This window comes from Equus asinus, chromosome X (genome assembly GCF_041296235.1).
Source record: "Equus asinus isolate D_3611 breed Donkey chromosome X, EquAss-T2T_v2, whole genome shotgun sequence".
In the NCBI taxonomy this organism is placed as follows: Eukaryota; Metazoa; Chordata; class Mammalia; order Perissodactyla; family Equidae; genus Equus; species Equus asinus.
In genome coordinates, this window is record NC_091820.1 from 58,789,479 (window position 1) to 58,861,567 (window position 72,089).

The following is a 72,089-nucleotide window of genomic DNA, read 5'->3' on the forward strand; positions in this document are numbered from 1 at the left end:
ATGGCCAACAAGCACATGAAAAGATGTTCAACATCATTAGCCATTAGGGAAATGCAAAGTAAAACTACAATGTGATAGCACTTCATACTCACAAGAATAGGTATAAACAAAAAGATAGACGACAAATGTTGGAGAGGAAGTGGGGAAAATGGAACCCTCATACGTTGCTGGTGGGAATGTAAACTGATTCAGCCACTTTGGAAAACAGTTTGGTAATTTTCTTAAATTCAACATAGTCTTACCATATGACCCAGCAATTCCACTCATAGGTATATACCCTAGAGTAATTAAAACACATGTTCACACAGGACGTGTAGGTGAACTTTCACAGCAGCATTTTCATAATATCCAAAAGGTAGAAGCAACACAAATGTCATCAATTGGTGAGTGGATTAAAAAAAATGCGGTGTATCATTACAATGGCATACTATTCATCAATTAAAAGTAATGAAGTACTTATGCAAGACACAACATGGATGAACCTCAAAAACATTATGCTAAGCCAAAGAAGCTAGACACAAAAGACCACATATTGTGTGATACAATTTATTTGAAATATCCAGAAAAGAAATCTATGGAAACAAAAAGTAGATTAATTATTGCCTGGGGCTAGGGGTGAGAATGGGGAATGACTGAAAATGGGGCAGTGATTGCTTTGAGTGTGGCAGAAATGTTCTAAAATTAGTTTGTGTTGCTATTTGTACAAGTTCGTAAATGTACTAAAATACTGAATCATATGCTTAAATAAATAAGTTGTTAAAGAAAGAAATCTGTCTTTTAAAAGTTACACTTCTTTTCTGCTGTTTTAAGGTTGAAAACCCCTCAGATGGTTAGACTTGTGATCTCTCGCCCCAGGTCCCTATCCATCAGACAGGAGAATTACCCCCATGCCCTGCTTAGCACATCAGACAGAAAGTTACATGGCCTGCTTTCTTCTCCATCTACTCCTAGCTTTACTATTCTTGATGGTTGCTAAAGTAACATTTAAAAATCATGTTGTTTCATAGCCAAGACATGGAAGCAACCCAAGTGCCCATCAACAGATGACTGGATAAAGAAGATGTGGTATATATATACAATGGAATACTACTCAGCTGTAAAACAGAACAAAATCGTCCCATTTGCAACAACATGGATGGACCTTGAGGGAATCATGTTAAGTGAAATAAGCTAGATAGAGAAGGACAATCTCTGTATGACTCCACTCATATGAGGAATTTAAAAATGTAGACAAAGAGAACAGATTAGTGGCTACCAGGGGAAAGGTGGGGTGGGGGTTGGGCACAAAGGGTGAAGGGGTGCACCTACAACACGACTGACAGACAATACTGTACAACTGAAATTTCACACGATTGTAACCTATCATTAACTCAATAAAAATTTTTTTTAAAACTCATGTTGTTTCTTGTGTTTACTGACAAAATGTGTTTTTCTCAGCTTGCCCAATTTCAAATTCTCCTGTAGTTCAGCAAAACAAATTCTTTGGAATCATATATGCCTTTTCAGCACCCTGTATGTGCAGAAAAACAGATGAACAGATTTTACTATACTTGTGAGTTTCTCCAAGCACAGCACGTCCCTGAACTGCTCTGTCCTTTTGACATCTAACTAAATGTCAGGGGCCTCTTTCCATTTTGACAGTGGAATTCCCCCCCCCCTCACTTTCCCTCTCATCTCCCATAGCCATTATTTCTTCACTTGTACCATAGTTCCAGTACCTCATTTACACTTAATCACAAAGTCCACCCCTGTACTCCTTTCCCTTTCTGTCCTTCAAATATCCCTTCCTAGCCTAATCCGGAGTGGTAGAAAGGAGAAGCTACCATTTAAGCAGTAGGCAGCAAAATACTTCCCTCCTAGACATTGACTTAGTGGACCTTTATGGATAACATATTTGGAAATTTTTTAGTATCGCCTATGGCTTTTTTGTTTTTTGAAAGAGAAGAACTGGTGCAGAATACTAATTTTAAGTCTAAGGTATATCACCCCCATAAATGACAGATGACACATTATTTATTAATACCCAAGAAAAGCAAATATATCATATATGTCTTGCCAGAAGGCTATCATAAAGTATTTTAAGTTCCATATTTAATTATAATTCCTGCCTAATAGATAAGTTGTCTATACTGTAAAAGACTAGATTTTGTTGTTTATTGACAGTGTTACAACTTATTTTTAAAGTTCCTAAATAATCAAGCTTTTGAGTACAACAAAATTTTTTTTCTTTTAATAACACACTCCTTGATAATGATGATGGTTTGATCAGTGCCTCTTATAGAACTAATTTCTTCCTCCCTCAAACATCCTAAATGTTTTGTTTATACTATTATACTGCTAACGTAATGCTCATCCTAAATTAAAGTGTGGCTATGTCTGTTTCTCCAGTCTCAGTATCTAATTGGGATGCAGCTATAGTGCAGCAGAAGGGACAATGAAGCTGATATTAGAATACCTGGATTACAGTATTTGTTTTATTGTTTAGCAGCTGTGTGACTTTACTGTCTTAATGATCCCTGAATTATGACACGGATTTTTGTGCTGCTGCCAAGTATGAAATAGTTTGAGATATGGATTGGACACTCAAAATATGTGATCTCTATAACATTTTGGTGGGCGTGGAGAAGATAAAATATTTGAAATGAAAAATTCTGGACAAAAAGTCACCATAGACCTTAATATATCACTTAAATTTCCTGCGACTCAGTTTTGCTATCTATAAAATAGATATGATGATGCTTACCTCACAGATTGTTTAAGGGTTAACTGAGAGACGTATTGTACATGAGTCAGTCTAGCTCAGTGTCTGGAAAATGGACGTTAATGTTTCCTTAGGTTGGAATGCTTCCTCCACTCCTTCCACCCCCCACAAAAAAAAAAAAACTCCAAATTCAAACAACTTTTAAGAAACAGTCCTAAAGACACTACTCTACAAAGCCTTTCCAAAGAACTTCAGGCAGTATCGCCCTTTGGTTAGGAGTATTGAGCTTTGGGAACCAGAAAAGACCCCCAAATTTAAAACTGGGTCTGCCATTCAGTAACTCCATGACCTTGGGCAAGTTTATCCTCTCTGCATCTAGGTCTTCCATCTGTAAAATCAGATCATCATGGGACATATCTCAGAGTTGTGAAGCATTAAATGAGATATGCACACAGGGCACACAGCACAGTCCCTGACACTTAGTAAGTCCTCTATAAGTATTACATAGTAGGAGTACTAGAAGTAGTAAATAGAAAGCTTCCTCCTCAGTAAAATGTTAACAAAAATGCCTCCGAGGGTGTGGCAAAGTTGTGATGCAAAGGTCTTTTAAACTCTAATGCTGAACAAACACAAGGGATTGGTATATACCTTTAGATATTTGGGGCAAAGTTCTAACTTCACTTTTATAGAATATGTTTTCCCTGCACTTGGGGGAGGGGTAATAACATCCACTATGAATTTATAGGAAATAAAAACAGAAGATACGTCCCCCGCACACAAGCAGCAAAATGCCAAAGAGCAGTGCTAAGATCTGCAACCGCAGACCGGACCTCGACAATTCCCTGGAGTTCACCTCTAACGCCCCCCGTCTCTTAGAGCCGCGCAAGCGTACACTGATTTTGCTCTTCTCTCCCTCGTGCCCCCGCCTCCAGCCCCCCACCCCCACCCCCACCCACCCCCCCCCCCCGTTCTGTCTCAACACGCAGGCGCATCTCCTCAAATCCTGTCCCTACCCCGGTCCTCTTTCTCTTCATTTTGTTCCCCCTCCTCTCCCAGCACCTCAGCAGGTTCAAACTCTTCTCCGTGAGGGTGGAGGCGATCGAGAGGTCACGTGATGAGCATCCTGCTGCCCAACATGGCGGAGTTCGACACCATCTCGGAACTGGAGGAGGAGGAGGAAGAAGAAGCGGCAACGTCGTCGTCGTCGCCGTCGTCGTCTTCTGTATCGGGGCCCGACGATGACGAGGAAGATGAGGAGGAGGAGGAGGAAGAAGAGGAGGAGGAGGAAGAAGAAGAGGAGGAGGAGACGCCGCCCCCGCCTCGGGTAGTGAGCGAGGAGCATCTGCGGAGATATGCCCCCGACCCCGTATTGGTGCGGGGCGCCGGCCACATCACTGTGTAAGCGAGAGGGGGCTATGGGGTTTGAAAAGGCTGAGATTTGGCGACAGAGGAATGAGAAGATGATGGAGGGGCCTTTGCAGTGGGGGAGGGCTGACTGAGACATACAGTTAGGAAAGGACACCGGTCTGAATGGACGAGCCGAGGGAGATGGGTGTAAAGGAAGAGGAGAATGCAAATGTGATGCACCAACACCAGGTAAAGAATGAGTACAGGGCCGGGAAGTTAGGGGTTTGGGAGCCAGAAAGACTGGAATAGGGATGAATCTCCTTGCTTCTGTGTATGCTGGCAAGTGAATAGTCTTTAAACTGCATGATGTACCAGAGGATTCTTTGCTGCTACGATTGGTGTCTAGTGGAACAGGGTGACTGCTGTGACATGTGACAAGACCTAGGCTTGGAATTCTTCAAAACAGAAACATGATATATTTTGTAAATAATGTTATAGAATATCCACCCACACACATATTCCTCCATCCATTCTTCCTCTCTAATCCTTATATGAATGAACGCAGTAATCGTTTCCATGTGTTGATCACTCTTCACTCTAACATTCCTTAAATATCACACAATTAGAGATTCAGGAGGAGAGACAGCTATGAAAAATAGGAAGAGCAATGGATTGAGGGTGAGGGCTCTTGGATGTTAGTGCAAGTTTTGCTTCTTACTAGCCCTTTGACCTTGGTCAGGTTACTTCCCATTTCTGGGCCTTGATTTCTCCATCTGTAAAACGAGGGGTTTGAGGTAGATGGTTTCTAAAGCCTTTCAGCTCTGAGATAATTTAAGATACCTCCAGGAGATTTTGTATGCCCAATACTAAATATGCAAACATTAAATATATATATGGAAATTAGTCCCTCAGGAGCTGAGGATGATTTCTTGAAAACCTATGCAGAAGGACATTTTTAAAAATTGAAATCTTGGATCATATTTGAGAAAATAAAAGGAGGTGGACCTCACAGCATAGTAGTTGCAAAGCAAAAGAAAATTTTAATGATTCTCTGCGCTTTGAGGAGTGCTTTCTCATTTTTTATGTGCTTGGGCTGTAAGTGCTTGGAAGTTTGAGTATTGTGTCATGTTCATCCTCTTAACTATGCTATCTTTTACTGCATTTTCAAAATAGGGCTATTTTTTCCTATCAAATCATGCTGCCTCTAATTTTGATAATGGCTCACCTAGCCTCTTTGCCTTTCAATTGAGTTCATAGTATCTGAAATCATATAATATGCACCACCACCCCCCCCATGATGTTAGCTTTTAATTTTAACACGTTGACTATTTTTATTGTAGTATACTTTTGTGATCTTGGCATAAAATATATGAAGAAAGATTTTTAAATTGTGGAAGGGTTTGGGGAGATTGTTAGACCTGCTTTTTGGTTCAGCAATTTTAACACAATTTTTCTTGGGCCAAGAATTTTGCAGATAGTCTCCAATGTTCAGATGCCACTTACTGCACTGTTTTACTCCATTCATTTCATCGCTAGGGAGACACTTAATTACTCAAACTAATTATGATTCTGGCATCAAAGTTTGCTTTCATGCAGATTATTTCACATGACTGAACAGAAAAAGGGTTTTTATTCCAGTCCAGAACTTTATATTCCAACATGCCTCCCCCTCATTATTTTCTAAAATTCAGAAAACAGAGAAGGAGCAAGGAAACAGAAATTAAGTTCCCCCAAACTTATTTGTAGTTCCATTCTACTCTTTACACAATCGTGGTGAAGTACTTACTAACCTATTTTCAATTAAAAGCACAACACTGACACTTGCCATGCCCAGGGCCTTGTGATAGGTGTAATATTCCTTCCAGCTTAAAAATTCTGGAATTAGGAGTGTGAAGAAGTGGTGCTGGTAGTAATTGTTGGTATTAATTGAAGCCAAAACCTGAAAAGCAGCAAACCAGTACTTGAATCGCTAATTAACCTATATAGTTTGGAAAACTATTTAGTTCCGCTGCACACATTCTCTTACCTAGAAAACACATTTGATGTTAAATGTCTGAGATTTGGAAAAAAAATTACAGTTTAGGAGAAGGTTTTACTGGATCTGAGAAACTGGTCTTTCTGTGGTAGTAAGACCTTCCTTATATCCAGTAAAGTAAGATCCTTATGAAATAGTTAATCTAATTATGAGACATCTAAAATATCAGCTTCAGTTTAATTTTTTTTCTGGTATGGAAGTGTTAGAGTTGCCCTATCTGAATGAAATATTTCTTATTCTCTCCCACCCCTTATTTTTTCCTTTCTTTGTGCAGTCGTCTATTCTATAGAGGACTTCGTTTCTTTTCAAAGTTTAAAATTTGAGAACCATCATCTCAAACTCTCTATCTTAAACCCAACATTTTCTCTCCCCACGTTGGCTGTGCATTCCAGTTGCCCCATGTCTGACCCTGGTACCACCATTCTAATCTTCCAGGGTAATATTTCAAATCCTTGAGTCATTTTAACTCTTCCTTCTCCTCGAATTGTCCTATGCCAGCCTGTCCCAGGATTATGTGATCATACCTTTTGAAATACCTATTTGATTTTTCATTTTTTCCATTTCTCCTGGCACCACTCTAGTTTGTGTTGCCATCGTCTTCTGCTTGAATTGTTGCCACAGTCTGCCACCTCTCCCCTCTCCATTTTATCCAGCAAGCTTGTGCCAAACTAATTTTCTTAAAACACAGTTTAATCATGTCACTTTCCAGCTGAAAAACCTGCATTGGATCTTTTTTTTTAAAGATTTTATTTTTCCTTTTTCTCCCAAAGCCCCCCAGTAATTAGTTGTATATTTTTAGTTGTGGGTCCTTCTAGTTGTGGCATGTGGGACGCCGCCTCAGCATGGCTTGATGAGTGGTGCCATGTTGGCGCCCAGGATCCAAACTGGCAAAACCCTGGGCCGTCGAAGCAGAGCGCGCGAATTCAACCACTCGGCCACGGGGCCAGCCCCTGCACTGGATCTTAATTAGGTCTGAATTCCTGTGCTCTCTTCCTCCAACATCAGAGGTCAAGGAATCCCTCCTCTGGTCCAAAGCTCACCCCTCCACTTTTGCCTTCCATACCCTTCTCTTCCAGCCTCCTCCCAGGTCTGCTCCATCAGGCAAACCCTGTCTCTAATATTACCTCTCGCTACCTCTCTACTGGATCAGCCTGTAAACATATCCAGAGTCTCTCTTAATTGTTTAAAAGCAAAAGCCTTCCTAGACCTATGTTCCCCCTTAGCTACTGTCTAATCTCTCTCCCTTCCTTCTCCAAATTTTTTTAAAAGTAGCTGTATCCACCATATCTTTTTCCTCTTCACCCCTCTGTAATCTGGATTCTGCTACCATGACCACAGATAAACTGGCCTCATAAGATCAGTATGACCCACTTATTGCTAAATTAGTGGGCATCTTTCATTCTCTATCTTTCTGGTTCTCTCTGCTGCATATGATGCTTATAATGACTCTGTTCTTCTTGGAGGTTTCTACTCCACGGGTCACAAACACACAGGCGTTCAGAGGCAAAACAGGTCACAGAAAATGGTGCAGTCTGAGTAATGATGGAGACTTAGTTGAACTGGAAGGTATATGTTTTGTCTAGAGGTAAAATGTTTTTAAAGAACATTTTGCTGGCCCCACAAACCTAGGAATTTCTTGGTGACTTCACTCTCCTGGTCCTCCTTGTATTTTTCTGGCTGTTCCTTAACTGTCTCATTCTGGGCTTTTCTTCCTCTCTTGCCCCTTGAATAACAGTGATCTCCAGGGTTTTGTTCTCAGCCCACTGTTCTTCTCATTCCCTTCTCTCCCTGTGTGGACTCATCTTGACTCTCATGGTTTCAGTTATCTGATGTCTCACAAATATGTATCTCTGCGCCAGTCTCTGCTCAGACTCTTATCTGGGCTTCCTCACCTGATGGCCCACCACCATCTTAAATTCAATGTATTCAAAACAGAACTCATTCCCCGCTTACACAGACCCTCAAACTCCCATCCCAACCCCTCAAAAAAATCCCTCCTCTTTCTGGATTCTCCATCTTAGTTAAATGTATCTCCACCTATCCCGTTATTCATCCTTGGCCCCTGTTTCCCACTCACACCTCTCAAAGCTGAGTAATCAGCAAGTATTAACAACACGTGACCTAAAAATTTCTTATTTTCCTCTCTACCGCCACTTCCCTGTTTCAGGCCCTTTCACCACACTAACTACTTGTCTTGCCTTCATCCTTGTCACCTTCACATCCGTCCCCCAGCCTGCTGCTAGATTGAATTGCCACTTTTCTGCTTAAGACTATTCTATGGTTTTCCTTTCACCTGCAGGATAGAGTCTAAGCTCCTTAACATGGCGTATAGAACGGGACTCTGCCTATCTATCAGCCTAATCTCCTGACATTTACCCTTGCTGATTATATTTTCCTGTTCATAGCATGCTGCTTCTTATCTCTTTGCCTCTGCTCAAGCTGAATTCTCCATCTAGAATTCCAGAACCCAGCGCCCTCACCCCAGCTCTCCGTATATCACTACCTTCTGCAGGTCTTCTCTGTCCCCATGAACTTGTAAGCTGCAGTGGCAGGAACAATTTCTGGTTGTCTCTGAATCCTCAGTGTCTAACACAGTACCTGCCCTGAAGTAGACACTCAGTAAAAGTGAGTTGAATGAATATTGGTTCACTTTAGTAGCATTCAGTATGCCCATCATAATGCATGCTATATTATAGGCCCTCAACAAATACTGATTAGTTGAGTCACGCTGTGGAGTACTTATGTTTCTGAGCATGGATATATATGGATACAGTAATATCATCAGTCCCATTAATGGTGGGTATGGGATGGCCTTAACCTCTTAAAGCTTTGTTAAGCAAGCCCTTTGTGTCAGAATGCCCCTGGCTACTTGTATCATCTTAACATATTGGCTTTCTAGTTACTTTAACAAGGTATTAATCTTTTAAAATGCATTTAATTATAATTTCTTAAGAAGTGGAATGACCTAACCACGCTGATTGTAATTCCAATTCTGAGATGATGATCATAAATGGATATTTGGGGATCTTTTTCCAAATTTTAAAAAAATATGGCTAAATTAACTCCCACAGATTTGAGCTTATAGAAACAGAAATAATGAAATGTCTCCTGGAAGTATTAAGTGTTTCAGAAATACACTACATCTAAGTGATATAACTTAGTATCTATCACTTCTTGATATTTTTAGGATAAATATTTGAATCCCATGTATCAAAATACAAGGAAAATTACATCTCTTGAGATTTTCCTCTCACATTTATAAGCATTACCACACTCTTTATATTGCTTAAAATATATAGATATTTACCCTTAATAGAAGTTAGTGGAGATGATAGGTTACCAATTCTCAGGGATTTATAAAGTTAATCTTTAAGAGCTGAAGTTATTATATATAGAATTGGAGAAGAGGGTCACACTTGCCAAACAATTCCTTTCTGCAAAAACTAGAGAGCACCACAAATATTGATACTTCTCAAATCAATGAATGGAATGTCTTTTCTGTAAACAGCTGTCTTTGAGGAATTACAGTGATGCATTGTTAATTTGTGTTTGTAAAAAGTAAACATTTTATGAGATTTTAGTCTGAGGATACTGCCTCTATGATAAATTGCCATTTTACAGTGTGGCAAGACACGATTATTTCCAAATGAAAGATTAAAGAGATTTAACTATAATTTTTTTGAAAATCTCTTTGAATTGTATAACATAGACTTTCCTTTTCCTTGGTATAGTAAATAGAGTTTAGTGCACCTGCTTCAGAATCAGTGTTACTATAAGTGCATAGCTTTCTAGAGAAATCATGTTTCTTGTTGGCAGAATTCTACTACACTTTGCTCCATTTTCTTAAACAATCTGAACACATGAACTTTAATTTGTGCAAGGTTTTCAAAGGCTGATGTATAGCCATTTTCAAAAGGATTAAAAATAGTGTGGGGTGTACAGAGGGAGAGAAGAGCAAAGAGCAGCTAACAGGACTCATCCTTCTTTGCCTCAATTTTCTTTACTTCACAGAATTACCCAAGAAATTAAAATTTGGGCCATCGAAGACACTTGACAAATAAAATACAGTCATTAAGAACAACCACCTGGGTCAGCTTCAAACACATAATAGGTTCTATATTTAATGAAGCCAATAAAATAGCAGTTTAAGCAATTCCCAAGTGCCTGTTTATCTAATGCCAAAGAACCACACATCTTGGGTAATGTCTGTCACTGATCAGTAATGGGTAGATGAGCTTGTCTAACTCCTGGGACTCACAGTTCTTAACTTAGTGGGTTGTTTATGAAACAAAGCTGAGGTGTTTGTTCAGCAGCAGCCATTTCAACATTTTCCTAGTAGCTACTAAGTGAAAATGTTGTGCCTAAGATTATTTGAGTTAAGTATTCTTTTTAAGTGCTGAGTCTCTAATGGAGGAAGTTAAGGAAAGAAATACCTGGTAGGCAAGAACAGGATTGCTCCTGCCTTTTAGCCAAAATTGTGAGAGCATGTCAGGCCTAGTTTGCCTATCTTTGTACCTTTTGAAGTAGATATATGTAGGTGATTAAGGAGTATTTTAAGAAGTAAAATGACACTTTATTTACCATTTCTTATGTACTTTCTATATTTTAGAAAAGACAATCCCTTTTTATATTGAAGAAAATTAGTAATGTGAATATGCAAATATTTCTTGAGAACTTGATCACTGGGCTAGGCACTATGAAGCATACATAAAAAAACAAAGTATAGGCCTTGCTTTACAAAACTGACAGGAAAATTGCCTTTAAGATACGTGGCGCAGCAAAGAATAAAAGAAAATATTTGATTAACTGGTGAATTGTATACTACAGATTCGAAGCAGCTGTGAGTGACCAAAGAAAGGGGGGATCCGTGAAGGCCTGAGCATTCAAGGTATTACAGCAGGGTTGGGAACTGGACTTGAGCCTTGCAGACTGTATAGGATTTAAACTAGGGAGAGGAAGCAAGAGGAACCATATGAGCAAAGCAGGAGCCAACATGACAGTGGCAGTGGAAAGGAAGGAATCATCATTATAAGAATGATTGCAAAGGAACAAATAACAGGACTTGGAACCACCTGAATATAAGCAAGGTGCAAAAAATAGGAGAGAGAAAGTACAAAAACAATACCAAGGTCTATGTTAAAGAGAGTCAGTGTGCCATTGATAGAGATGAAGAATTTAAAAGGGGGACCGAGTTTCCAATAAAAGATAGCATTTTAATTTTAGACCTCTTTCACTTGAGATGGTATTATTTTGTAGCAAGATATCCAAATGGAAATTTTTACTATGAAATTAGAGATGAGGGACTAGAGCGTGTTGGAAAATACAGAACTAGAGATATAGATTTGATGATCATCAGCATAGAAGTGATTGCCAAAGCTATTAAATATAGCTGAACTGTCATAGTTCCCTTAGAAAGAGAAGCAGGTGACTAAAACCTAAATTTTGGGAAAGGGCAAGAGTGTTAGGGGAAAGTGAAAGAATGGGGGAGTGCTGGGAAGGGAGTGATCAACAGTATCACAAGCTGCAAAGTCAAGGGAAAAGGTTCTGAAAAGAGGATATTGTGTTTGGCAATAAATAAGACAAGGTAAACTTGTCTTTCTGAATAAGTTTACTAAATAGGAGGTTATTTTCAGTAAAGTGACAGCATCAAAAGTCAAATTTCAAAAGGTTAAGAAAGGAGGGGATATTAGGGAAATGGAAATGGAGGGAAAGAAAGTTCATTTGTCTGGTGATAAATGCAAAGGGAGAATAGCAAAGCTAAGAATTTTTTAAATAATAGAAATATTCCATACATTTTGAGGGATACATCTGTCTATATCCTCTACATATTTGATGTCTGGTAAAAAAATGGTAGCTGAGAAAAGCTATAGTGGCAGCAGTCTCTGATGGAGGTAGAAACGTTATTGACATTACATCTAAAAGACGTTTTAGACAAGATATGGAAATAGAGCTCTGCTTTTAAATATATTATGTCTACTTTCTAAAAATGAAACCTGTATCTGTTTCTTTGTTAAACAATAAGAATTTACTCTTTGTGGAATAATGAATTAAATTACATCTTTTTGACTAGTGATAAAGTTACTATTTAGCTAAGTATGACTTAAATGAAATATGTTTCTTGCTCTATTAAATATTTGTTGTTATTGGTTTCTGAATTAGCACATAATTACAAATACATATTTAATACTAGAGTGTCAATTTCTCAAACAGCACATGAAAGTTACCATAGAAATTCATGTAGAGGAGTATCCATCTTGTTATTAAGTTTGGCTGTACTCCTGTGTCTATGTATAGATTTAAAGGGAATGTTATTATGAGAATGTTATGTTCTTGTTACATGTTGTACTGACACCTGGAGAAGTAATGAAGTGTTTTTTAATGAAGTTGAGATCTTTTTACAACTACTAATTAATTTTCTCAACTATTGTAAAATATCGTTGTTTTTTTAAAATACATTTTAAACGGACAAGGTATAGAATATTTATGCACAGATATGATGTACCTTGCTACCAGCTGCTAAGTATAGAGAGTCTTTGTGTTTAAGACTGACTTGTGTCCTTGAAAAAGAGCTGCTAGTATAAAGGATACAAGGACAATATAATATTCATGCATAGTTTGGTAGAACATTGGATTCTTAACATGTCTTTAAACTGACCCAAAGCCAAAGTGCTATAAATCAGTTGAATCAAACGGTACAGTAGCTTATTATTCAACAAACTTTTATTAAACACCTACTAGCAAAATAAATAAGCCATAGGTTCTGTTCTCAGGGAGATTAATGTAGGACAGACAGAACTTAAGGATCAGCATTTGAGTTTTGGTTTACTCCCCTTACTAGATATATGACTTTGACCAAGTTATTTAATTAATTACTTTTGGAAAAAAAAATTTTTCTAAATGTCAGCTTCCTTGTCTGTAAAATGGAGATAAAGATACCTCTCTTGCAGGGTCGTACAGTTTAGAAGTAATGTATTTATATAGCACAGTGTCTTGCCCATGGTAAGTAGTTGCTGGTAACTGTTACTTTTATTGCCTACCTCACAGGGAATTCTCAATAAACGTTAATGTCCTTTCCTTTTTTGCTTACAACCCTTCATCCGCTAACATAAAATCGTAGTCACCATGATATCATCTAACATGCAGGAAGTGACCTTTGTTATCCCTACTGAAATCAACAAGTAGGTGAAGGAAGGCTTATAAAATTCACTTGGACTACTTAGTACAGATGTTAGTGGGCATACTTGAAGAGAGTCAGAGCTTTCAAGGCTGAGATCTATTTTCTCAGAATTGGTTGAGCATGTACATAAAAGCCATTCATAAGGATCAGCCTTTGGGTATCTGAATGGTAACTGATCATAAGTTGTCAAACTGTGTAGTTCCAAAGGTTATATTAGTTTTTATTAGAAAAATTTTCATATATACACAAAAGTATAAAGTATAATCCACTCCCGCGAAATACCCCTCAGCCAGTTCCAACAGTTATCAGCTCAAATGGGTTTTAACAGAAACATTTCGGTCAAAAATTATTTTATTTCCAGCTCTATATCAGTGTTTCCCTAATTTATTATTTTTCAACCCCATATCGTGGATCTAGTTAGAATCCTCCTTTAACATTTGCTCCTTAAGTTTCTTTTACTAACTATTAATTTGGATTAATAGTGAAAGATTTATTTTCTATAAATATCATAAAATTATTTTAGGACCCATTTTTAAATCACAACATCAAAAGAAAAATGCATGGTTTTGTAACCTTTTTTGAAGAAAGGGAAAGAGTTAAATATGCTGGGTAGAATATATTTTGTTCTGTCTTTGTCTTTAAGGTTTGGCTTGAGCAACAAGTTTGATACTGAATTTCCCTCAGTTCTAACAGGGAAGGTAAGTGAGAGTTTGCTTTGAACTTTTCAATTCTAAAAGCATTGTTTTATGGCTTATTCAGTGTTATGATGAATGCTTTGACTCACTGGTAATGAAGTCTAATAACAAGAGGCCAGGGTACTTGGAGGCTGTGTTGTTAGTGACTGAAAGCTGTCTCCATGACTACTAGCCTGTGACCAGTTATCTTGTTCGCAGTCCATTAATGCCAGCCATTATTTACTCATCTGTTCACTTTTTCCAGTTTTGCCTTTTTTCTCAGCACTGGTAGCTATAATTGTGTGTAGGTCAGTACTTTCCAGTATTGTTAGAGTTAACAAAGTTATCATTGTTTAACTTTGTATCACTCTGTTATTTTTAAAGTGTCTTGTGGTATGATTTGTTATACATCAAAAGAATCAAATTTTTGGTTAGACATTTTTCTGCCTTTTAGTTTGAGTTTCTAAAATTAGAGTCACTACAATAAATTGTTATTGCCTTTCTGCTCCCTGGTTCCTCTACATTCAGTAATATCTTCTAGCATTGGGGCTCAATATTCAGAGTTCCTAGGATTCAAAACTTTGTTTGAAAAATCCTCTTTACAACAGAAATGCTAACTTCTAGGCCCAAAGGAAAAGGCTCTGACTAAGGCAGAAAGTTATTTACACGTTTGTTGCTTGAGGAAATGTAGAAGAAGAAAGAGAAAAGCTGTTACATTACAAAATACTCAGTAATTTCCAAATGGTTAATAGCTGAATGCTTGGTAGCTGAAATGATGATTTGGGGTTAAAAGAAGTTAATTTTTTGTGTTTTGAAGCCTGTAATTTGATACCGTTCTCTTTAATTTTAGTACTAGAATAATGCTATTTGTCAGTATAGATTTTGGTCATATTTTAAAATCATTCCTTTCTCTAAAGGGCTTTTATGCTATTTTAGTGTTAATTTTTCTCATATTGTTAATGAGAAAACAAGGTGCAAATCAGTGTATATAGTATGTGTAATAACAGGAAGAAATAATCACATTAATAATTGTATAAAGAAATTCTAGAAGGATACAAATGAAACTAATAAAAGTGGTTACCTTGATGGGAGAAGGGGAATGAGATGGATGGAGGCAAGGGTAAGGATGAGACCATTTCCTGAATATCTTTTAGTGTTGTTTTGATTTTTGAACATGGTGACCTATTCCAACCTTAATGTATTTTTAATTTTTCCTCTCATTCTAAATTCTTTGAGAATGGGATAAAATACTTCTAGTAATATTGCCTCCTTTTTGTCATGATACATTTTCCAGCTGCTTGTTCTCTTCACTTTTGGCCTAATTCCAACCTTCTCCCCAGTCTCATTAGGGGGGACAAAAGAGAAAAAGACAGGAGACCTATTTCTTTTTTCAAGGGTTATCGCTGAGATCATAAGAAATTCTATTTAATTAAACCCTGAAAGGTATTTTGTACTTTATTTGCTTCATTTTCTCCCTGAAAAATGGGAGCTAGCTGGAGATGATATAGAGTAGTTAAACAAGTTGTGAAGTCAGATCTGAGTTGGAATGCAAGGTCTGTCACTTCCCAGCTTTCTAGCCTGGGGAAGTCCACTTCTCTGAGCCTCATTTCTTATGTGTAAAAATAAAGATGACGATGATAGTACCTCACTTCTTGTTATAAGGATTAAATGAGAGAGCATATATAAAACTCATATTGTCAGGTGCTTGTTAGCTTCCCAACGTAAGTTTGTGGTTGCTGTTAACCATTCTTCATCAGTGTATCCCAGTTTCACCCTGATTGTTTTTCCAGTTTTCTCTACTCACCAGCTTTCAATGTTTAATTGCTTTTGCTACTTTTACATTCTTCATCTGAGTAATGGTTTATTCTCTGGTCCTACCAATAGTTTGTCCTCTTGACTGTTGACCTTTTCTCTCTCTCCTGAGGTATAAAGTCAAATCAATCATTCCATATAATAATAAGCAAGTGGAGATAGTCCCTGGATAAGTTAACATTAGAAAATATGTGGCCATTTAACTTTTTGGGATACACAGAACCCTTTGGTGTGAGATTTTGGCTTCACTCTCTAATATGTTCTACCTTCCTATCCTAATCATTTTAATTTACCAATTGAAGCAGCAGTTCAGGCTTAGATTTGTTTTATATGAATTAATCATAAATGTTTTCTCCAAATAAAAAAAATAGCTATGGAAAAATCTCTTGAATAATAATATGTTTGTGGAAAGATCACAAATTCAAATTAGAATTAAAGAGAATGTGAATTAAAACATCTCCAATGGAAAACTTGTTCTTTATGTTTCCTTTGATGATGCTGCCTGTGTTGTCTGGGCAGTTATATCCAGCTTTATTATTGGTTTAGTTTTAAAAAGTTTGAGTTGCAAGTCCAAGAAATTCCAGAAAATGAATAATCAAAAAAATATGTCAGAAATAGAGTTCTCAGGCATAAGAATTATCCATCTTTGAAACTGGCCAGTTTTACATGCTCAAGGAATCTTCAGAATATTTCTTCACATCTCTTCATTTCTTTCCAATTCTTCTAAAACTAAAAACTCCACCAGCCCAAAAGAAAGAAGTACAGTTTTTTAACCTAGAGTAGGAAGACTGTTAAGCTGCTTTTGGTATGCATTCACACAGCCCAAATGATCTGGACATGAGATGTTCTATACATTCTTTTCAGGTGACTGTTTTCGTAGCACATATTATAATGATTGGATATTTATTCTACTGTGCATTATTTAAAGTGCACACAATTTCTCATCTGTCAGATAAGGCATAAATGATACTGTGATGTTTTTCTTAGTTTAGTGTTTGGTGGTGGAAAAAACACTAAAAGGAATTCTGAAAGTCTGATTTATAAAAGTCACATGGTGGTAACATTAAGTTTATTCATTTTCTCTTTAATGAGATAGTCCTCCAGTATGCACTGTTTCATTTGTATAGATTACTTTGGATTATCAAAATGCTTCTCTGATAACTGGGAGGAAGAGGCAAGAAGAATTTACATGAACTGGAAAAAAATCTAAAAGATAAAAAAGATCTGAATTCCAGACTTAGCAGCCTTTGTATAAAAATATTTTAAAATGAACAAATGCAATAGCTAAAATAGAAAAATAAATCTACCTTTTACAAAATCGGTCAGCATTAATGGGATTCTAAATAGCTTTTATGCCTACACTAACCAAAATTACACAGAATGAATTCTGAAAACCTAGAAAGCCATTTTGACAAGCTCTGTGGCTCAATATTAATTTTGTGCTTCTTATATGCTAATGCTTTTAATACAAATAAAAAGTTAATCTTTTATATTAAATGCAGAAAAGATTGTTTCCCTCGTTTCACTAAAGATAAGTCCTCCTGTCATGCTAAGACATATCAAGCAGGTGTATACACACAGATTCACATGACCAGAAAAGGAAAGAACCAAAGAACTTAGGGAAGAAATAAAAGCTTCCGGCCTTCAGCTTGAAACAATTAAACGATATTATGGGGAGATTAGTGTGTGGTGTTGGGAACCGTAAGCCATAAAATCAACCTTTACTATTGTGAACTCAATATGACAAGTGATTGATAGGGTTGTGTTTCCCATGATTGAAGGAGGCAAATCAGTCCTGCTGGGTTTTGCTTAGATTTTCTTCTGTTTGCAGTCTCTTGCATCCTGTTATAAAATATTATGACCCTCTCCCCCACCTTTATGATGTGGTTTTCTTTTTTCTTTCTAAGAAAGTCAAAAGGAATTAAATGTTTCTTTACAACCTACCGTTCAGCTAGAAAGGAAAGAGCTTCCATCTAACCTTCATTACTAGAGATACTCAATTATATGGAAGTAAATGAGTAAAATGTTATTAACTCTGATTCCACACAGTTAACTAAACATTTCTTTCACATTGTTTAAAATCAGGAGTTAACCAATTCTCATTTCCTATGCCTTTATCTCTGTTTTATGACTTTTACTGTTATTCAAACACAGATTTTTTTTTCAAAGACAAGCCTGGCCTCCTTTTAAAGGCAAAATGTAGATTTCAGTTTATTGTTTTGAAATTCTAGTCAAAGTTTTCTTTTCAATATATTTATCTTATGACTTCAAAAATTTGAATTCTCATTTTTTAGTAACTTGATAGCTTTTAATTTGCCCATGGTAAGGAGAGTACAATTGGAACTATTACATGTTAAAAGTGGAAAATTTTGGCAGGGAAGAAGGAAAATTGTCACATTTTAGAAAGATTTTTGTTAATTCATTTTCAGAAGCATGTAATGAAAGACAAATTTTAGATGCCTTGACATATAATTTATTTTATTCACAATGTTTTAAACAAAAGGCAAGTTTTACTTTTTGGACTGATTCATTTCTGGTTTTAGCTTCACTCTTTTATTTTTTTTCATCTGTGCATTTGCACTTTTAAATAAAAATTTTACATTTTAAATAAAAATTTAAATTCTAGTTACAAGCACTTAAATTTGTAAATGGACATATTTAATAATTTTATGATTTATATCAGTTTTTATCAAAATTTACCATATTTTTAAAATTTGTTAGTGTTTCTGGATACGTAATTTAGAGAGAATTGATAGTAATGTTACATTACAAATTAGAGCTAAATATATTTTCACTATGTTAACTTCTATTTGGTTGCTCAGTGATTCACTAGGAAAAAACTAGTTGAATATCACTGTTTGAGAGAGAAATCTTAATATTGCAACTTGGTACCTTATTTTTAAAAAGAACATTTTTTTTTCTCTAAAGAATTGAAGAACTGAAGAGCATTGAATTTGCATTCAAAATGTAGCAGATTATCCTTTTGTTTATAATACAATGTGTAGCAAAGCTGTGCAGTACTAATAGCTTGATCAGACCCCTTGTCTTCAGGTGAGACTACATGCAAAAGAGAGCTTTGCTTTTCTTCAAATCTTGTCAGAGATATGATTCACTGACATCCTTTTTTAAAGCATTCCACTCAGGAGGTTCTTTCTAAGGTATAATTCACATTCTCTGTGAGGTTTATAAAACAAAGATGATTTTTCTCATTTTATAGATAGGAAACTATTCTTTCTAAGGTATAATTCACATTCCCTGTGAGGTTTATAAAACAAAGATGATTTTTCTCATTTTATAGATGGGAAACTACAACTCAGAAAAATTAAATGAATTTGTCTAGGATTTTTCATAGCTAATAAGTAACTAGAATCCAGATCTTGATTTATTGTCTAATGTGCTTAACCTGTTAGTGTTTTCTATTTTCGGTTATAAAGCATGATTCTCTGGATTTGTTTTCATATTTACCCCAGAAATTTAGTCACTTAATTAGAATTCTTTTTACTTAGTGATTGTCTTTAGGTCCTATTGCTGACAATCTAGATGGAGAATGAAATTAGTTTACTTTCCTCATGTAATTACAGTTTTGAGCCTTACAATTTCACAACCATTGTTGGTTAACATATTAGGAGTAAAATCAAGCTTATGGGTTAAGCAGTTAACCTTACTGAGTGGCATGAACAATTCTAATAAAGCTAATATAATTACTTAATGTTTTTAATCATGATGGTGCTGAATTCTGTGGTCATTTATGTTTTTAACATCTGCTAATAGGTATTTATTTCGTAGTGTTGATTCTAATACATGTCTATCAAAAGACACAAAAATGTAGTAAATTGATTCCTCTAGTACAATATTTACTTGGAAGAATTGTAAAGCTCTGTATTTTTGATACCAAAATTGCTAATGGGGTTTTTTATTTTACAGCAGCTTATCTTTTCTAACAGTTTCATAATTTTTGCTTACACAGCCAGATGCTGAATTTTTTTCCAGTAAATTTTACAGTCTGATAGCTTTCTAAATGAAAGGGAATCATTTTTGTGATCCAGAAATGTGATTTCACTGAAAGCAAACTATTTTTAGTATACCTTTGAATTGTATAACCTTCAAGCAGAATTTTCTGTATAAATCTAATTATGCCTGTCATGCTCTTGCCTTTGAACTGACTTTGTCATTGTTTACAGCAAGGCACAAGCAGCCACTTCCAGGAATGGAGGTAGTAATTAAAATATTAAATTTACATATTTAAGAGCCTTTCAACTTTCAGACTTTACAGCAGTTATGAGTCCATTTCATGCTGAGTATTAAGATGGTTTTTTGAATGTAGTCACTCCTCACTACCTTTTGTTAGTGTAGCTTTTCCCTACAAACAATGGCAAGTGTTAAAATTACGTTGCACATTTGCCAGAGAGAAAAGGTTTGAGAGTTGCCTTTCTAAAAGTAATCCAGGAATATTGCCAAGGTCTAATTTTAATTCCATTTCCTCTGGTAGTATTTAGGTTTTTATTGTTATATTATGCTTCTAGTCTTAACTTTTAGTCAGTGACTGGAGACTATAAATAATGTTGCCTTAATAATGAGAATATTTGGTAAGAAAACTGCTTACAGGTATTCTTTAGCCCAATTTTATTGTTGTCATTTTATTGTTGGTAATTTCAGAAGATTGTTTCAAACGTCAGAATAAGTTCTATAAACATGAAATTATATTGTTTTGCTTTCTAATGTCATCCAAGAGTATGTAATAGGGGAAGATAGGGAGAAAATATATTTAGATGTGTGTAGTTCCTTAAAATATTAGTAATAAGAAACATTTTCTTTAGGTATAGAGATAAATAGAGGAAAGCTGCCCACAGACTATTAAAGATTGTCCCCTTGTTGTAGGTGGCCCCAGAAGAATTTAAGACCAGCATTGGCCGTGTGAATGCATGTTTGAAAAAGGCTCTCCCAGTCAATGTGAAATGGTTGCTGTGTGGTTGTCTCTGCTGCTGTTGCACACTGGGTTGCAGCCTGTGGCCTGTTGTTTGTCTCAACAAAAGAGTAAGTAACCATTTTATTGTATAACAATAATGAGCTGACTTTTATTGAATACTTGCTTTGTGCCAAGTATTTTGCATGATTTATTTCATTTTCATAACAATGCTGTCCTCAGTCTAGAGATAAAGAAACTCAGGGACAGAGAGATTAAGTCATTTGTCCAATCTTTATCAACACTTAATCACTTAATATGGGTTCTCATCATTCTAAATGAGTGCAATGTAAGTGGAGTACTTAGAATAAATATAAATGTGACTGGACTACTTATTCTTTTTACAAAACCCAAAGCTGTGATTTAAAGTATTTCTAAGCTACAGATATATGTATGGCAAAGCTTCTTCTGATCTGAAGAAAGGCAGGAGTGAGAGTAACTTACAAAGTTTGGGGGAACGTGAATCCTGCTTACTTTTGAACATGTTGAAACAACATTCTAACATGACATTACTAGCTATGTCATGGATTTAAGACTGCTATCTTAATCTCATCTTTAAAATTTTATTTCAGTCTTCGGAATGTTTTTTTTCCAAGCAGGAAGATATCTTTAAACTTTTTCATTGAAGCCAGTGAAGAAAATTAACTCGTTTTACCTAAAGTTCTTTTCCCTTTACCACATTGATGACTTCATTTAAACTTTTAAATAATAATTAGCCAACTGAACCAGATTCAAAATCACAGTACCTTGTGGAGGTAGAATTAGTGATGCAGTTGTTTCATAAAGGCCAAAAATATTCCCAAGAAGTACTCATTATTTTTTCTTCTCCGTCTTTCTCCTGCGCTCCTTAACGTCTACTTCAAAGAGACAAATAAGGGGCCAGCCTGGTGGCATAGTGGTTGAATTCACGCCCTCCACTTTGGCAGCCTGGGGTTCACGGGTTCGGATCCCAGCTGCAGACCTACATACTACTTATCAAGCCATGATGTGGCAGCATCCCACATACACAATAGAGGAAGATTGGCACAGATATTAGCTCAGGGACAGTCTTCCCCAAGGAAAAAGAAGATGATTGGCAACAGATGTTAGGTCAAGGCCAATCTTCCTCATCAAAAAAAACAAAAACAAATAATGAGATACTGCCACCTCTATGACTTTTTGAATGGAAAAATTAAACATTTTATTGATTCCCTTGGCGTAACTACCAGTAGTTCAGAACTTTTCTTAAAATAGAACTTAGTTTATTGTTTGTCAAAGCATTTACAATATTTTCACATGGCTTTATGTAAGTTAAAAAAATTGACAGCATAAATTTCTTTCCCTAATTGTTATATCTTTTAAAAGTTACAAATTAATAGCTCCTATCCATCTCCATTATTTTTAAAGCCTCAATGTGAATTAATTATGATTTGGATTTTTCATCATACAAATACAGCCAATTTCAATTACTTAAGAACAGATTTTTTAGTTTTAATATTATCCAGGATGTATCTTTTTTTCTGATCACCTATTTACTCTTTGCCTATTTATTACGACCTTCACCACAGGGTTTGAAATAGAGAGAAGCAATTTTTTCAATCATGTGATTTTACTGTGAGCACTTAGGATAGAATGTTCAATAGAAAATGAGATTAATACTAATGCTCTGATTTCTCCCTGTCCCCCATTACTTTGGTTAATTAAGACTTCATATTGAAGTTGAGGAATCAGTGTATTCTTAGATCACTAATCTGTCAATTAAAAGAAGTTTATTTAGTACAGATTTGCAAGCTGTTGTCCTGTGGGCTAAATGTAGCCTACTTTGTTTTTTAAACAATTGAATCCAATTGCCAGGATTTAAAACTTAGAATATTTAAAATAAAATTTGAGATATACAGCCTCTCTTGTAAAATCTGAATATCTGTCAGTATTGATCCACATGCCTATATTTCAGCAATTGACCCTAGCTCAGTGATGACTGCTCCCTTCAAATAGGACATGCAGTCTCTGGTTCACCACAGAACCACCAGCATTTACATTATCTGCTTTGCTCTGTACACTTTATAGTTATGGCCCTCCATTTTGTACATGCTATGTTGTTAACACACTAGACAATAAAACACTAAGCACGTGCTGGTAACCTTGTGCAAGACACTGTCCTTTCTGGAACCTCAGTTTCCTCACCTATAAAATCGGGATAGTATTACTTTTAAGGTGGTTGTAATGATGAAGACATTTAAAGCACCTCACTGCTTTTTTGTCCACATGGAGAAATAAAACATAAAATACAACAATTTAAGAATTTTTAGAGTGCAAACTGGTGCAACCACTATGGAAAGCAGTATGGAGTATCCTCAGAAAATTAAGGATAGATCTACCATATGATCCAGCTATCCCACTGCTGGCTATTTATCCAAAGAACTTGAAAACACAAAGGCAAAAAGATACTTGCACCCCTATGTTCATTGCAGCATTATACACAATAGCCAAGACATGGAAGCAACCTAGGTGCCCATCAAGGGACAAATGGATAAAGAAAATGTGGTATTTATATACGATGGACTACTACTCAGCCATAAGAAATGATAAAATACGGCCATTTGTGACAACACGGATGGACCTTGAGGGTATTATGCTGAGTGAAATAAGTCAGAGGGAGAAAGTCAAATACCATCTGATCTCACTCATAAGTAGAAGATAAAAACAACGACCAAAAACACATAGCATTGGAGATTGGATTGGTGGTTACCATAGGTGAAGGGGGGAGGAGGGAGGGCAAAAGGGGTGATTAGGGTCACATGTAAGGGGATGCACTATAATTAGTTTTTGGGTGGCGAGCATGATGTAATCTACACAGAATTTGAAATATGATGTACATTGGAAATTAATTTTTTAAAAGAGAATTTTTATGCCTTAACTATTGCTTCTTAATCTGTGAGCTAGGTTGTATAGATTATAATAGCTTAATTGGAAAGATGATTAGCATTCATACAGCCCAAATCCCTTATTTTACGGATGTGGAAACTGAGATCCGGAGAGTTGAAGTGCCTTTCCCAGTGTTACACAGTAAATGGCACAACCAGAAAAATAATCCTGTTCTTTTTTGTTTTGTTTTGTTTTGCCTTTGTCCCTTGTAACACTGTATTCTCTTGACTACAACATATTTTTTGAGTCAAATTTCCTATTCCTGAGACAAGAAACCTTAGGATAAGTGGTATGATAAACAGCCCCCTGAATTTTGATTCTTTAGCAGGGGTTGGCAAGCTTTTTCTTCTTTTTTTTTTTTAAAAAGATTGGCATCTATTGCCAATCTTCTTTTTGTTTTTCTTTCTCCCCAAAGCCCCCCAGTACATAGTTGCATATTTTAGTTGTGGGTCCTTCTAGTTGTGGCGTGTGGGACGCCGCCTCAGCATGGACTGATGAGCAGTGCCATATCCGCACCCAGGATCCCAACCAGCGAAATCCTGGGCCGCCAAAGCAGAGCACACGAAATTAACCACTCAGCCGTGAAGCCAGCCCAGCAAACTTTTTCTTAAAAAAGCAAATAGTAAATACTTTAAGTTTTGTGGGTCAGAGCTCTCTGTTGCAACTATTCAATTCTGCTATTTTAGTGTAAAAGCAGCCATAAACAATATGTAAACGAGTAAATGTTGCTGTATTCCAATAAAACTTTATTTACAAAAACAGGCAGCCAGCCAGATTTGGCCCATGGGCTATAGTTTGCCATCCTGCTCTAGCCGTCTCTAATGGGGTATCTAGGTTTATGGAAGTCATGTCTTTGTTTATCCACAAAATAAAATGGAAATAATATAATTACTCTGCCCTATGTCACAAGGTTGCTATGTAAACTAATGATTATAAAATGTTTCCAAGAAAAGAACTTCAATGTAAACAGTCTGCCTTATGAACTATTTCTTTTTTAGCCATTTTCCTTTATGGAAGTTTTTTTCTAGCAAGTTAGGTGAAAGAAAAGAAATACAGATCAGGGTGCCCTGAGCTCCTCCTAGTCTCTCTTGACTCTGGTAGGACTCCATGGCTACATGATATATGAAATGAAGGTTTTCCTTTACCTGTTTTTGCATTTACCACTGAAACAACTGTGATATATCATAGTCAATTTTCAGGCCTAGTCATACCACTGTCAATGCAGATAAGCAATATCATTCTGTAGTAAAGAAAAGAAGAGAGTTTTATTCAAGCCAAACTGAGAGCTATAGCCCAGGAGTCACAGCCTTCACAAGGGAAGAAAATGCTCCAGAAAAGAGCAGTTTTCAGCACAGTTATATACCATTTCAAAACAATGATATATATATATATATATATATATATATATATATATATATATCAAGCACAACAGGGGTACATTCCTTCCAAGGGTTCAAGGAGATGTTCATACAGATTAGCACATACACAGCAGGTCACCGTGACCCCTGGTTTAATGGGAAGGGAGACTTATCTTCAAAGAGTACTGGCATCATAAGAAGGGAGACATTAATCCTTATCTTCAAAGAGTACATTCTCTACTTTAGGGTAATGATTAAAGCAGATGTACAATGTATATTTGACAAGCTTTAAGTCAGGCTTCTTTGGTTCAAATAAACTCAGGCCAAATCAAATTCAAACCAGAATAATTTCATCATACTTCAATATATAAAAATTTCTTATATCATTTATCCCCTTTGATCAATAATCTTTCAATAGAAGCATTGATGATCAAAGTATTGTCCCTCAATGCCAGGGTGGTTGCTTCCTGCCCTGGGTCCCTTGGAGCTGAGCTTTATTTTGATTGACCTGCCCAGTTATCCACATTGGGGGGGAATAACCAAATGTAATTGATAGTCATAGAGGTACACACTGACAGAGAAAGTATTTTTATAGGTTATGTATATTTTCAGTTAAGTCGAATTGTCATGCAAACATCATCCAGGTGCTTTTACGTGACCTTTTGTGATCACATTGTTTATGACATTTATAGAACTTATATAGTAACAATAAGAAACCAATAAATAATATTTGAAGTAGTCAATGAGAACTAGGCATGGATTTAAAGAGACAAGAGAAGTACAGGTTAAAATACCATTACAGCTCAACAACAAAAAATCAAACAACCCAATAAAAAAATGGGCAGGGGACATGAACAGACATTTCTCCAAAGAAGATATACGGATGGCCAATAGACACATGAAAAGATGCTCATCATCACTAATCATCAGGGAAATGCAAATCAAAACTCCACTAAGATATCACCTTACACCTGTTAGAATGGCAAAAATATCCAAAACAAAAAGTGACAAATGTTGGAGAGGTTGTGGAGAAAAAGGAACCCTCATACACTGTTGGTGGGAATGCAAACTGGTGCAGCCACTATGGAAGACAGTATGGAGATTTCTCAAAAAGTTAAAAATAGAAATACCTTATGACCCAGCCATCCCACTACTGGGTATCTATCCAAAGAACTTGAAATCAGCAATTCCAAAAGTCCCATGCACCCCTATGTTCATTGCAACATCATTTACAATAGCCAAGATGTGGAAGCAACCTAAGTGCCCATCAACAGATGATTGGATAAAGAAGATATGGTGTATATATATACAATGGAATACTACTCAGCCATAAAAAAGGATAAAATCATCCCATTCACAACAACATGGATGGACCTTGAGGGTATTATGTTAGCTGAAATAAGCCAGATAGAGAAAGATGAACTCTGTATGACTCCACTCATAGGTGGAAGTTAAACATAGAGACAAAGAGAACTGATTGGTGGTTACCAGGGGAAAGGGGGGGGGTGGGGGAGGGCACAAAGGGTGAAGGGGTGCACCTACAACATGACAAACAATAATGTACAACCGAAATTTCACAGGGTTGTAAACTATCATAATCTTAATAAAAAGTTTTTTAAAAAATACCATTACAGGTATTTTGGTAATTTTGTACTAATTTAAGTATATGTTTGCCTCTTTTGTCCACTATTATGTGTACTTTGTGATAAGTTTGAGCAGACTTGTTTAACATAGTAATAAGTGATTTTTCAGTCCAGTTAGATTCCATTGAAATTACATCTTGTGGTGGATGTAGGTCTATTTCCCAAAACATTTGATCATTAATTTCAATATTAGTAAAGTCTTATTAACTTTAGGCAATTCTACTTGACTAGTAAAGCCAGTATTGCACCATATAACAGTAAAGTTATAATAAAAAATACTTCGATTACAATACAGATCAGAAAATATGACAGAGGTATTTTGTAAACCTTCCCAACAAAATTTCCCCTTGCCCATGTACCATATACTTGTTTGCATGGGTGTGGTTGTTACAGGCCAAGTAAAAGTAAATTTGGGGTTCTATTTCTGTTCAGGTCACAGCCATACACCTTATGAGAATTCACAAATTTGAGTGGATATAAGGTTCTGGTAAGAATTATTTGATAATAAAGCCCATCTTCCCCCAACAGGGAGAATTCTGATAGAATTTTAAATGGTCCCTATTCCTACTAATTGAAACATCATAGGTATAGTTTGTATAAATTTGGGTACTAAAACTGTGATTAAACACTTATCAGAATTGCAGGATCCTTTAACAAATTTCCTAAGTTAGTTAGGCTATGTAATTTCCATAGATGTACGTTTTGGGCTTGTGCCATGAGCAAAGGCTATTGGCCCATTACTACTTCAAATTCCATTTGAATTAACATATCTAAGGGTCCTTGTGGAGTTAAAGTACATGCTGTTTCCCATTGTTAGGTATAGGCATTTTCTGTCATAATATGTTCAGTTTGTTCTAACCATTTTGTTAATGCTAAATTATCAGCCCAAGCAGATTCCTACCCTTTACCTTCTTCTTGGAATAATAGTCTTTCTAATTTACCTTTTTGTATTTGAAGGTTTTTTTCTTCTGAACGTCTTTCTTCATTAAAGGCAAATTTAGCCTGTCCAAGAATACCTAACCGTCATCACATGGCTCCTAAAGCTTGCTTTTCTTTTTGGGGCCAGTGCTGATTAATCCACCAAATGTGTTGTTGCTATTGTAGGCTAATGACTTCGGTATAATTAGGATAAAAGTTTTGGACCCAAAAGTGTTGGGTTCCCCCAGACTACTGTTAAAAGGGTAGTAGTAACACCTGAGTATAACTTTGTTTGAGTATGCCATAGAGCTTCCCATAGTCTTCCTGGTCTTACAGTGAGATTAAATTTAGGAGGGGGGGCTAGACAAGTGAGTCCAATATTGTCCAAAGTGGCAGGTGTAATAAAATGGAGGAAAAGTAAGAATACAGGCATTGTCCTGAGTCTTGAGAGGAGCTGTCTGCCTCAGTTGTCGGCAGCTTCTCTTCCTAGTCAGTTTGATTTGGAGATCTCCAGCATTTGTACAGGAACAGATGTCAGGTGGAGACTTGTTTAGCTGTGAGATGTATCTCTAAGGTTAAATGCCTTCTAGTTCTGCAGCAGTGTCAGTGGTTAGGAGCACTTGGTAAGATCCTTTCCAATGGGACTCGAGGGCTGTCTTCTGATGTTGCTTCCAAAATGCCCAGTTACCAAGCTCTAGGATGTGGCCAACAGGATCCTTTAAAGTGGAATCCAGGAAAGCTTCTTTATCCTGTTGATGATAGGCTTGAGTATAAGACATTAGAGACTTAACAGTAGCTGGTCAACTAGCATAAGAGAACAAGGAAGCAGCAGAAAGTTGTGTACCAACAGACACTGATCTGCCGGTGACCATCCCATGTGGGGTCAGTTCATGTGTTCCAAAGAGGGCACTGCAAGTGGTCAGCAAGACCAAAGGCAATACCTTAGGCCAGGGGAATCTAGTCTATAGGTGTATAACAAAACCTCAAAGACAGTTAACAGGACTAGAATCCAGTGGGTACAAGGATGCAACATAATTTCCTCTCCACAGGTACCCTCATTTTTTACCAAAGATAAGCATAGTAACACTAATTTGTTTATCTTATAAACTTGGCCTGACTATTTATATAAGCAAAAATAAGAATACTCACTGAGAGTTTCTGAATTCTGGAGGGATAAGGTAGGGAGAAAAAGTAAATGTTTCATCTTTGTTTACAAAGGTATATCTTACCAAATTCTTTATAACTTAAGAGAAAAGATTTCTTTAAATCCAGTTCAGTTTTATGATCTGAAACTTCATCAGATACCTCTATTCTGGAGTACGTGTCAGAGTCCTTCCCATGGATCTCTCTGAAGATAAACATACTTGCAAAACATTAGAGTAAAACAGTTACATTCTGTAAATGACAAAAGACTTGAAAATGGCAAGTGACAAATAAATTTGGTTATTTCTGTGACATATAACATTTTAAGATAATAACTAACATTATGACTGATAATAAGGAAAGATTGAAACTTTAGGAATGTTATATAATTTTAAAACACTTACATTATTAACGTTTACCCACACAATATAACCTAAGAAGGTTTATCATCATTTATTTCACAGTTTCCCACGCAATTTAACATACCAAATAAGTCTAATTAGTTTAATCTCTATAGGAAAAGAGAATGAATTCTTGGAGATGTCCCAGGGGCCTACTGGAAATTCTCAAAGTTACTTTCAGGTCAAAAGAAAGGCTTTATTTAGTATTTGAATTTTGGGGAAGTTTGTCAAAAATCTCAAAAGGTTTTAAAACACTTGATCACATAGGATCATAGGTCACTATGAAACAATACTTAATTATCCATTGAACGAAAGTGACAACAGAAGATGTTAGGGGAAAACATAGAGAATTAAACAGTTAAAAAGAAAAAAACCTTAGCTCTCTTGATAGAGACCTCAGTTTTTTGAACATAGGAAATTTGGAAAACAAAGAATCCTTGCTTTTAGGTTAACTTACTCAAAGATAAAGAAAAACCTTTCATAATATCTATATCAAGAGCAAACTGAAAGTCCAAGAAAACTATCTTTTTGAGAGAGAGAGAAAACCAAATTCTAATTTTTATACCAGCTTACTTTTGATATTAAAACTCATTTGCTTAATTAAACCCATGTAAATCTTAGCCAACTTGTGCATGCACAAAACTCTTTCCTCAGGGTTCCTCTTCCACAAACCTTCTGTAACTTTCTTTTTACATTCAGAATTTGTCCCATGCCTTCCCTCCTTCCTAGTGCTTTAGGACAATTTACTTTGCTAAGCAAACATAACAACAAAAATAGTTCCATTCCTTATACCTTCTTTAAACTCAAAACATATGTCTTCCTTTCCATATGTACATAAATGTTTCCCTTATTCTTTTACATTGGCATCATGTGGATTGGTAGACTTATAAATACTGTCTAGAAACATGTACTTTCTCATAGAAAATTTCTCAGGATGACACAAACATGTTGATTAATAACCCCAAGTATTTTTCTAGGTTCTCTGAAATAAGAGGCCAAAGGTAGATAAACCTATGTTTAGTAATTTTAATATTTTACTTATGTGCAAATGGCCTAGATGCTCAATAAATTTTTTTTTGTTTTTGTTGTAGAGATATGCTGTGATTTTTTTTTCATTTCTTTGTTTATTTTCAGATGTACACCATAATATATTTTGAATTCTGTGCAGATTGTCATGTTCACAACCCAAAAACTAATTATAGTCCATCCCATCACATGTGAGCCTGATCACCCCTTTTGCCCTCCTTCCTCCCCCCTTCACCTATGGTAACCACCAATCCAATCTCCATTGCTATGTGTTTGTTTGTCATTGTTTTTATCTTCTACATATGAGTGAGATCATATAGTTTTTTACTTTCTCCCTCTGACTTATTTCACTCAGCATAATACCCTCAATTCTGTTCCATTGATCTGTGTGTCTGTTTTTGTGCCAGTACCGTGCTGTTTTGGTTACTATGGCTTTGTAGGATATTTTGAAATCAGGGAGTGTGATACCTCCAGCTTTGTTCTTTTTTCTCAGGAATCCTTTGGCTATTCAGGGTCTTTTGTTGTTCCATATAAATTTTAGGATTTTTTTTTCTATTTCTGTGAAAAATGTTGTTGGAACTCTGATAGGGATTGCGTTGAATCTATAGGTTGCTTTAGGAAGTATGGTCATTTTAACAATGTTAATTCTTCCAATCCAAGAACATGGAATATCTTTCCATTTCTTTGTGTCTTCAATTTCTTTCAACAATGTTTTATAGTTTTCGGTGTACAGAGCTTTCACCTCTTTGGTTAAGTTTATTCCTAGGTATTTTATTCTTTTTGTTGCAATTGTAAATGGGTTGTATTCTTAATTGCTCTTTCTGCTACTTCGTTGTTAGTGTACATAAATGCAACCAATTTTTGCACGTTGATTTTGTATCCCACAATTTGACTGTATTCTGTTATTGTTTCTAAAAGTTTTTTAGTGGAATCTTTAGGGTTTTCTAGATAGAAAATCATGTCATCTGCAAAGAGTGACAGTTTCACTTCTTCTTTTCCCATGTGGATCCCTTTTATTTCTTTTTCTTGCCTGATTGCTCTGGCTAGGACTTCCAATGCCATGTTAAATAAGAGTGGTGACAGTGGGCATCCTTGTCTGCTTCCGGTTCTTAGAGGGATAGCTTTCAGTTTTTCTCCATTGAGAATGATATTTGCTGTGGGTTTGTCATATATGTCCTTTATTATGTGGAGGTATTTTCCTACTATACCCGTTTTATTTAGAGTTTTTACATAAATGGATGCTGTATCTTGTCAAATGCTTTCTCTGCATCTATTGAGATGATCATGTGATTTTTTTCTTCATTTTGTCAATGTTGTCTATCACGTTGATAGATTTGTGGATGTTGAACCATCCCTGCATCCCTGGAATGAAACCCACTTGATCATGATGTATGATCTTTTTAATGTATTGTTGTATTCGATTTGCTAGTATTTTGTTGAGGATTTTTGCATCGATGTTCATCAGTGATATTGGCCTGTAATTTTCTTTTTTTGTGTTGTCCTTGTCTGGTTTCGGTATCAGGATAATGTTGGCTTCATAGAATGAGTTAGGAAGCCTCCCCTCCTCTTCAATTTTTTGGCAGAGTTTGAGAAGGATAGGTATTAAGTCTTCTTTGAATGTTTAGTAGAATTCCCCAGGGAAGCCATCTGGTCCTGTACTTTTATTTTTTGGTTTTTGATTGCTGTTTCGTTCTCCTTACTGGTGATAATTCTATTCAAATTTTCTACTTCTTCTTGGTCCAGTTTTGAAAGCTTATATGTTTCTAAGAATCTCTCCATTTCTCCTAGATTATCCAATTTGTTGGCGTATAGCTTTTCGTAGTATTCTCTTATTATCTTTTGTATTTTTGAGGTGTCCGTTGTAGTCTCTCCCCGTTCATTTCTGATTTTATTTATTTGAGCCTTCTCTCTTTTTGTCTTGGTGAGTCTAGCTAAGGGTTTGTCAATTTTGTTTATCTTTTCAAAGAACGAGCTCTTGATTTCATTAATTTGTTCTATTTTTTAAGTCTCTATTTCATTTATTTCTGCTCTGATTTTTATTATTTCCTTCCTTCTGCTGATTTTGGGCTTTGTTTATTGTTCTTTTTCCAGTACCTTTAGATGCACTTTTAGATTGTCTATTTGGGAGTTTTCTTCTTTGTTGAGGTAGGCCTGAATTTGCTATAAATTTCCTTCTTAGAACCGTTTTTGCTGTATCCCACAGATTTTGGCATGTTGTGTTTTCATTTTCATTTGTCTCCAGGAATTTTTTGATTTCTTGTTTGATTTCTTCATTGACCCAATCATTGTTCAGTAGCATTTTGTTTAATCTCCACTTTTTTGTGGCTTTTCTGGTTTTCTTCCTGTAGTTGATTTCTAGTTTCATACCTTTGTGGTCAGAAAAGATGCATGATATTATTTCGCTCTTCTTAAATTTATTGAGACTTGTTTTGTGGCCTAATATGTGATCAATCCTGGAGAATGTTCCATGGGCATTTGAAAAGAATGTGTATTCTGTGGTTTTTGGATGGAATGTTCTGTATATATCTACAAAGTCCATCTGGTCTAATGTGTCCCTTAAGGCCAGTGTTTCCTTATTGATCTTCTGATTGGATGATCTATCCATTGGTGTAAGTGGAGTGTTAAAGTCCCCTACTATTATTGTGTTCCTGTCTATTTCTCCTCTTATGTCTGTTAATAATTGCTTTATACATTTAGGTTCTCCTGTGTTGGGTGCATAGATATTTACAAGTGTTATATTTTCTTGTTGGATTGTTCCCTTTATCATTATCTAGTGCCCGTCTTTGTCTCTTGTTACAGTTTTTGTTTTAAAGTCTATTTTGTCTGATGTAAGTATTGCTACCCCTGCTTTCTTTTCTTTGCCATTTGCATGGAATATCTTTTTCCATCCTTTCACTTTCAGTTTGTGAGTGTCTGTAGGTCTGAAGTGTGTCTCTTGTATGCAGCATATACATGGGTCTTATTTTTTTATCCAATTGGCCACCCTAGGGCATTTCATTGGAGCATTTAGTCCATTGACATTTAAAGTAGCTATTGATAAATATGTATTTATTGCCATTTTGTCACCTTTTTTTTCTGAGTGTTTTAGTAGTTCTTCTCTGTTCCTTTCTTTTTCTCTTGCTCTCTTCCCTTGTGGTTTTATGGCTATGTTTATTAATTTGTTTGATTTCGTTTGTCTTACTTTTTTTCTTGCTTGTTACCAGTTTTGATTTGTGATTACCATGTGGATACTATTTAATATACTATGCATATAACAGTCTATATTGAGTAGATAGACTCTTTAGCTTAACCATTTTCTAAAAGCTCTACTTTTTCACTCCCCTCTTCCCACATTATGTGATTTTCAAATCATATATAGTCTCTAGTGTGTGTCTATCCATTACCCTCTTATCATTGTAACAGGTAATTTTAGTACATTTGTCTTTTAACCTTCATATTATCTTCACAGGTAGTTGATCTGCTGCCTTTACTATATTTTTACCTTACAAGTGATTTTATTGCCTGGTTTTTTGTTGTTGTTTTGGTTTTTTTGATAATTTTTTTTAATCTCTATTTGTGGTCATTGCTTTCCCACTTAAATAAGTCCCTTCAGCATTTTTTGCTGAACTGGTTTCTTGGTGATAAATTCCTTTAATTTTTGCTTCTCTGGGAAGCACTTTATCTTTCCTTCCATTCTGAATGACAACCTTGATGGATAGAGTATTCTTGGCTGTAGGTTTCTTCCTTTTAGCACTTTAAATATGCCATGCCATTCTCTTCTCCCCTGTAGGGTCTCAGCTGAGAAGTCTGCTGATAGCCTCATGGGCTTCCCTTTATATGTCACTTGTGGCCTTTCTCTTGCTGCTTTTAGGATTCTCTCTTTGTCTTTAATTTTGGACATTTTAATTATAGTATGTCTTGATGTGGGCCTCTCTGGGCTTATCTTGTTTGGAGCTCTCTGTGCTTCCTGAACTTGGATGTCTGTTTCCTTCCTCAGTTTAGGAAAATTTTCGTCTATTATTTCTACACATAAATTTTCTGCCCCTTTGTCTCCCTCTTCTCCTTCTGGGACCCCTATAATCCGAATGTTAACATGTTTGATAGTCCCATAGTTCCCTTACACTGTTCTCATTCTGTCTAATTCGTTTTTCTCTTTTCTGTTCTGCTTGGGTGATTTCCTCTAGTCTTTCCTCTAGCTCGCTGATCCATTCTTTTGCTTCTTCTACTCTGTTGTTGAGTCCCTCTAGTAAATTTCTCATTTCCAGTATTGTATTCTTCATTTCTGATTGCTTTTTTTATATCTTCCAGTTCTTTGCTGATATGCTCACTGTGTTCATCCATTCTTCTCCCCATGTCTATGAGCATCCTCATGATATTTTGTTTGAACTCTTTGTCAAGTAGGTCACTAGTTTCTGTTTCATTTAGTCCTTTCTCTGGGGTTTTGTACTGTTCCCTTGCTTGGAAAGTATTCCTTTGCCTCCTCATTATGCCTCTTTCTCTGTGCTTATTTCTATGTATTAGGTGAGTTGGCTATGTCTCCTGATCTTGGAGAAGTGGCCTTCTGTATGAGATACCTTATGAGGCCCAGCTGTGTGCTTTCTTCTTGTCACCAGTCCATAAGAACCAGGAGTGACCCCTTTGTGGGCTACTTGTGTCCTTCTGCTGTGGCAGGGTTGCTCCCACTGCAGGTACCCAGGGAGTCTAATCTTTCCTTCCCTGGCCAGCTGTTTGTAAATCCGGTTTTGGGAGCCTCAGCACTGTTTGCTACAAAGTCTATCAGTACACTCCTATTGCAGTTTTCCTCTTAATTGGGTTGGTACCCAGTGTAGCTGGATGCTAGGCTCAGGGGCTTAGCTTACAGTTGTGATAGGCCTCAGGCCTACAAGGCTGTTGTCAGTTCTCTTAGGAGTGCAGCTGAGTGGGGCTGGCCCTAGGCACGGGGGCACTCAGTTGTTTCAGGCTTTGGAAGGTGGGGCAGATCCTTTTTATGGCTGTTTGTGAAGCACAGGTCTTCTGCTGCTGATAAGCCTCACCCCCCACAGGACCACATACACCATCAACACAGTCTTGGTCGTGCACACTTCTCAACCCCCTGGAGTGTACCCCAGCACCACACTGCAGGGCCCCCCCTCTCCACCAGTGCTCCCCACTGTTCACCTGGTCCTCACACAGGCCCTGCCCCACAGAGGCAGACACCCTTGCCTGCCTGTAGAGGATCAAGGCACCCAGTCAGTGCAGGCTGAAAAGTAGCCTGAGGGCTTGCTGTTAGGTGGGGCCTGTCCCTAGGGCAAGTTGCCTGCCCTGGCTGAACTGGATTAAATCTGTGCCCTAGTGGGTGTGGCAGACCCCTGGGCTAACAGACCAAGGTTTGAACCTCAATGGCACCCACCAGGATCCAGGTCAGCATGCCTGGACCAGCTCAGAACAATGGCCCCCGCCAATGTCTCAGTCTCTGGAGAGGTCCCTCCTCTCACCAAGTTGCCCCCAGAGCCCTCCAGGTGAGTCTCATTTCACCAAAGGACTGTCAGCCTTCTCTCTGGTGATTTTATGTTGCTGCAATGAGTGAGTTTGTGCATGGGCCCTTTAAGACCCTGGTCTTTTCGGCTTTCAGCCAGTAGCTTTTCTGGGGGTGTCCCTGCTGCAGTCAGTAGCCAGCACAGCCAGACAGTAAGACCTCCGTCTCAGCTGGGCTGAGTCTGAAGGATGCTTATAGCAATATTGCCCCCACTCCAGACCTCACTCCTCCAGGGAGGGCTGCATACCTTAAGGTACCTCCCGCCTGGCCAGCTGAGAAGCTCCGCTGCTCCCAAAGGTGGCTTTTTTCCTCTCTAGCAGGAATTACTGCCTCTTCTGCCTTCGTCAGGACTGTCCCTTGTTGTGGGGCTTCTTTTTATCCAGTTTTCAGTTTTCAATCCCGGGTAATTTTTCCAAAAATTGTTATAACTTGGTTGTGTTTGTGGGAGGAGATGAGTTCAACATCTGCTCACACCACCATCTTGACAAGATCCAATGCTCAATAAATTTCTATCATTTAAGTTAATTTAGAAAAACTCTAAGGTTTTAAGTAATCAAAAGATTTTTTTTTTTTTGGAGGAAGATTAGCCCTGAGCTAACTACTGCCAGTCCTCCTCTTTTTTGCTGAGGAAGCCTGGCCCTGTGCGAACATCCATGTCCATCTTCCTCTGCTTTATATGTGGGACACCTACCACAGCATGGCGTGCCAAGTGGTGCCATGTCTGCACCCAGGATCCAAACTGGCAAACCCCGGGCCGCTGCGAAGCAGAACGTGCGAACTTAACTGCTGCGCCACCTGGCCAGCCCCAAAAGATTTTTTTTCAAGATTGGCCGTGACCTAACATCTGTTGCCAATCTTCCTCTTTTTTTTCCTTCTCCCCATAGCCCATAAGTACATAGTTGTATATTCTAGTTGTGGGTCCTTCTAGTTGACCTGTGTGGTACACTGCCTCAACACGGCTTCATGAGCAGTGCTAGGTCTGTGCCCAGCATCCAAACTGGTGAAGCCCTGGGCCACCAAAGTAGAGCACACGAACTTAATGACTCAGCCATGAGGCCAGCCCCTCAAAAGGTTTTACAGTTATTTTTAAGTACATATACCGTAACACATAATTATTGTTAAAAAATTCCCCAAAAAACTTATTTTTGTTACATCTATTTAGTTTACTGGTTCCCAGTAATGTTTAGATTACCTACAAAAATTTCATGAGACATTAGACAAAATCAGCCATCATTCTAAGTTATTTTTGCTGACAAATTTTGTGACAGAGATAACGTGTCTGCATCCTATCCAATGCTGATAACTGAAAACATGCTTATTTCAATCAAACCAACAAACTTAAGCTTTCATTTACCAAAGATTATTTTATATCACGTTAACTTGAAAAACATTTGGGTTAGTTTTTATTACATTTAGAAATAATTTATATGAGTTCTTACTTCAAGCCAATTAAATAGAACTCTTTCAGAAATTATACCATCCAGAGGTAGAAAAATATCACATATATAGAGATACATAGATACATAGACAGACATAAGCAGAGATCTTAAATAGTTTTCATTAACTTTTTGCCATGAATCAGGTACAATACAAAACTCACTAATTTCTGAAGGAGTAATTGGATCCAATCTGTGTTTCTGGCAGATAGAATAAACTAAGGTTATCTGCTAAGGAATTGGTGATGATCTAGATGACAGTTCCCAGAGAGGTTACAAGCTTTTTGAGATAAGTAGGAGAAGTTTTGTGGATTGGTGAAAGGGAATGGGTAAAATCTGAACTGCCTCTAGAGCTGCATTTCCAGTTTTGCAAAGATTTGTAAGACAAGAATAATTGCTCTCAATTCCTCAGAAATTGGGTTGTAACTTAAATGACTTCATAGGTTGATCTACTTGCCCAACCTCATCATCCCTGATTTGCTTCTTTTCCTGTGGATGCATAGTTTTATATTATCTTAGGGAAGATGGCATATATATAAAAAAAATTCCTATCAGGCTCTGAACATCAGCTTCCAATTTGGTCAAATTTCTGGTCATAAGTTGCTAAATCCTTTCAAATATCTGTCGGGTTTCAGCCAGGACAAACAGTACATATTTTTGGCGGTGTTAAACAACTCCATTAATTTTTAATTTTACTTTCCCCTTGACTGTTTAAGGGAATAACACAGCAGTTTCCAGAAAATCTCTCAGAGTCTTGTTAACTCTGGGAGTGGCTCATATTAGTCTCTCCTTTGAAGGTAGATTATGGGGGTGTCTGTAAAGCCATAACTTAATAGACTTTTATATAGTCTTTTAGATACCTCTTATAACTTAATTTTTCATTAGTTTTTTGAAGCAAAACTTTCACAATAAGCTTATTTTGGAATTTTGAAGCCTTTTCTCTTAAGTGCATTTCTTAAATGATCTTATCTAATTGGAACATTCCTTGTAATGGCCAATGTATCTCCCCTAAGGCAGGCAGCAGTTTGGTAGGACCCTAGCTGCAAATCGAGTTCAACTTAGATTTCTGTCTAGCCATATCTGACTGCAAAAAGGGTGCAGCCGCATTTCTCTCCAACCCTGTTTTGGGATGTGCAACATGATGGTTACCAAGCCAAGCTCTCAGGATGTGAAACAAGCTTAGTAAGATTTTTCTATTCTTTATAAATATTTGCAGCTTCTGAGACCATGGTTTTTAAGACTGTGCTGGAAGGTGGCGTGCTTGACTCTTTAGAGATTAAAGATTGCATTTAATCTGTCTGTTCTGTGGGTCTCAAATCTGTTGCACAAAAAGACAACTTTTGGAAGCTCAAATGAGCCCCAAAGTGGCCACTGTAATTTTAAATCACCTTCAGTATTATTGGTCGACTGGGACAAAAATTTACAAGAGGAAGGACTGTAGTTCTTAAATATAAAACCAGCTAGAGTTCCCGAAGGGGGCTGATCATTTACGGTTGTTCTAGACCAGTTGTTCTCCATTTTGGCCATCTAAGGCTTAAGCTGTCTTTTGTCAGATTCTCCCATTTTGTTAAGTACTTGCTAGTAAAGGCTCTGTATGTATTGTATATAAAGCCAGCCAGAGTTTCAGTGAGTGGCTGTCCATCTGGGAGCTTATCAGCTTTCGAAGCACGGTTTCCCATTTTCTTTTAGTTTTGTTTTAATATAAACTCTGAACAATTCCTAAGGGCAGTGTATTGGGTCAAAACCATGCTACTTGTTAGTGTCACTTCCTAAAAGGCTGTGAACACTCTCTTATCATGTCTCAGTTTCTCCCTCCAGCAGTCTAAAACTGCCGGGGGGTCTCAGAGCACTGGATGAGCAATCCTTAGGTGTGTGTCTCTGAATGATCCATTAATTATTTAATGTGAACAATCACAATAGAGTTTCCTATGGGACTACTGCACGTCATGATGATTGACCTAAGACACTTCCACTAGGTTCTCAGTCACTTGAGAATGCCTTGTGGCTGGGGGGAGCAAGTGTCCCTTTTTTTCAGAGCTGAACGAGTTCAGCCTTTTATTTTGCTGTCAAACATTTGTTCAGACTTTATAAACATAAACGTTTTCCAATTTAAAGCCAAATTAAAAGGATCAGCTAACCCAGTTCACTCCAGATTTCCTCCTAGATTCCCCTTACCTAGGAAAAGTACCAGTACACCCTTAAGATATTATGTCCCAAGACCTAAAACAGCTCGAATAAAAGTCAGGACCATCAACTTGAGTAAGGAGGTCTGGATTTCAGGAGGACCCACCAAAACATCAGAAGAGTGCAGTGGAGACAGGGGGAGCACAATGGGCCCGTGCTGGTACCACGTGCTGGTTCAAAGTAGGCTCCAATTGGTCTCAGGTCGGTTTCTCTGAAATCCTGCTGACTACACCAAGAAATGTCAACACAAATAATCAATAATCATTCTAAGTAAAGAAGAGAAGAGAGTTTTATTCGAGCCAAACTGAGGACCATAGCCTAGGAGTTGCAGCCTTCAGACGGGAAGAAAGCACTCTGGAGAAGAAGGATTTTCAGCACAGTTATATACCATTTCAAAACAAAGATACATACATCAAGCATGACAGGAGTACTTTCCTTCAAGGGCTCAAGGCAATGTTCATTACAGATTAGCACATATGATGTGAGTCAACAGGACTCTGGCATCATGGGAAGAGAGACTTATCTTCAAAGAGTACAGGCATCATAAGAAGGGAGGCATTAATCCGTATCTTGAAAGAGTACATTCTTTACTTTAGGGTAATGATTAAAGTAGATGTACAATGTATGTTTGACAGGCCATAAATCAGGCTTCTTTGGTTCAAATAAATTCAGGCCAAATCAAGTTCAAACCAGAATGGTTTCCTCATATATTTCACTATATAAAAATTTCTTATATCACCACTATCCTTAAATTTGAAATTACTTTTAACCTCTACCTTTTTTGCTATAATATTTGCTAAATTGAGAGGGATGTTCAGAGGGAAGGGAATATTCTTTCAGTTTCGCAACATGAATATGATTTTGTTTTCCTTCTCTTATGATTTCTAGTTTCATTCTGTTGTTATTAGAGAAGATACTTTGTATGATTTTAATTTTTTTTAATTTATTGAGACTTGTTCAGTGTCATAACATATAGCCTATCCTGGAGAATATTCCACATACACTTGAGAAGAATTTGAATTATATTGTTATGGAGTGGAGTATTCTGTATATGTCTGTTAGGTCTACTTGGTTGATAGTGTTTTTCAAGTCCTGTATTTCTTTTTTTTTTTTTTTTTAAAGATTTTATTTTTTCCTTTTTCTCCCCAAAGCCCCCCGGTACATAGTTGTGTATTCTTCGTTGTGGGTTCTTCTAGTTGTGGCATGTGGGACGCTGCCTCAGCGTGGTCTGATGAGCAGTGCCATGTCCGCGCCCAGGATTCGAACTAACGAAACACTGGGCCGCCTGCAGCGGAGCGCGCGAACTTAACCACTCGGCCACGGGGCCAGCCCCAAGTCCTGTATTTCTTTATTGATCTTCTGCCTAGTTGTTCTACCTATTATTGACAGTGGGTGTTGAAATCTCTGTTAGATAGAACTGTATATTTCTCCCTTTGGTTTTGTTGTCAGTTTTTGCTTCACGTATTTTGCAGATCTGTTGTTAGTTATGTATATGTTTATAATTGTCATTTCTTCTTGATTTATTTATGTTTTATCGATATATACTGTTATGGAATTAATGTTTATATCCCCCCAAAATTCGTATGTCGAAGCCCTCCCCTCTAATCTGATGGTATTTGGATATAGATGGTATTTTGGTCTTTGGGAGCTAATTAGGTTTAGATGAAGTCATGAGGGGGGGATCCTCATGATGAAATTAGTGCCCTTATAAGAAAAGAACAGAGAGCTTGCTCTCTCTTTCTCCACCATGTGAAGATACAGCAAGAAGGTAGCTATCTGCAAGCCAGAAAGAGGGCTCTCACCAGAACCCAACCAATCATGCTGGCATTCTGATCTATGACTTCCCATCCTTCAGAACTGTGAGAAATAGGTGTCTGTTGTTTAAGCCTAGTCTATGGTATTTTGTTATGGCAGCCTGAGCATATTAAGACATACGCTGTCCATCTTTTTCTCTGGTAACATTTTTTTTTACTTAAAATCTATTTTGTCTGATATTATTATAGCCACCTCAGCTGTTTTTTTGGTTCCTCTTTACATGAAATATCTTTTTCCATCCTCTCACTTTCAACCTATTTGTGTCTTTGAATCTAAATTGAGTCTCATGTAGACAGCATATAAATGGATCATGTTTTTTAATCCATTCTGCAATTCTCTGCCTTTTAATTAAGAGTTTAATCTGTTTACATTTAAAGCAATTTGGGAGGAACATAATTCAGTCCATAACAGATAGGGGAGGACTTCTGCCATTTCGCTATTTGCTTTCCTTATGTGATATCTTTTTTTACTCAATTACACCATTACTTCCTTATTTTATATTTAATTGATTTTTGTGGTGTACCATGTACCTTCTCATTTCCTTTTTGTATATTTTTAAATTATTTTCTTAGTTGTTACCCTGGAGATTATAATTAACATTTAGACTTACAACACACTAGTTTGAATTAATACCACCTTAGCTTTAATAGTATACGAACTTTCCTCTTATATATCTCCATACCTCCCCATATATGTTTTTATCACAAATTTCATCTTATATATTGTATGCCCATTAACATAGATTTATAAGTATCATTTTGTGCATTTATCTTGTAAATCATATAGGAAGAAAAGAGGCATTCAAAAACAAAATGCAACAATATTGGCTTTTATACTTATTTTTGCAGTTACTTTTACTCATGTTCTTTATTTCATCATATGGCTTGAGTTATTGTCTAGTGTTCTTTCCTTGCAGGCTGAAGGACTCTCTTTAGCGTTTCTTACAGGCAATTCTAATAGTGATGAACTCCCTCAGTGCTTGTTTATCTGGGAGTGTCTTAATTTCTCCTTTTTTTTTGATAGTTTTGCCAAATATAGAATTCTTGGATGGTAGTTTTTCTTTCAATACTTTAAATATGTCATCTCACTGCTTCTGGACCTCATGGTTTTTATAGTAAGTTTTGAGATTGGGTAATGTCAGTCCTCTGACTTCATTTGCCTTCAATATTATGTTGGCTATTCTGGGTATTTTGCATTTCCACATAAACTTTAGAATCAGTTTGTCAATATCTACAAAGTAACTCTGGGATCTTGTTTGAGATTGTGTTGACTGTATAGAGCGTTAGGAAGAAGTGACATCTTGACAATATTGAGTCTTCCTATCCATGTTCATGGACTCTCTCTCCATTCATTTAGATATTCTTTGATTTCTTTCATTAGAGTTTTATAGTTTTCCTCATATACATGTTATATATATTTTATTAGATTTATTCCTGAGTATTTCAACTTTTGTGAGGAGAATGTAAATGGTATTGTATTTTTTATTTCAAATCTCATTTATTCATTGCTCATATAAGAAACCAAATTACTTCAGTATATTAACTTTGTATTCGTGTCATCTCTTCCTTTCTGTCTTTACCTTCTGGTATTTCTATTAAAGTATCTATTTCTCTTTTTGTAATTGTCCCATAGTTCTGTGGTATTCATTTTTTTTCCTTTTATTTTAGTTTTGGAAGTTTCTATTGATGTGTCTTCGATCTTTACTGATGCTTTCCTCAGCCACGTCCAGTCTGCTGATGAGCCCATCAAAGGCATTCTTCATTTCTGTTATGGTATTTTGGCTTTCTACCATTTCCTTTTGATTTTTTCTCACAATTTCCATCTCTCTGCTAACATTATCCGTCTGTTCTTTGATGTTGTCCACTTTTTGCGTTACAGCATATAGCATATTAATCTTAGTTGACTTATATTCTCAGTCTGATAATTTGAACCTCTCTGTCATTTCTGAGTCTGGTTCTGATGATTACTCTGTCTTTTCAAACTGTTTTCTTTTGTCTTTTGGTGTGACTTCTAATTTTTGTTTGAAAACTACACGTGATGTACTAGGTGAAAGAAACTGAGGTAAACAGATCTTTAAAGTGAGATTTTATATTTTTCTGGCTAGGACTTTGCAGTGTTTACTGTTTGCTGTATCTGTTGGTGTTGGAGGCTAAACTTTGCCCAGTGTCCTTGTTTTTGTCTGGCCTAGTTTCTTTGGATTTCCCTAGAGACTTCTTAGATATCATCTGAGATGCACAATCCTTTCAGTGGTATTCCCATATTATGATACAGAAACCTTTTGATGTAGTGGTAAGGTGTTCGAGTACTGGAAGTGTTCTATAGTGCTATGATTATGCCTAAGTTTTTTAGTGAGCCTGTGCCTGTGGGCTGTGCCCTTCACAAGTGCTTCTCAATTTTGTTTCATTTGCCCTTTTAGGTAGGACAGGAAGGCTAGAGGGTGCTAGAGTTGTGTATTTCCTTTCCCCAATATTGGTTAGGCTCTTGTAAAACCCCAGTAGGTTATGATCTGTTTCAGCAGTTTCTCTTGTGAGCAGGCTTTGTTAAGAAGAACAGAATGTTTTGGGCGTATTTAAAAGTGACTGCTCTATCCCTTCCCCTGCTAGAAGGATTAGGGGCTTTTTCTCCAATCTCTGTGAGAACCTGATTGGGCTCCTGGTAATAAAACTAATAAAAGTTTGGGATTCTCCCCCAAGACTGGGCCTCCTTAGAATTCTTAACCCTCAAACTTGTCCCCACTGAACTTCCAGCAATTCAGCATTTAAAGTTCGGGTTCTGCTACCCTAGTCTTGATTCCCACAGAGTTTTCCTCTCCTGCATTTCTATGCTGGTAAATTGTGCTTCTTTTTGTTCATCTGTCTCTCTCTTCAATTTTGAAAGCACTGGTGTGTCCTATGACCTCTCTTCTCTGATGAATCTAAGAGGAAGGTTGTTCAGGGTTTTTATCATGATGTGTGGGCATGAGAGATAACTTCCAAGCTCCTTCCATGCCTAAATGGATTACCTTCATTTTTTAAAATTAATTTTGATGCATATAGGATTCATGGTTGACAGTCTTTTTTCTTTCATCACTTACAATTTGTTATCTCACTGTCTTCTGCCCTACATTGTTTCTAGTGAGAAGTCAGCTGTTAATCTTATTCTAGTTTCCTTATAAGTGATGTCATTTTTGTCTTGCTGCTTTCAAGATTTTCTACTATTCTGTGGCTTTTAACATTTTACTGTGATGTGTCTGTTATGGATCTCCCTGTGTTTATTCTACTTGGAGTTACTTGAGCTTCTTGGATGTGTAGATAAATACTTTTGATTAAATTGGGAAGTGTTCAGCCATTATTTCATTAAATGTTTCTTCTGTTTTATTCATACTCTTTTCTTTTCCTGGTACTCTGAATATACGTATGTTGGTGCACTTAATGATGTCTAACATTTCTCTGAGGCTGTACTCATTTCCCTTTATTCTGTTTTCTCTGTGCTCTTGAGATTGCATAATATCTTTTGATCTATCTTAAAGTTCACTGATGATTATTCCAGCTCAAATCCACTCTTTTACCCTGATCCTGAATTGTTTGGTTCCGTTATTGTACTCCTCAACTCCAGAATTCCATTTGATTCTTTTTACTAATTTCTCTCTCCTTGTAGATATTCTCTGTTTAATGAGACATTGACGTAATTTCCTTTAATTCTTTTTTTATTTCTGGTCATGACATGACATATTATATTCCTTTATTGTGAGAATCTGAATTTTTGGTGCATATGTCCTCCTTGCTATGCACATTTAAAGTTACTTCAAATTAATATTTTCTTCTTTTCCAGGATTCTGCACCTCTATAACAAGATATCTGCAATCAGCCTTTAATTTTTTAGAGTTCAATTCTTTCATTGGAGGCTATCATATGGAAATTCCTTAAATTTTTAGTCACCTGACAACATCCTTTCTTGGTTTCTAGTTGGTCACTGGATTTTTTTTTATTGTGATAAAATAAACATAATGTAAAATTTACCATTTTACCTATTTTTAAGTGTACAATTCAGTGGCATTAATTACGTTGACAACGTTGTGTAATAATTACCACTACCTGTTTCCAAATCTTTTTCATTATCCCAACAGAAACTCTGTAGCCATTAAGTAGTAACTCCTCATTCCCCCCACCTCGGACCCTGGTAACCTCTAATCCACTTTCTGTCTCTACAAATTTGCCTATCCTAGATACTTCATATAAGTAGAATAATTCCATATTTGTCCTGGCACTATTTCACTTAGCTTATTTCACTTAGCATAATGTCTTAAAGGTTCATTCATGTCATAGCATGTTTCAGAACTTCATTCCTTTTTATTGCTGAATGACAGTCCATTCTATGTATATACCACATTTTGTTTATCCACTCAGCTGCTGATGAACACCTGAGTACTTTCCACATTTTGGCTATTTAAATACTGCATTCAACATTGCCATACTGTCTGTTCAAGTCCCTACTTTTTGTTCCTTTGGGTATATACCTAGCAGTAGAATTCCTGGATCATATGGTAATTGTTTAGCTTTTTGAGGAACCACCAAACTGTCTTCCATTGAAGCTGCACCATTTTACTTTCTCATCAGTGGTGTACAAGGATTCCAGTTTCTCCAGATCCTCACCAACATTCGTTATTTTCTATTTTGTTGATAATAGCCACTCTAATGGGTGTGGAGTAGTATCTCATTGTGGTTTTGATTTCCATTTCCCTAATGATTAATGATGTTGAGTGTTTTTACATTTGCTTATTATCCATTTGTATATTAGGTACTTTGCTCATTTTGTTAACTAGGCTGTTTGTTTATTTGTTGCTGAGTTATGGGAGTTTTTATGTGGTCTGGTCATTAATCCCTTATCAGATATATGGTTTGCAAATATTTCATCTCATTTTGTGGTCTTTTCACTCTCTTGATAGTGTCATTTGATGCATAAAAGTTGTTGATTTTGATAAAATGCAATTAAACTATTTTCCCCTTTTCTGCCTTTGCTTTCAGTGTCATATCCAAGAAATCATTGCAAAATCCAGTGTCGTGAAAATTGTCTCCTATGTTTTCCTCTAAGACTTTTATAGTTTTGCTCTTAAATTTAGTTCTTTGATCCATTTTGAGTTAATTTTTTTGTATAGTGTAAGTTTAGGATCCAACTTAATTATTTTGCATATGGATATCCAGTTTTACTTGCAATGTTTATTGAAAAGTCTATCCTTTTTCCCCATTGAGTAGTTGGCACTCTTGTCAAAAATCAGTTGACCATATATTTGAGTGTTTATTTTGGGTTCTATATTCTATTCCATTGGTCTGTATGTCTGTCTTTATGCCAGTACCATGTTTTTTTGGCTCCTGTTGCTTTGTAGTAAGTTTAAAAATAGGAAATGTGAGTCTTTCATGTTTGTTCCTCATGTGAAAGATTGTTTTGGCTAATAGGGGTCTCTTGAGATTCCATACAAATTTTAAGATGGGTTTTTCTATTTCTACAAAAAGAGTCACTTAGATTCTGATAAGGATTGCATTGAATCTATAGATCATTTTGAATAATACTGTCATCTTAACAATATTGTTTTCCAATCCATGAATACAGGATGTCTTTGCGTTTATTTAGGTCTTTAATTTCTTCCAATAGTGTTTTGCAGTTTTCTATATACAAGACTTTTGCCTCCTTGCTTTAGTTTATTATTAAGTATTTTATTCTTTTTGATGCTATTGTAAATGTAATTGCTTTCTTAATTTCTTTTTCGAATTGTTTACTGTTATTTTATAGAAGTACAGCTGAGTTTTACATGTTAATTTTGTATCCTGAAACGTTACTGAATTTGTTTGTCAGCTCTAACAGATTTTTTGTGGATTCTTTAGGATTTTCTACACATAGGGTAATGTCACCTGCAAACAGACATAATTTTACTTCTTCCTTTCTGATTTGGATGCTTTTATTTCTTTTCTTGCCTAATTGCTCTGTCTAGAATTTCCAGTAATATATTGAATAGAAGTGGCAAACATGAGCATCATTGTCTTCTTCCTCTCTTAGGGGAAAAGTTTTCAGTCTGTCACCATTTAATGTGATGTTACCTCTGGGATTGTTTTTAGCCCAGAGCCAGGAGGGTGGCTAACATTCACCATCTGTCAGATCTACCCAGAATATGTCTGCCCTAGGAAGCTGGGAAGATGGGAACTGCCACTTAGTTGTCAAGCAAGTTTATCAGCTCTCCCACCACACAGATGTGTACCAGAAAGGGGGACTGCACTTTTCACCAACTGTCCTGCCTATATTGGAGAAATTGGGGATAGGGAAATGGGTGCTGCCCTGCTGCCACTACCCACTTGATATAGACCTTCTGCCACACAGAGCTATGGAAAATAGAATCTACCTATTTTCACCATCTGCCGAAACTACCCAGAAGAGCTATTCCACTCCAGAGAGCTGGGAGATCAGGGAACTGCCTGCCAATCAGCTCCCAAGCTTGCTAAAACAGTTCTTTGACAAGGCAGAGCAGTGGAGATACGGGTGTAGTTCCTAGCTCCAACACCAAGACCTCCCACTGTTCTTACCTATTTTCCATAAATTTTGTTGAATAAATACTTCTTAATATGTTGTAAGCCCTTTGATCAATCTCTGGAACATTTGAATGTTTGTCCTTGCTAATACCGATTAGCTTAATAGTTGTCACTCCAGGGAAGAGATTTCCCTAAGGTCCTTACATGGCCATTCTGAAAGGGCTCTCACTTTCTTGATGTTATCTTTGACAAACAAAAGTTTTTAAATTTTGATTAAGTCAAATTTATCACTTAAAGTTTTCTTGCTTATGCTTTTTGTATCATATCTAAGAGGGCTTTGCCTAACTCAAGATCACAAGGATGTACTCCTTTGTTTTCTTCTACTTGTTTTAAAGTTTCACCTCTTACAATTAGGTCTTTGATCCATTTTGAGTTAATTTTTGTGCATGATGTGAGATAAGGGTCTGAGTTCATTGTTTTTCTTTAGAACAGCCAATTGTCCAAGCACCATTTGTTGTAAATGCCATTACATGAGTCTTCTGATTCATGAGCATGGGATATCTTTCCATTTTTTTACCTCTTCTTTAATTTATTTTAGCAATGATTTTTAGTTTTCAGTTTATGAGTCTTGTAGTTCTTTTGTTAAATTTACCCCTAAATAATTTATTCTTAATTCTATTGTGAATGCAATTGGTCTTTTACTTTCATTTTCAGATTGTTCATTACTAGTTTGTAGAAATACAATTGATTTTTATGTGTTGATCTTTGTATTACTTTTCTACCTAGTGTCACAAATTTCCACAAACAATGGCTTAAAAAAAACCTTTTATTATTTCATAGTCAGAGGTTTGAGCACAGCATGGCTCACTTGGGTTCTCTTATTAGGATCTCACAAGGCCAAAATCAAGGTGCTGGCAGGGCTGAATTTCTTTCTGGAGATTCTGGGAAAGAATTTACTTCCAAGAACATTCAGGTTTTGGCAGAAATAATTTCTTTCTTATCCTTTCTATGTGGCCCTTTCCGTCTTAAAGCCAGCAATGGTGGTTTGAGTCCTTCTTGTGCTTCAAACTCCTCTACTTATCCTTCCATCAGCCAGTAAAAGCTCTCTGCTTTTAAAGGTTGATGGAATTACGTTGGGTCCACCAAAGTAATCCAGGATAATCTCCCTATTTTAAAGCCAAATGATTAATAACTTTAATTACATCTGTAACATCTCTTTTGCAATGTAATGTAACATATTCACAGCTGTAACTCCAGAGAGTGAAGATCATGGGGGCCAGAATTCTACCTACCACAATCTTGTTTCCTGCAGACTTGCTGAATTTATTTGTTCTAGTAGTGTTTTAGTGAATTCTTTAGGGTTTTCTCTACGCAAGATCACGTTGCCTGCAAATGAACCCAGTTTCACTTTTTCTTTTCCAATCTGGATGCCTTTTACTTTTGTCTAATTGCCCTGGCTATAACTTTTAATACAATGTTGAATAAAAGTAATGGGAAGAGACATCCTTGTCTTGTTCCTAATCTCAAGAGGAAAACATTTAGTCTCCATTAAGTATGATGTTAGCTGTAGGTTTTTCATTGATGCCCTTTATCAGGTTGAGGAACTTTCCTTTTATTCCTAGTTTTCTTAGGATTTTTATCGTGAATGCATATTGGATTTTCTCCAATGTTTTTTCTAAACCTATAAAGACGATCATGTGGATTTTGTTCTTTCTTCTATTAATATAATGTATTACGTCAATTTATTTTTGTGTTCTTGGGATAAACTCCACTTGATAATGATGTATAATCTTTTTCATATGTTGCTAGATTCAGTTTGCTTAGTATTTTGTTGAGAATTTTGTGTTTATATTCATGGTATTATTTTTTCTTTAACTGTTTGGTAGAATTCATCATTAAAGCCATCTGAGTCTGAGTTTTTCTTTGGGGAATGATTTATGATTACTAATTCAGTCTCTTTATTTGTTACCCATCTGATTTTGTTTAGAGAGATTTCATCAAGTACAATGACCCCGCTATTCTCTTGCTGGCATTGTCGCTGATCTGGCCCACTGTAAATGAACTGAATATAATTGCCATTGATTGTTATCTTACATAGTTGAACAGGTAGAATAGATTTTTTATGTTGGTGCTTTGGAAATCATTTCAGATATAGTCTGATTTTGCAAATCATTTAATTTTAGGAGTAGTTGTAAAATTTAACCATGCCTACTAGCCTTTTTTAAAATCAGAAACCTTATTAAACTTTTCCAATAAGAATTAAAAATGCCTAATAATCTTTTATTTTAATGTTTTTGAAGGTTTTGCAAACTTTTCTTACTCTCTACAAAATACATGCACTCCAAATGGAGAAACTCAGCCTCTGTCCCCCTATTTACTACAGTATTGCTTCTCTGGTTTATATTTTTTCCTCTAAATACAAGTTTTATGACTGACTGTTTTTAACATATTCTTTTCAGTGGAAATTCTGATATATGTTGGCTTGCTTTATTCAGCCTATAGACCTTGACTGACTACTATATGGCAGGCATTGTGCTAGGAACTCTGATAGGAAAACTTTCTATGAGGAATCCTATTAGTTTGGCATATTATGTGTATATTGAAAAAGTAACCCTGTGAAAAGGTAAATGAAAATGTAGATTAGGTCCATAAAGGAACTACTAGCAGTATTGGTAATGTTTTCACAATACTCCAGTGAATGGACTCACAACACAGAGTAGTTTATATATATTTACAGAGTAGTTTATATATATTTCATTTTGAAAAGCATATATTAAAATCCCATATATGTGTGAATCGGTACATGGGGGGTGCTTATTATAACAGTATAATAATCATCCAAAATATTGCTCCTCTTTTAGCAGTTTCTGTCAGTTACATTCTTTTTTTCTGATTTCTAATAGAAAAACAAGAGGAGAAAATAATGGAATTTTATGAGTAAGCAGAAAAATATAGATACAGATAGTTTACAAAGCTCTTCAATTCATCTTGTAACAAAGTCTTCTTTCTCTTAGACCAGAAGATCAATTCAGAAGTTATTAGAATGGGAAAATAACAGATTATATCACAAGGTAAGAAAGTTGAAGCAAATAAGTGCCCCATTTATATATTTGCATTATTAAATTGAAAGAATGAGAATTTTTCAGGCCACAAAGAATAGATTAGAGAAATAATACTCAATTTTTAATGTATATTCTTTACAAGGTATTTTTAAATGCTATGTTTTATATCTTACACTTATTTCTGAATTGTTTTCAGTGATTTATTCAAATATATCAATAATAATTAGTATAAATTGATATCAAAATTCTTAACAAACTCTACTTTCTTAGCTTGCTTTGCACTGGAAGTTGACTAAAAGGAAATGCGAAACTAGCAATATGATGGAGTATGTAAGTATGCAGTCGTTTTCAATTACATTTTTTGGATTCCATCCTAAATGTTACGGTTTACTATGTTTATCATTTGTCAGATCTTCCTTCTACCTTTTTTCTCCTCACCCTGAACTTTTGTAAGTTGGAACATAGAGGTTTCCTCCCACCTTCTTTAGATTTGTAGCCAGCACAAAATATCTTGAAAGCTAGCAATATTTACATCTTAGAAAAATCTCAGCTAGTGTGCTCAAATGAAAACATTGCACAGCCTTGATCTTCTTTTAATGTAGGTGCAAACCATTGCATCTGGCGACGGGTACAACTGCTGTTGCACGAAACTATTTCTAAATGTAATCTTGTCAAAATTTGCATAAAATAGGAATTGACTTCTGAATTCCAGATTCATACTTATTGCTTTTTTTTTCCTTAGCTGACATTTAATTTTCAGTGAAAATACTGTAGCTTCCAATATTTTTTTACTGAAAGCTATGCAATCTTAATCATAAAACATAAATTCACATACAGCCAATGTGATAAATTCAGCATCATTAATATTCAAAAGAATATGAAATTTATCCAAGCTTCAAGTTGCTGACATGCAGTATATATTTAATAATAAACATTCCATTTCCATTTCATGAATAAGGATTATTATGGTATCTTTCTCCACTTTGAATAGTTTTGGAAAAAATGTGCAAATGACCACAAATCTAAAATTCACTATAGATAAAACCTTATATAAGCTATTCTGAATTTATATACTAAACTTATATAAATTTGTGTATTAAATGTACATAAGTTTATAAATAGGTTTTTATTAATCAATCCATTTGGACACTTTATTATTTTTTTACAAACAACTTGTAAAAGATAGTAATGCTCTACCAATATCAGCTGCTTTAATTGAAATATATATAGATGTAATACAGGTAAAAGTATTTTTTCTAATCTGTATAACACTATTTTAATCTCTTCCACTTTCCTAGAAAAAGGAGGGGCAGGGTGGGGAAGGACAAAATAATGTGATACGGTTTGCTTTTCTGCACCTAAACAAATAGTTATTGCAAATCAGGTAATAAAACCCATTAGCTACAATAAGTAGTTATGTTAGTTAGCCAGTTTAATTTCATTGCCAATCTAATGATAACTTATAGTGAGTTCGTTTTTAACTGTTTTATATATATCACTTACTTTATAGTATAGGACCAAAATGTAGTCCTGTGAAAAATGATTATAGACTTTCTGAGTTATTATGTTATAGTAAATGAAAAGTATTTTGCCAATATATTCTTGTTTGTTTTTATTTTGCAGGTAATACTAATAGAATTCTTACCAAAATATCCCATATTCCGACCTGACTGAGGAATTTTATTCGGTCACTTCTGTGTTACCTGTCATTTCCTACCCTTAGTGCCTTGTAGATGATTTTGGAATGAAGATGGTCTCCTTTGCTGTGTTCAACTTATTCTTTATAACGGTAGAATGTTCTCCTCACTCTTTTATTTGTGTTGGTTTCAGAAGAAAATTTGCACATCTTTTTTTTGTTGTTAAATGAGGCTTGTGTTTTGCACTCTCAATTTTTAAATAAATACACACACACACATATGTATATATATATAGTTGCCACTAAAGATAAAACATCAGTGCTGGTGTTTGGAAAACAAAAACTTGTTCTGAGCATGCTGCCTTATAATTTTCATACTCACTGTTTCTACATATGCATCATTTTTCTAGGCTACTTATTGCTCTATAATCCCTTACTGGACATATGTAAATAAGCTTTTGGTAGCTTTTAGAAATGATTTTACCCTTACCTGCTTTTAAAGGACATGCAATTAATAGCACTGGTTTTGTCCTGCACTTTGCTAAGTTATCACTTATGTTAGTGGATAAAATATTTAAACTCCTAAAGACTTGTAAATATTCTCTCTTTGCATAATGTAAAATGTGATATGCCATGGTTTACAGAATGTAATATTACTCTTACTGTATTGCCAACAATTCTGCATAGATTTTAATATGAATGAAGTTCGCAAGCATCCTTTTGAATGTATAGACTGTTAACATGCTGTTTTATGGCAAAGCCGTAATAAGTATGTTAAAAATTTCAGGTGTAGGGCAGGGCTGCCCTTTGTAATGAGTGGATTAAAATTGAAATCATTGTCTGAGATATTCTGCATTGCACCTGAAACCAAGAACCTTATTTTTTTCGTTTAATTCAATAAATTCCCATTTTGTCCTCCACTCCCACCCCTAAAAGAATTCATTTGACATGTGACACATTTCACAGCCTCACTGTCCTCATTTATTTCCCTTTATGTATCTTTTCCCTCATTTGAAAATACACACAATTATGATCTTTAAAAAGTGTTTCAAGATTTCAGATGCCTTGGGAGCTGTCTAGACCCACGAAAGCCACTGCTAACCTCTTTCTGGATTTCTGATATTTTACTTTGGGAAAGAGGAAGAGCTAATTGAGAAGCTGTACTAAAGGATATATAGTGGCTGATTCATAATTGATAAAATACTCTTAATCCTCTTTTTGAGGATCTTTTTTAAACATTTGGATATTATTAATGAGGAAAGACAAGTTTTAGACAAAAGTATTTTAGTTTATAAATTCACCACACATGTAGCCTTTTTATTGGTATGTGCATATTTCTCTCTTTCTCTTCACAATTAAGATGAGTGAGAGCACCACACTCTAATTCTTCTAGAATTTGAATTTTTAACATAATGAAAGCTTTATATTGTGTTAATTCAACTGCAAATGTATGCCTGTATATAGGCATTATTTGTAATTCATAGTGCTAAAAATAAATTAAAAGTATCTATGACTGAATAATATTTTATTTATCATCTTACTCTTATTGCTTTTAGTAAACTTTTTTAGGCAAACATTCATCCCAGTGAAGAGAATAATCATTTCTTCATGCAAGGTCAAACCTTTTAAAGCCACTTTTAAAATTTATGCTTAATTTCAAATCCACAGTCCTGGACCAGTAAAAGAGGGAAAAAAGAGACACTATTTGATATATGATTGTAATTGTTTGCACAGTTTTTCACCTCCCTCTGTAGAGCCCCATTACCCCCATGCCACCCAGCCACCCAGAATCTCTAACTTTTAATGTATTGTGTGTGCCTGCAAATATCATTTGTCTGTCTGCTGCAAAATTGAAGGTGTATTTTTGTAGACAAGGTGGAAACCTCTGAGAATGCATACCAAATGTCTTGTTTTATAGCTAAGGTCAGGGAAAAATTGTATCTGTGGTTTATGTTCCTTCCAATATCATCAGGTTTATGCTTCAAACTGTGACAGTTTAATACCAAAATTTATTTCCAGCATAATACAAAATGTCTAATTATCACGGATAGAATAATTACTTTTAAGTGCCAACCCTTAAGATCTCCCTTTTTCTGTAAAATTTAGGATTAGAATTTGGCCATGTAATAGTCATAGTAACTTTTTCTGCCATGTATGAATCACACTTGATTTTACTCAAAGAACAGCAGGAAGTGGTGAATTGTTTCCATGAAACTAATATTGAGACAAGAATAAAGTGCATCTGGAGGTGACAGAGTAAAATTCAAGTTACAGTAGTATCTGTCATAAAAATCATTTGGCAGCATATGTAAACTTAATTTTAAAACCTGCTCTAGTCACTCTTAAATTTATTATTTTATTGTTCATTATGCTGGTTGGCTCATCTTATTTTCTTGTACTACTCAGAAAATACCCACTTTTCTCTTTTTCTTTCTTATATGACTGCTTTTCCAAACTGTTGTTTTTTGGAGGGGGCTGATTAGCAATTAGGTATTTTAGAGTGCTTTGGGGGGTGGGGGGTGTTTTCCTTTCAATGAAATTGGCAGCAGTAAATGCTGAAATGACAGAGCACACTGTGGTCATTAATTCCTCCCCATCGACCTTTTTTTCTTTCATCCTCAGGATAGAACGTACTTGGATATTTCAATCAAGTTAGTAAAATATTTTTGTGAAAGTTGTTTTTAGATTGAAGTAATTTTGAATTTCTTTGTTACACAGTATTCCTTTATAAAACCTGCTGTGATAGTTTCCAGAGAAAATAACATATATTTGCCAAAGTATATAAAGCTTTGAGGTTACAAGTAAAAATTATTCCTTCTCTAACTTTCCCTTATGCATCTCCACCCCCATTGCCCCTTTAAACACCTAAATTGTGTATAAAATGGAATAAGCTCTAACTTTTTCAGCTGCTCTTTGTTCCCCACTACCCCCTGTATTAATTTGGGAAAGAGACCATTGTAGTCAAATGTTAGAAGTAGGTAGAGAAGTGCCTTGTCTTTTTTGAACAAAAATAGTGTTTTATGTTGAAGGAAGCAGAACAAATGAATTGGTAGATCATCAGATTTAAAACCATCCTTTTCAACAAAGTATAAGAATATTTCACTAGCATATTATATTTCTTCTGTTTATTATTTAAAGCCTGTTTTGTTGTTTTCCCCCAATCATGTGATCTATTAGTCACAAAATATTACAGAACAGGACTATCAGTCACTTACAAAAGTAGTATGATTCTAATGCTAGTAAACATGTAATTTAACATGGTTCTGGAAGAGCAATGGTCTTTGATTGAAGCCCTAACAAACCGACTTAAGTATTTAATACGCATACTATTCATATTATTATGACCTATAAACACTAATGTCTGAACAGTTCATCAAAGTGTGCTGATATTTAGCACTCTACCATTTTTAATGTAATTTCTTCTTGTTTTTTCGTAATTTGAGTGAAGTTCCATAACATTTGCATGCCTTCGAATAAACAGGGTTTTTTCAAATGTATGAGAGCTTTAAAAAATCATTAGCATTTTAATTTTGTTTACAAATAAACCACCACTTAAAATAAACCTCATTACTTGAACATAAAGCCCCCAAACAATATTTCATTAGAAATGATTATATTGACCTAGGAGGATATAGAAATATATACACCCGTTTAATTGGAGAAGTTTCACATATTGGAAATACTTTTTGCTAATTTGATTATAAGATGCTCAAATTCATTGAAATTAGGTCCTCTTATGCCTGTAAAACTCTGCTTTAGAAAAAAATCCATTTTGCAACAATTGTCAAATTGTTCGAGTTCCTTTAAATGGTGAACTATTGGGCAATTCTCCACAGAAAAGGAATAGATTTTATTCATAATACCTGTTCATGTAATATGTGGACTAAAAATAAGGAGATATATATTTTCTTATCTTGCTCCAAATTTCTCTCACCTGATTCTAAGCCAGTCTTTTCATTTTGATGATGGCAACCTGAGAACGTGTTCCAATTTCTGTAGACTTTGTCAGAGTCGTACTATCTGAGAAAATGATCTAATATGATGGGTTCCAGGCAAGTCACTTAAATTACATGTCAGTCTCTTCATCTGTGAAATCATGGGGTTGAACCTGGAACTGTACAGAAAATTAGAGATCACCTAACATTCTGTGATTCAAGGAATGTTGAGGAAATTTTTTCTCTACAGAATCCCAGAATGATTTTCCTCAGATGTACTACCCTTGGTGGAAACTCTCACAGTGCCTTGCACACAGTAAAAGTTTGATTTGCCAACTGGCTCCTAGCTGATGTGTGTTCTTATCACACAGACTCAAAGAACCTGATGTCTGCTAGACCTCAGCACCTCCATGGTGATAAGAATGAATGTAGTTTCCCTAGGAACTGAGAACTGAGGTCTGTGGGCTTTGCCTATGTGGAATCTGACTGTGCAGTTGGTATTTGGGCAAGAATTATAGCTGTGACAACAATGGAGATATGGGAGGACCCGCTTTGACATTGATGTGGAAAGAGTTTTATATCCTATTCAATATCTGCTTCAGTGTCTTGTTAAGTTCCATATCCTCAAAAAGATCTGTTGGAACAAATTGATAGTATTAGATGCAAAGAAAAGTGGTGTGGAATTCAAACCCAAGTCACTTCTGGTTTAATTCTTAGCTCTGCTGCTTAATTCCTCTGTACCTCATGTCCTCATTGTGGAAGTGGGGACAATAATCTGGACCTACCTCACAGGGGAATTGAGGATCTTTTCATATATTAATGTGCTTTTGAAGTTGACTGAAAGATGTACTGGATATCATAATTTTGTAATTTCTAAATAGATTCCTTTTAATCTATGTTCTTATGTTTTCTTTCTCTGTCAAACCCTACAGAATGAGTGTTGCACTTAATCTATTTTTCCTGTAGTAAATTTTGTTAATAATCCCCTATGTGTTAACATGGGTAATTGTGTTATGTTAATACTTGATTTAGGGAGGAAAAGCAGGTGAGTGTAAACCGGTGGTTCCCAACTTGGGGCAGATGAAGATAGCAGTGGGAGCATCCTTGAACCTTTTTCATTATTTCAAAAAGTATATTAGAAATCATACATTTACCCATAATATTCCTGCTGCACAAACCAACTAACACATTGCATTTCCATGCATATTGCGTAAATTTTTTCAATTCTGTCTAACACTGGTTATCACACGCTAACCAAAAGCTGTGAATTGCAGTTATGCTTTTGATTAATAAAAATATGAGAAAGCCTATTATTACATGCAATTTAGTAAGTAAAATACTTGAAAACGTGGAGAAGGAATAATGTAAGGATCCTTATGGTGAAATGTTGGGAGCCACTTCTATAAAGGAACTAAAATTATTTGACCCTCTCCACAGGTTGCTTACCCAGTCCCTAAATAATAAAATGCTAGATTGTGTGTGTGTGTGAGTGTGAGTGTGTGTTGGCTGGAGTGAGCTATATAACTCCAGGTTAGAATTTGCCTTCAGTTTTTTCTGTTTCAGAATGATCTAACTGAGCTACTTTATTTTGGTGTGTATATGCACACACATATAGGATTGCAAATGTGGAAAGTGTTATCATGTCATGTTCTAGCATTGGAGTAGGTATCAATTTCTGAGTCTCAAAGTAGTTCTGTGTATGAACTCATCATGATGAGTCAAGGCAATAATTCCTCAAATGTTCCTTTTATTCCTGCTTATTTTGTTTGGTTTTATCTTGGCTTAATTTTCTTAATTTTACAGTTTTCTAGTAAGCAAGTAGTGTAAAATTTTTTTAATGCCCGAACTTGGAAACAAGTTACAGATGTTTGAAATTATATAATCTGCAAGCTCGTTTGCCATCCTTGGACTAACCACATACAAATAGGAATCTCAGCTGCAAAAACAGGAAATCCTGGGAGCTAGAGAGCAGGCATTGATCAAAACATCTGTTTGAAAAGCCTAGGATTTCTTCTTTTTGGGAGAAGATTCCTGTTGGAACAGCTTTACAAGAAAAAAATAAAAGTGGATATGTCCATTCAAACCTAGAACTTTCATGCATCTTGTATTGTTACATAGCCTGTGGAATGAATTCATTTTTCTCCCTTGAGTTTGGGAGTAACTTCCCTGGAAGAACTCAACCTATACACAGCTGTGCCAAAATGAAGGATACCTGCCTCTCTGAAACTTTCACTGCTGCTTCTGTCGTTGTTCACTTGTCAGATATAAAATTTTATTATCTCAGGATGCAAAATTACAATAAAGTGCAAATCTATGTTAATGAATTGAATTGTGTTTTCTTTGGTGCATCTTCCTTTCTTCCTTCCCTACCCTGTTTTCATCATTATTAGGTGATTACTTAAGGCCTTTTTAAAAAAATTTATTTTGCATACTGCTCCTTCCTACATTTGCTAGTGTTATGTCTGACCCTGTAAGTAATTCATGCTATATATTAGCTTAGGGGGCCTGTGTTGTGCCCAGTGTTTGGCATCTGACTAAGTAGGAACTTGTTTCTAAATGACTTTGCATTCACCCTGCATGCCCACCTGTGAACTGTAAAATTTAAAGTACAAATGGAGTTCCACCTTAGTAAATGTAATTTTTTTAGTGCAAGAAATGTTGAAATGTGAGGCTACTTGACAAAAGTTTTGACTCTTTGTCAGCAGATCATAAGAAAGTCAAGTGTTATGATCTTCTACTTGACTTCTACTCAAGCTGATTAACATGCGATAATATTAGGTTTTTTAAAACTTATGCCAAACTTGTGCGAATTCAGCAAAACAGCAAAATGTAACATAACAAGAAAAACTTTAATGTTTCCCAGTATCTTTGGTAATTGTACTGAATATTTCAAAAATACTTTAAATTTCAAAATGTTAAAGCAGAGATGACATAGTTAAACATACAAAGAAGTTTCATAATGTTTTAAAATTCTTTTTTAAAACTTTATAGATCGAGCAAAAAATCTATACTTTTCTAACTTCTTGGATGTGAAGTAGAATGTGCCGTGTGGGAAGTACTTTCACATTACTTTTTATATTATTGGGGGCAGAAGCCACATGCCTTTAAATCTGCCATTAAATAATATTTAACACTTCATGGGATGCTTCATTTGCCTAAATGTGGGAAATTCTCGGGGTGATACTAGATCCCAGGGGATCTAGGGAATAAGGGATCCAGTTGTAATTACCATAAGTCTGAGTTGTAATCCTTGTTCTGTCACCTGAGTGACCTCTAGCAAAAATTAGGACACTCAGTGAGCTTGATTTTATCCATCATCCCCGAGGTAGGAGGTTGAGTTTGATCAAGGCTGCAAACTAAACTATAGCCAGTCCTCAGACAGGTGTGTCTTTTTGACCTGCAGAAGTTTTTTCACACATTTTGAATTAGTTGCCAGCACTTAAGAGACTTCACATAGAAATCCAGATTTCTGGCTTCACTTGAGAAATTCCACATGTGAACTATCAGCTATAACTGAGTAGCAGCCTACCCCCTTTAAATGGAGCGAATTTATTTTTTGTTTTGCCATAGTTATAACCATTCCCTCTGTCTTCTAAAACTCAGGTTATGTTGTCTTTCTTATGGTATAGTTAAAAAGGAAACAAAATGTTTCTTGAATCCATATCTCTTTCAAAATTGAGGAAAAAATACCATGATAACTGCATATATTCTTTAAAAAATTTTGGTGGGGTGGGAAGATGGAGTGGTTTTCTTTTGGTGGAAAGGAAGTGTTTTCTTACAAATGACTTGCTTCATTCATTGCTATTACCTGGTGATTATGGACACTTGATTTCATGATCCCTAAGCCAGATCTAAAGCCTCATTTAATTCTGACATTCTTAGTTTCCATGTGATGATTCTATAACATTGATGTATTTCAAATTATAATGCCTTTGAAGGTCTGTGTATGATGATGAATGGATGGTGTTATGAAACTGGTCAGGCTTCCAAATAGAATAGTGACATCAAAGGTTTCACCTAGTGAAACACAGCCACAAGCAGAGAGGACCAAAACATTGTTTTAGAACCAATCTTTACTTCATAGCTTTTCAACAAAAGTTTGGTCAGCTACGCAAAGCAGCACCTGCTTTGTTATCTCCCAAGGGTAATATTGCCCAAGGTGATAACACCATGATAAGAACTCTAGGTAGGAATCTATAAAACCTGTCTTGTATTTTGTTATTCAGAAAGGACTACTGATTGTTTTTCTTTTCTCACACTATGTTGAAGCAAAATGATGTTAATTTAAAAGAAAATTTAGAAAGACCTATTTCATAAATAGGTTAGACTCAATATGTTTAGATACTGCAAGCAGAACTGTCAGTTGTATTAGGGTCTGATGGATGAAAAGTAGGGCCATTAAGATAATTTTTCCTTTATTATTAAAATACTTGCTTCCATTAGAAACTGTAAGAAATAGAAGTATGAAGAAAATAAAAATCTCCCATAATCCCACCATCTGCTGCCATTTTAATGTCTTTAAATTGCATAACATTTTTATGTATGTGTATAGTGCATTTTTATAAAGAAGTTTTCTTACATGTATATTGTATGCTGCTTTTACACTTTCATATTTTCCAATATCAATATGTAATCTTGGAAACTTAAATATGGTTATATAGTAGTGCAATGTTTGAATATGCCATAATTTAGTCATTTCCCATTGTTTGATATTTAGTCTGTTTTCAGTGTTTTGCAATTATAAATAATGACTTCATGAGCATCATTATACATAAATCTTTACCTGCATCTGATAATTTCCTTCAGATAGATTCCTGTAAATCAAATATTGTATAAAAGAGTATGAAGTCTTTATAGCCCTTGAAATATATTGCAAAATTGCTTTAGGAGAGGCATGGAAGATATGACACCCAGAAACTGAATGTTTCTGTCTTCCTCTGGATAGATGGGGAGAATTAAGAGCAGGAATTAATACAGACACACTGCTTAGAGGTGCTAATTGGGGTAGGGTGCTGGCAAAACTTGGAAGGATAAAACTGGTGTTCCCAGCAGCTAAGACTAGAACAGGGAGTCCTTGCTCCTCCAATCAAGGGAATGTGGAACGCTATCCTCAGCCCTGCAGAGCTGTCCCTAAAAGTCAGAGCTAGCGGCCTGATCCCTTGAAGCCACCAGCTCTCAAATTGTATGATTTACAGGGCTCTGATAGCTCAATACAAAGCATCAGCAAATACAATTTGTGTCAGCCTGTAGTTATACCACCCCACCATCATCTTTCAACAGTCAGATGGAAAAGCAAGCCACCTAATTCCCTCTCCCAAATATCAAGCACAGGCTTCGATGGCCATGTTGGCCTACTGCCTCCCTTGATAGCTTTTTAAATTTGACTTTATGAAAGATACCCTTCCTCACACATTATTTGCCATATTCTGTGTCCTTATAAGATTATTTCTCACTCCCCTAAAATGGCTGCCTCTTACCTGCTTTACCAATTCTTGGAAGGCAGCCATAATTCAGCAAAAAAAATGCTGGATTTATATTTTTCGTAGACCTGGCTTTCTGGTGTGCCATTTCCCTCTAGACAGTCTTGGGAAAGTAGTTCAACTCTTTTAGCCTTGGTTTCTATTGTAAAACAGGAATAATTACACTTAACAGCATTCTTAGGATTAAGTGAGATCACATCTGAAAGAGGTAAGAAGGTATCAAGTCACAGTATTTTTGTTTCTAGTGAAGAATAATTTCATGATCTATGCCTTCTGATAGGTAAATAAGCTAATCTAATTCTTTGATCAGGATTGTCTACTGCTGCTTATGTTAAACATGTTGACCATTCAGAACTCTACCAAGATAGAAGCAGTGGGTCCTTTCTTAGTTCTTTTTACTTAGGGGCACTCCTCAGGTGTACATTACAGTGTACAATACAGTATATTAGAGTAAATAGAAAACACATTATTTTGTAAGATCAGCTTTGCATTCTGCTTTTGGTGTATGACTTTAAAAAAATATTTTAAGCAATTTGGACTAGAAAGGAATTATTTGGTAGGTGGTGGAGGGCAGGAGTGGAGCCAATCAACAAACAGAACTCCGAGATAGCTGACAGTCAGTTCTCATTTCTCTTGTCCGAAAAAGCATCCTGAAATACTTACAGTTTGACAAGGAATTTCACAGATGAAAGATGGGCAGCAATGCAGATGTTCAGAGTGGCATAGATGATCAGAATTGAAGGCAAAGATCAAAGGAAACCTCTAAATGCTTCCAAGAGAAATGTCTTGGGGTCAGCCCAGTGGTGCAGTGGTTAAGTTCACATGCTCTGCTTTGGTGGTCCGGGGTTCACACGTTCAGATCCCAGGCATGGACCTACACACTGCTCATCAGGCCATGCTGTGGCAGCATCCCACATACAAAATGGAGGAAGATTGGCACAGATGTTAGCTCAGCGACAATCTTCCTCAGCAAAAAAAAAAGAGAGAAATCTCTCATGATTAGTAAATTTTCAATAAATTAAGACTGTATGTACATAATGGGGGCCAAATCGCCAGAGTGAAGAATTACAAACAAGGGCTTAGTACTTTTGGATGTTGGAGAAATTTTCAGGGACCTGTTTTCCTCTGGCTGATTATTTGAGGTGACTAGAGAAGGGGAAAATTCAAATAAATGAACCTTCAACTGGATGCTCTTAACATCTGTATTTGAAGGGAAACCCATCTGCACTCTGAACCTTATTTTCCATGATATCTCTAATGTCAGTCTGAAACTCTATATGGGCTTAATGAGTAATCAATTATAACATTGCATTATAAAATCTTTAATTTTATATATTTTTCTTCTTGACTTTTATCTCTGTTTCAACCTTGACTTTTATTCATCTGTCTCAACCTTTTGTTTGCTCAAAGTTCTGGAAACAATCAACAAATAAATCTGTGCTGGCAAATGCGAATGGGAACTCTACTGTCCTTACCACTGAGTTCATCTGAGTAATGTTAGTGTTGGCTTGGCCTCTAAGACTAATAAGCTTTTGTCTATTCCAAGCACCATGTCAAAATTAGATCTCAGTTGGGAGGAATGAATACCAGGTTAAAAGATACCAAAATGCCATGCCATATGATTAAGGGAAATAGTTTGATCACTCAGAGAAAGCCTATGCTGACTCTAGAAGTTGTAATGAAGAAAGAAATGGAATCAAGACCTACCATAAAGAATACAGCAACTAGAGGGATGTGTGCTGTTGGATCCGAATAAGTCGGTGAGAGTGTCGCCCAAAGACCTCCTCCATTTCCTCCTCAGATTGGTAATGGCTGACAAAGACAATTTATGCTCATATAGTCTAGTTGTTTAATAGAAAAGATTGGCAATGAAGCATGACTTGTAAAGAGGTTTCGTGACTTGGGCAATGTTCTCTCTTGGAAAAATGATTTATAATTTGTGAAAATGAATGGTTCCTCAAGAAATGCCAGCAACACACTCACAAGCCACTTTAAAATCTCTATTTTCTAGGTATGCAATGGGTCTTTTCCACTTTTCAGTCTGTTGAGCTACAACAGAACGGAAAGCAGAGCTAAAGATAAGGATTAAAGGAGATCATGGACCAGTGAGTAGGAAAAGAAAGACTAGGTGGCCCTTGGAGACTGCTGTGAGACTTTGCACCCGAGGTAGATGTGCAAAAACGTGGTTTTGTAGAAAGAGCACTGAACTTGGAATCAGATTACTTGGCTTCAAATTCCAGCTCTACATTTTACTAGCTTTGAGATCACTTAAAGTCTTTGATATTGTTATGAAATGAGGAGAATATAATAATCCTTGCCTCACAGGGCTATTGTGAAGATCAAACGAGATCATGGGTGTAGAAGAGCTTTCAAAACTGTAAGTGAAGGAGAGTATTGCTGTTGTCCAAGACATCTCGACACATACCGGCTACCAGGGCACAGCTAGAAAGGAAAGAATCCTCCCCATTACTGGAGCTGTAGCTAGTGAACTCCTACAGCTATAAGCCTCTTATTTATCCCCTGAGGATGTTCAAAGTTTGTGTGAAAACTTAGTGGCGTATAGTACTGAAGATTACTAATTAATTTATCTTTCCATTTACTTTTCACTTCAAACATAGGTTCCTAAAGAGGCCTTGCTTCCTTCCTTTTAAATCTTTTCGACTGACTTTCAGCAAACTGACATAATAGTTTTAAGCAGATTAAGCATAATAGTTTAAGCAGATCCTACATTGTTTTCCTCATATTTAGGTAGCACTACCTTGGTATTTTTTACACTAGTTTTGAGAATGTAGCCCAAGCACTCTTTTGTTCAGGCCTCCCCTTGACCAGTAACACATGTGTGAGACTGCTAGCTAGAGTTGTGATAATAGAACAAGGGAGTATATAGGATCTAAACTTATTGGCTTGGCCTCATGAGCATGATGTTCTAAACAACTCAAATTTGCGTTTAAATTTTAAGTTTCCAGGGACCATATTATAGAATGACAAAGAGTTAGATGTGGGAAAATGTCTTCAAGGGCATCTACTCCAGTGCAAATGAGAAAGCAGAGTCCCAAAGTGGGAACAGAGACTTGCTTTTAATGGCAGCGTTGGAACGGAAGCTAAGGTTACTTAACTCCCACTGCAGTACTACTTATTCTGTTTGCTTTGGATCATCCTTACATTGTTAAGAAGAGGACTACCCCCTTCCTCTCCTCCCATCTCTAGATAAATAACCCCTGAATCATGCAAATGATCCAAGCAGCATGGTGCAAACTTCAATAATTTAGAGCCATCAGACAGCTGTCAAGGAGTGAGCCTAAGAATTTAACTTTTCACTGGCTATCTTTTTTCCTTCCTTTTTCATCACATTTTCATAGGAGGCTGTGACTACAATATTTTATCCATACTTTTCCATATTTCATGGTCTTTATCATGTTTCATGAATGCAGGATAATCATTCCAGTTGATATCAGAGCTTACTTGAGTTCAGTTGCTTCATCTGAAAAATAATACGGGGTGGCAAAGAAATGATATTTGGACAAAATAACCTGAAAGATTCTAGTTTCAGCATTCTATGATTATAGAATTTAATATATGTTGGACAATTCCCAGTTTTCCACTAATAGAACTGTCAATGTATCATACAAATGTATTTTAACTTATTCGTATTTCCTTAGGATACATTCCAGAAATGGGATTGCTAGGTTAAAGGGTAGGCTGATTTTTTTATGACTCTTCATGCATAATGTCAAATTGCTGTCTATAAAGATTTACACTGATTAATTATGTCACTATCAGCAATGCGCAAGTGTTCCTGATTCTTGACAGCCTCTCCAGCACTGAGCTCCTTTATTATTATTATTAACTTAAGAGAAGTAAAATATATCAAATAATTAATTCAGCTTGCACTTTTTTCTAGTGAGGCTGAGCATTCTTCCAAGTATGTTTACTATTTGTGGACCGTGTAGGATAATTATGAAGATAATGGGCTTCAGTGCCAGATAGACCTGAAGTAAGCTACTTAGTTGCTCTTTGACCTAGAGCAAGTTACTTAATCTCTCAAAGCCTCAGTTTCCTCATTAATATCACCACATCAATAGTACCAGATTCTTTAGTGTTCTTGTGAGGATTCAGTGAGAGAATATATGTAAAGTACTTAACCGAGAGTCTGACATAAAGCAAAAACTCAATAAATATTAGCCATTCTTATGTGATTTGTGGGTGACAGCATAATATGATGGAGAGAACACTGAACCATGTATTTTTTTAAAAGCCAGGACTCTAGTCCTGCTTTTCCATTTACTTACTGTGAGTTCTTAGGCAATTTGGGCTTCAGTTCTCTGCTGTTAAATGAGAGACTTCAAGGATCTGTAATGGTTTTTCCAGTTCTAAAATCTTATACGGATATTACTTTATCGTGTATCATTGTAGTACCACCCTATACATCTTTGCAAGTTCTTTATGTGAAACTTTCATTTGTTATTTATTATGAATAAATTCACCATTCTATGAAGTAGAAAAATCTCCTGGCTCTCTCTTGATTGAACCTGACATCTTAAACCACCCACTGAGCAGCTGTCAATTCCATAGGAAAAAACAGATCTCTGTAAACACAGAGAGAACTCTCTGGGGACTCAGCAAGGAACCAAATTAAGATGAAGCGTGTCTGATCTTAGTAGGCTACAGTCTGACAGGATCTGGCATTTTGATGTATCTATACAAGGTGTAGATATCTGTGAGTTGATATATTTCTGTACAAGTTGGTATATTTCTGGTATTTCCATATCCCCTTCATTAGCTAGGGCTTTGCTTTTATTCTGCTTGATAGCCACCTCTGATATATTCATTCTAAGAGGGGCAAATAAGACACTAAGAAGGTTAATTTGCTGCTCAAGGTAACATGGAGTTACATTAGAACTTTGAGCTGTGTGGACTTGGGTTCATTACTTAGGCCACACCAGAAACCTTTTAAATTGTGACAACAGCAGCACAGTACTGGATTCCCTCTAATATGGAAAAGTTTGCTATTCTGACAACCACTATGTTCATGTTTAGAATGCCCTCTCCTTCCTTTCCACAAGCTTATACATCTTGCCTCCTCAGTGAAGACTTTCCTGACCATCCCATTTCAAAGAAATCTTCCCTGTAGCACTCTGCCTATCCCACTCCTTTGACACCTCATTAGCAAATGTATATAGTATATGCTATTTCTGCATGTTTGTGTATTTCCTATTATAACCAAACATCCTGATTTTTTCTAGTATAGTACAGATTTTAAATGTTGTTCAAATATCTCCATAAGAATGTCCGTACTTGTCAGACCACAAATTCCAATTTTTGGTATAGAAAATAGGAATACTGTAATCTTGCCCCCCACAGTTAAAACATGATGTCATCAAGGGCAAGAAAACATGTTTTAGATTCCTCTGTCTCCCTGAAGAGTTCCCTAGTACAAGATTGGGAACACAGTAGGCGTTAAGTAAGGCAGATTGATCAGCAGTTGGGTCAGCATGGGCCAATCAAATGTATAGATTTCCTGGAAATAAGCAGGATTCCCAGATGTGGGGTGTGCTAAAGATCTTTATGTCCATAAATGCTACTCTACAAAGATTTGTATATAGTTTGTAAATAGTGGATACATAATACATTACAAAGAATGTTTTGTAATCCTATTCGATTTTCCTCCTTTTTCTTACTAAACTAGTCTAACCAGGACTTTACATATCTAAATACCACTTGACATATCTAAAGGGCTTTTAACACTTTCACAGTTTTTCCTCTTCTCTCATTAACTCTCACAAAAAATCTGCTAGATATGTAAATCAGGCATTATTATATCCACTATAAAGATAAGGAAGTCAGCCCTGAAAGGGAAAGTGATTTATTCAAGGTCACACACCAGAATCATGATCATCCTACTAATGTTGACCTCACCTTGGTGTACCTGTTCTGAATTGCCCACTCTCAATCCTTTCCACCTTCTCTAGTCTGAAGCTCTGGTTTTTACAAGACAGAAATGTCCTGGTTTAACTTTACAATGGGAATTAGACTATTTGAGCTGGGAGGGCCCTTAGAGATCCTCTTGTCCCACTCTCTCATTCTATAAGCAGGGAAACTGAAGCTTAAAATGATGAAGCAACTTTCCTATGGTCAAAAAGTTAGGCAACCCCTAATCTTCAAAGAGGCTTTAAATTGGCCAGTCAGCTGCTTTTCTCTCCCTTACCTATCTCTACTTACCTAACATCTTTGCAAGCAAATCTAAGACTTGTTTCAGCCTTTTTGGGATCTAAAACTGACACAACAGAAATTTAGTTTAGATAGGGGTGAGGCTCATGTCAGTGTTGATTTACCATTTTTTTCCACCCTGAACTGATACATAGCAGAAGCAAGAGAGCCTGAAGGTAAGAAAGGAAACTGGCCAATTTCTGTGCATTGTCACAGTGTGTAAATATTCATGAAATGATGGGCCAATTAGTACCTATTACTTTATATTACGCAAAGATCTTGGATCCTTTTCACAGTCTTTGGTATAGAGTCTGGAGAGGGACTGTGATGAATTTCCAAAAAGGCTGACTGAGACTGACAATATTCTGCAGGCTGTTAAGAGGTAAAATGACCATCCTCCCTTTACCTCTAGAGTCTGCTCTGCTCCTAGCTTTCAAGTTATGGAGATCTAACACTATACAAACATGGAAAGTAGAGCTACAGAGTTTGGAAAATAGAGTATTACATACAGAGTGAATTGAAAACTTTAAGGAAGGTGAGGAAAGTTGTGAGGCACATGAGGTAAATAACAAAAAGAAAAAATGGAGAACCACTTAAATAGTACACACATCTATCCTCTGCCCCACAATCTGTTCCTAGTGTTTCTTTCAGAAATCTTTTTGAACATATCTTGTTTATCTTTAAAACTGCTCTTTTGGAGAGGGTCAACTCATAAAATCTCAAATAGTGCAGTGGTTCTCAACCCCAGCTTCTTAGATTTACTGGGGAAATGTAATAAATATCAATGACTGAGCTCACTCCAAAACAATCAGATCTCTTGTAGGTAGTAATCAGACATTTGTGTTTTTTCACCTATATTTTAGAATCAGGTGATTCTGATGCACAGAAGGTTGATAATCACTGATCTTGTCCAATCTCCTCATTTTGCAGGTATGAAAACTAAGGCCCAGAAAGGGGTATGTTTCAAGCCCAGGGTGATGACATCAGTTAGTGAATGAAGTGGTAACAGAGCCCAGGTTTCCTAACTTCTAGTCTACTGCCCTTTCCACTAGACCATGCTAAAGAAAGCAAGGTATATGAGATCAAATGACTTAACTATAAGTCCACGAGGTGTTCCAAAATCTCTTAGACAGTCTGCATCATTTTTAATTCTTCACGTGACTCCAGAATTAAAGAAAGAGAAAGGCTGGTAAGGTTAGAGAATGATGTGTCTCTATCAACTGTAGAGATCCTTTTCCGTTACCTTCACAATCATAAGCTCTGGCCTGGAATGTAAAAAACTTAAGTGATCACTCACATAGTATGATTTGAGAACCATCACAGGGTGACATCATCCCTAAACATCCCTCTTGCTGACCTGCCACAGTGCCTGAAGTTTATACTACTAGTCATTCTTCTAGGTTAGTGCACTGTTGCCAGGAGGCCAATTATATATATGGAAATAGAGGGATGGTGGACTGTTAACACACCTGCTGTCATCTGGGAAAGTAGCAAACAGAGCCCTGCAGAGATGAGCCCATGGTAAAGATGAATTACTGAATGATGAGAGGGAAGGACAAGCCAGAATATAGGGTAAGCTCCCAGTGAGAGCCCCTAGGTAGAGCAGCACCAAAGATCATGTTTTCCCTTTTCAAAATGGCAGCCAGATGCTTGTCATGTGTATATTTGATAAATAGAAGCAATATATTTATAAGCAATATAATGAAAAGAGCACTGGGCTGGGAGGCAGAAGACCTGAGTTCTATTAGTACTCCAGTCTGTGTGGACTGGGGGAGAACCCTCCCCCTTCCTTTGCCCATAAGTCAAATATGAAAATTAAGTGAGATGGTATCAAAGATCCTAAGTGGTTCTAAATCTTTGATTCTCTTAGTGGATCAGTTCGATTACCTTGATGTCTAGTGAAGATATGGCATAAGCTAATGATTTCATTCATCCCCTTTACCACTGTGGCTGGTAGTGTTGATAAAATATCCAAGAACTCCTGGTCCTAGTAAGAAACCAAGCAGTTGGAGCTGTCATAATTTGAAGAGGGACAAAAAGAAACCACCTAGGATCAGAGAAAGTCTATGGAAGTAATTTAAATGGAAAGAACTGGGAGTGACATCAGGAAGATGGCTGAATAAGATGTCCCTCACTTGTATACCTCCCTCAATAACAGTAATTTGGCATCCAATAATGGGCAAAACTACCTTTGTAGGAGCTCTGGCATCCAGCATTATATGTCAAGAGGCCTGAGAGGAGTCTTGCCCACCTGTATGTCAAGTGATACGCATACAGACCTCAGTCCCAGCTGTGAACCCTGAAATGCACTGTGAATTGGCTCCAGCCCTAACAGGTCATGGTCTTGGAGGCCCCGGAGAACAGACTTAGACAGCCATCCACAGATGAGAGAGCCTTTGTGGAAGTCCAAGAGTCCAGCAGAGAAGTTCCAGCACAGTGTTAGAGAAAGAAAATCAGAGATTATATGTATTGGAGAGGGTGAGAGAGACACCTTGACTTTACCCATGTCACCCCTCACCCAAAGCAGCCCAGTTCAATGGCAAGAAAGCCCCTCTTGGCCTATGATTTCTCCCACAGGAGAAAGAGTGTATGAGTGAGTGCCTGGCTTCCCCAGCTGTTCCAGACACTGCTAAAGAGGCCCATTTCTCTCTCACTCCATGTAGAGTGCTGAGTTGTGAGCTAGACAACTGGAGTGGTAAGCAGCTGGAAGAATAGCAGCCAGGGCTCAGAAAATATCAAAGGGACATGTATCCTACTAACTACACCATAGATTCCATTGGGAGGCCCATCAACGAGCCCCTGGGACTTCTTATGTGCAGATCTTCCCTCTGACCCATGAGCACCCCAGTGATCCATGTCCCTCACCCACACAACCCTCCACCTCTTGGCCGACCCCCTCTGGGTGATCCCAATGGCAGTGAGAACAAGTTTTGACAGATGACTAGTAAGCATGTGCAGACAGCTGGCCCAAATCTGCAGGCCAGGGAGAGACCACAAATTTGGGCATTTAGCACCACCCTTGGAAAAGCAAAAGGGAGACTACCAGAACTTGGACTGGTACATTGCAGGATTGAGAGAAGGCATACAAGCTTAAGAATTCTACCACTAGAGAGAGCAAAAAGCATGGAGCACCTGTATCCATAGATGGTCTAAGGAAGCCTCAAAATCTCTAGCAAGACTGGTGGAAAGCATTTCTCTCTTGAAGTCAATCAATAAAGACTGGAGGAGGTGACTACTACTTCAAATGCAAAGATAACAATATGAGACTTTAAGGAACATATAAAATGAAGGAAACATGACACCACTAAAGAATAACAATAATCGTTCAGTAATTGACCACAAAGACATGGACATCTTCAATTTACCTAATAAAGAATTCCAAATAGCTGTTTTAAGGAAACCCAATGAGCTACAAGAAAACAGAGAAAGACAATTCAACAAAATCAGGAAAATAACACATAAACAGAAGAGAAATTTAAGAAAGAGATAGAAATCATAAAAAAAGAACTAAACAGAAAATCTGAAGCTGACACAAATATAGTAACTAAAATGAGAAATGCAATAGAGAGCATCAACAGCAGAATGGATCAAGCAGAAGACAAAAATCTGTGAAGAAGACAGATCCTTTAATAACCCAATCAGAGAAAAACAAAGAATTTTAAAAAGTGAAGAAAGACTATGTAAACTATGGGCTATAATCAAAGGAAGCAACGAGCAAATTATTGGAGTCTCAGAAGGAAAAGAGAGGGAGAACGGAACAGAAAACTTATTTAAAGAAATAATGACTGAAAACATCTCAAATCTGGGGAGAGAATTGGATCTCCAAGTTCATGAAGTTTATAAGCCCCTAAACAAATAGACCTAAAAAAGATATTCTCCAAGACACATTATAATAAAACTGTCAAAAATCAAAAACAAACAGAATCTTAAAACTATCAACACAAAAAAAGTTTATCAGTTACAAAGGAACCCCCATAAGGCTATCAGCAGATTTTCCAGCAGAAACCTTACGGGACAGTAGAGAGTGTATATATGATGAAAGCAAAAAAGTCCAACAAATAATATTTTATCTGGCAAAACTGTATTTCAGAAATTAAGGAGAGATAAAAACATTCCCAGATAAACAAAAGCTAAGAGAGTTAATTACCACTAACATGCCTTATAAGAAATGCTGAAAGGGGTTCTTCAAGCTGAAATGACAGTATGCTAATTAGTAACCTGAGAGCATATGAAATATAAGA

At 36.4% G+C, this 72,089-nt stretch overlaps 1 protein-coding gene across 1 annotated transcript; it reads left to right on the forward strand.

The window, feature by feature from the left end:
• The first annotated feature begins 3,561 nt into the window (after window positions 1-3,561).
• CHIC1 (cysteine rich hydrophobic domain 1) lies at window positions 3,562-58,481 on the forward strand. The gene is made up of 6 exons (XM_014832021.3): window positions 3,562-4,099; window positions 13,904-13,958; window positions 20,625-20,780; window positions 50,543-50,599; window positions 50,861-50,920; window positions 52,214-58,481. Exons 1-6 carry the CDS (start codon window positions 3,816-3,818, stop codon window positions 52,262-52,264), a joined length of 663 nt encoding a protein of 220 aa, XP_014687507.1. The 5' UTR covers window positions 3,562-3,815; the 3' UTR covers window positions 52,265-58,481.
• Window positions 58,482-72,089: the final 13,608 nt, after the last annotated feature.

Bases quoted from the DNA above. Each gene is read 5' to 3' on its own strand.
- CHIC1 (XM_014832021.3), top strand. From the start codon at position 3,816: ATGAGCATCCTGCTGCCCAACATGGCGGAGTTCGACACCATCTCGGAA. The intron at 4,100-13,903 runs GTAAGCGAGAGG...TTTGTCTTTAAG, and splicing joins GGCGCCGGCCACATCACTGT to GTTTGGCTTGAGCAACAAGT. The intron at 50,600-50,860 runs GTAAGAAAGTTG...CTACTTTCTTAG, and splicing joins ATAACAGATTATATCACAAG to CTTGCTTTGCACTGGAAGTT.